Genomic DNA, 72089 nt, shown 5'->3' on the forward strand with positions numbered 1-72089 from the left:
ATAGGTTGGCGTGTGAGAGTGATATTGTACATTAGCTTGCTAGTATGTTGGGGTGTAAAGTTGATGCTTTTCCTGTGAGATATTTAGAACTACCTATTTCTGATTGTAGGCTACCAAAGTCTATGTGGGATCCTATTATGGAGACGACGCTCATTAAGCCTTCTCTCTCTAATTGACCATGTTCTAAATGTCTTTACTTTTGATGCCAACTTCAGTGTCTAAAGCAATTGAGAAGTTGATGAGATGTTTTCTATGAGGATCAGGTGAATTTGGGAAGAAGTACCATTTGATGAGTTGGGATAGAGTGTGTACCCTGGATTTTGAAAGGGGACTAGGTGTTAGGAGAGTCAAATATGCAAATCAAGCTTTATTGTCGAAATGGTCGTGGAGAGTGATAGATGGTCAGGGGGCATTACAGAAAAAAGTTATTTGGTACAAATATGGCGAAGATAGATTTAACTTGTGGTTGGGTTCTAGTCGTAATGCTAGATGTCACTGGATAATATGAAAAGGTGTGATGCAGAATAGAATATTCTTGATGGGAGGATCTAGATGGGAGGTGGGAGATGGTGAAAAAGTACCATTTTGGTATGGGAAGTGTATAAAGGAGCCTCCACTTAGGTTTTCATTTCCTTTGATTTTTAGTGCAGCTGCTAACCCTTTGGTTAAAGTCAGTGATTTGTATTGTATGGATATGAGGTTGTGGGATATTATTGGTGTTTATAATATGATATGTGATGAGTTTATCCAACAAATGGCCGACTTGTTACAACTGCTGCAAAATGTTAAGTTGCATTAAGGTTTTCATGATGAGATGGTATGGGAGGGCAAAAAGGATGGTATCTTTTTTGTGAAATCAGCTTATAGTATATTATTCCATGATAGGATTCAGTGGATCTAGAATTCTTTGCATAAACTTTAGGCGTGGTGAATTCCAGTGAAAGTCAAGATTTTTCTTTGGGTGTTGTCTCAAGGAAAATGTCTGACTATTGACGAACTTATTAAGAGAGGTAGGATCATTACAAATGTTTGCATTATATGTAAACAAAGTGATGAGAATGGTGATCACCTCTTCTTACATTGTTAAATTACTCATGATATATGGTATTGATTTTTTGATAAGCTTGGTATTGTTGGCCCTCTACCTTAGAGTCATACTAATATCATAGATTAGATGCCCTCTGACGGGCTTCCTAAGGTAGCATTGCTGATTTTTCAGATAGAAAGGGCTGGGTGTTATGGGAGATTTGGTTGGAGAGGAATAAACATGTTTTTGAGGGCTCAGTCTTGGAGGACAGCTGTGTCGAGAGGAGAATTCAGTATACAATGTGGAGTTAGTTCTCTATTACCAAAGAAGGATTTGGGGTGTCTAAGGTGGATATGGAGATGTGCGACATAAAGGGCATTGGGTTCTGCTTGCTTTGGGGAGCCTAAAACTAAATTGTAATGGTAGTTCGATAGGCAATCTGGGACTAGTAGGAGTTGAGGTGTGGTAAGGAACAATCTTGGTGTGTGTATTTTCTGCTTTGCAGGTTTGTGTGGTGTCAAAACGTCAAATGAAGTAGAGATATTGGCTGGAAAAATATTTAAAGAGCAGGGTTTGCAAGAATGCTGTGTTGTTGAATGTGACTCTGAATGTAGTGAATTGATGGGGTTTCTAGACCACCTCAACATGGCTGGAAGTTATGGATATGACTTGAGATATATATGTTACCTTCCAACATGTTTATAGGGAAGGAAATGAGATTGCTGATGCCTTAGCCAAGAGAGGGGTGGTATACAGGAGTTGATTATTTTGGATGTTATTTTCATTTGATATGTCAAAAAAAAAAAAAAAAATTGGTTGTAATTTTTAATAAGGCATATTTGTTGATTAAGTTGATGTGATCTAAATCGATTAAGGTTCATTTTGGAGGGATCACAAACTACTTTGGGTATCTCTGTCAAAACTACTTTCAGAGAGAGGAACTATATCAAATTTGAAAGTTTTAGAGAGAGAAAGTATGTTAAACTTTAGAGGTAGAAAGTACATCCAAATTTTAAGAGAGAAATTACCTAAAACTTTTAGAGAGAGAAACTATCTCAAAATTTTTAGAGAGAGAAACTATCTCAAATGTTAAGTTTTAGATAGAGAAAGTATCTTAAAGTTTTAGAGAGAGAAACTATATCAAATTTTAGAGAGATAAATTGCCCAAACATTTTTAGACAGAAACCATCTCAAAATTTTTTAAGTGACAAACACTCTCAAATTTCAAGTTTTAGATAGAGAAAGTATCTTAAAAATTTAGAGAGAGAAACTTCATGAAAATTTTTAGAGAGAGAAAGCATCTCAAAATTTTTAGAGAGAGAAATTATATTAAAATTTAAGTTTTAGAGAGAGAAAGTATTTTAAAATTTAGAGAGAAACTATATCAAATTTTAGAGAGAAATTAATTAAATTTGTTTAGAGAGAAACTCTCTCAAAATTTTAGAGAGGGAAACAATATCAAATTTAAGTTCTATAGAGAGAAACTATAACAAAATTTATATCAAATTTCAAGTTTTAGAGGGAGAAAGTCTCTTAAACTTTTTAAGAGTGAAGCTATATCAAATTTTAAAGAGAGAAATTACCTAAAATTATTTAGACAGAGAAACTATTTCAAAAATTTTAAAGAGAAAAACTATCTCAAGTTTTAAGTTTTACAGAGAGAAACTACATCAAATTTTAGAGAGAGAAACTACCTAAAAATATTTAGAGATAGAAACTATCTCAAAATTTTTGGAAAGATAAAATTTTAACTATTTGAAATTTCAAAATTTTGGAGAGAGAAAGTATCTCAAAATTTTTCTAGTGAGAAACTATATCAAATTTAAATTTTTTAGATAGAGAAGCTATCTCAAAATTTCAAGTTTGATATGTTCTCTCTCCATGTGCTTTTTTCTAATTGTGTTTGCTAAACATGGGAAAAAAGCATGCTTAAGTAATCTTTTCCTGTAAACTGTTTGCAGATGTAAATACTTTTCATGTAAATATTTTCCTGTCAAAATTTCATGCATACCCAACAACCCCTAATAGCAAACTTGGTTATACAAAAAGATGATCCGAATATGACATTTGCGTAACCTGGGTTCCATTCAAAGCCATCCAAACAAATCCTGTTTGAGCAACCAAGTTTTAACATAACCAAGGTTTGACATAATAAGGTTTTGGTTCAAAACCTGGGTTTGTTAATTTATAGAGCCAAACGAGCCCTAAGTCTTAATTTTAGCCCTGTTTATCAAAACAATTTATTACGTCTGCCATATAACACCAGGTCGGGCCAGGCTTGTTGTGGCCTAGCCCAAGCCTGGCCATTAGGCTACATTTTGTGGCCCAAGCCCTAATTTTTTAGGACCAAGCGGACCAGTTCAGGCCAGCCACCCGGCCCATTGCCACCCCTAACCAGACCCATTTTTTATACATGTGATAACTTGAAGCTAGGGATAGTTTGGAAGCATGAACAGTTGGTGTTTGTTCTGGGATTTAGTGGGGGACCAATTCCACTAGGGTTCGTAGGAAGGACAATGCTCAGGTATTGGTAAGGATTATATTTCCTTTGGGTAGTAATCAAATTTGAATGCCCAATTTCTATATCAAACCAGTCCCTTGCAGCTCCATATTACAAGTGCTCTAAATTAAATGCACGTTAATGCTTTACTCAATCTATGTAAAGATGATTAACTAGTTTGGAATCCTATGATCAATGATAAATCTTCGTTCTGGAAACCATGTTGTATATGTAAAGCAAGAGAGCATCCCAAAGGCACGACACAAAACGAAACCCGTAAAAACTATGGGGTACAGTAGATTAGGTATAGAGGTCCTTTCAGGGATAAATGTAATTGCTTCTGTGGTGATCACCTGTTCTAGATGTCGCATTTCAGCATGAAAATGATTTGTTTCACACCTGCTGGACTTGTCCTAATTCAAAAGTAGTTTGGCATGAGATGGAATTTAGTGCAGTTTCAGGTATCTCAGGAGATGAATGCCAATCTTTCTAAATCAGTGCACAAGGTGGACCAAGCCATCAATACTTAGTCCAGTAGGTATTGATTCTCCAGGGTGGTAGGAAAGAACTAGAGGTAGTGGAGCTATCGACATGTCCTTTTACATTGATTTGCCTCACATGACCCAGTAAAAATTCCCACAACAACAAGATCCGAGGCATTTATTGGTGTTATAAATGTGAAAGACTCGTAAATAGGGCTTTCAAGGATTCTTTGGCAAAATATCTTAGTGGTTGAAATAGAAAGCTAGAGAAATATGAATTGATATTTACCCAAAAACAATCTCAATGCATTGAAGTTTTTCGGACAGTCTTTATTCTTATTGCCTGTTGTTTCTCTCAATCGAGACTTTTGACCCACTAATTATTATTTGCCTTTTAAGTTTGAACGCCATCTCATTTTAACTGTTGAAATTCCTGACATGAGGAAAAAATATTTCCGTAAACCAAACATAGTAATTCCTTTCACAAGGTTGAACCTCTGTATTCAAATCTGGAATCAGGTTCCAAAGTGAATTAGCTGACTCACAAATAGATTTAATAAAGAAATTGAAAAAAGAAGCTAAATGCAGGAGATTTGGGCGGTCCAAGATTCCTGGAACCCGAATCATCTAGCTGATGTTCCTGATTGTGGCAATTTTGAGTTGTATCAGTGATTCACTGGTTGAACCATGATTCGCTGCAAGCCAAAATCTAATTAAGGTCACTGGCCAATCAAATTAGATACTGTATCCTTTTATACTTGGCTAAGCTATAGAACTCAGTGGTAAATAACTTGGCTTGGGACTCAGCTCCTGCCCCAGACGAGTAATTTGGGTGAGTCCGATCAAAGTCGCTAGAGTCCTTCCTGAGCTAAAAAATTCCTCGGGAAATCTGGTGAGCAAGAGAGAAAGAGCATGTAGCCGAGACAGAGAATGTGCAAACATGGCCAAGAAAATCTGAAGGTGTTTGGATGAGGCAAATATTTGGTCCTCTCTCTCTCTCTCTTGTGCACATGTTTTTAGTTTCATTGGTATTTGTACGTGGGGCATTTGGCACATGTAAAATGGATTGTTTATAATGAGACCATTCAGCTTTGGTACAAAGAGGTTACAATTACTTATAACCATCTGATGTGAAATAAGATAGTTTCTATGTGTCACAAAGTTCAAAAAGATTTTTTTTGAACTTTTAGCTTGGTCAACGAAAAAAATGCAGGCACCCAATTCCACATCCAATGATCAAAATTAGTTTTGAGCACTTTGTACCAAAAGTAAATAGTTATATACTTTCCCCATGTAAAATGGGTTTGCGGTATACATTACATAGAAAAAGGGCATTGAGCTAGCTTTAGGGTTTCAAATAGTTTGCTATCAACTCCTTATCCATACCATACGAAGATGGGATGGAAAAAAGTTACTAGCGGATAATTTCGAACCCAAATGGTAGCATACCATACAAACCCTTATATTTGCATTAATATGTACAAGGTCGGTTTGAGTATAGCTAATTTGCGAGCAATCTGTAAAGTTGGGAAATACAGGAGTTTATTTGAAGAAGCTAACTTGTTTGCAAAGTTGGGAAATAAAGGAGTTTATTTGAAGAAGCTAACTTGTTTGCAGAGTGAAGAAGATTGGTGCGAGATGAAGAAGGTTTTACCCGATAGAAAGGTCGTTGTGAATTTTAGTTTAAGGCCTCCAAAAGCTTTAGATGGGAGCGATTGGCCTGAGGATCGGATAATTCAAATTGATGTTGAGGAAAAAGGTTCCGAGCTATGGTGTGGTCTCTGCCAATAAGAATCTGATTGCTAACTCTGAGTTTGGTGAATCATCCAAGGTTAATAAAGAAGCGAGTGATGAAGAGGTGATCGATGTTCAACCTTTGGCTGCTATTCCAGCGATGATTTATGGGGATCAGGAGGAGAGATCCAATGTGCAGCTGATGCTGGTCGCAATGCAGATCTTGCCTGATGAGCAGACTGAAGTTATTGTGGACACAGTGATGAAGTAGAACCCTGTAAGTAAAAGAAAGGAGGACTCGAAGAAGGTGGCTGCCATCGTAAAGGATGATACCAAAGGAAAGACTGCAGGCAGCTCTAAGGCTATTGGCAAAGGTGCGGTAAGAGGTAGTAAAAAAAATGTGGAGGCCACAATCTCTACCATGTCTCCTGACAAGTATGCCACCAAATATGGTTATGTTTCCTTTAAATGATCAAGTTCCTTTCTTGGAATGTTAGATGTTTATGTGAATCAATAAGAAAGTAAGATCTTCTTTTGTTGATAAGAAAAGAATTCCCTGACGTGGTGTTGATTCGGGAAATAAAAATCTCTAACACTTCATTTTTTTAGGTTAAAAAGGGTTGGGGAAATCGTCCTCTACTTTTTTGCTATAAAAACTTTGTTGGTTCTTCTAGTGGGATTTGGACGATGTGGGTTCCCTTTGTTTTGCAACTTGTATATTCTTTTGTTACTGCTTGCTCTATTTCATGCATGTTTTAGCTTCTTTCCAATAGCATGAATTTTGATGTATTCAATGTTTATGGACTAAATATTCCGATGCTTAGAGCTGAATTTTGGGATGAGCTTGCTGGGATTGGGGATGGGATGTCTATTCTATGGTGTTTAAGAGGGGACTTCAATGTGATTAGGTGGATGGAGGAATCAAGCGTTAATCATAGGATAAATTCTTGTATGAGGGGATTCTTGAAATTGATATCTGATTTTGAGTTGTTAGATATTCTAGCAGTTGAGCGAAGTTTGCCTGGTGTAGTAATTGTTTGAACAATCCTATTCTGACTAGATTAGATCGATTCTTAGTGAATCTTAGATGGGTTGAACCCTTTCCCTTGGGTGGAGCTCGAGCTTTTCCTAATCTCTCATATGACGTGAGTGCTCTGTTTTTAAAAGAGGGAATTTTAAGTTTGAATTGGCTTGGCTTAAAGAGAAAGCTGTGAATGATTTGATTGCACAATCCTAGAGTAGGAATGAATATCAAGGATGGAGTGGTTCTGTAAATTCTAAAAAGGTTCAAGGGGTTAAGAAGTATTTTATGGAATGGAAGAAACATAATAATATAAACTACAAAAGAAAAATTGATGAAACTCTGGCCAAATTAGCAGACATTGATCTAAAAGAAGGTGAAACTGGGGTTATGATGGTGGAGGATATTGTGGCTCAAAATGAATTGAATAAAGAATTGCATGAATGGATAATGGTTGAGGAGGCATATTGGAAGAAAAGATCTCGTGTGAGATGGCTTAAGGAAGGAGACTTAGACACTCGGTTTTTTCATGCAACTGGAAATGCAAGAAAACAAGTGAATAGTTTGATGGGCCAGAAAATTAAAGGAGTAGTGGATGGTGATCATATAGGAATAGAAAATGCAATTATAAAGCATTTTCAAGATGCTTTTACTGCAGGGTATGTTCCCACCACTGTCGTCAGCCAAGTTCCTTTTCAGAAACTCTCAGATGAATGGAATGGGTGTCTTGAAAGACCGTTATCTGAGGAGGAAATTAAAGAGGTTGTTTTCAATTTAGCAGGGGATAAAACTCCAGGTACTAATGGTTTTCTATTAGGATTCTTCCAACATTTTTGGGAAAAAGTTAAAGGTGAGCTTGTTAACATTATTCTTGAATTTTATCACAGGGGTGTGCTTAATGTGAACCTAAATTCTACATTTATTGCTTTAATCCCCAAAAAAGGGATGATTGAATCCCTTGGTGATATAAGACCCATCAGTCTTCTTACTAGTTTGTATAAAATCATTGCTAAATGTTTGGCTAAAAGACTGAAAAGGGTCTTACCATTGATTATCAAAGGCCCTCAATCTGCCTTTATTCAAGGTAGACTAATAACTGGTAGTATTTTGTGTACACAGGAGTTGATTAGTTCAATAGTTGCTAAAAAATAGGCTGGTATTGTATGTAAAATTGATCTAGAAAATGCATATGACAAGGTTGAATGACAAATTTTATTACATACTATGCGTGCCATGGGGTTTGGGGATACATAGCTTATGTGGATGAACGGTTGTTTGGAAACAACACATTTCTCTATCTTGATAAATGGGAAGACTAGAAGCTTCTTCAAGGCATCATGAGGAATAAGACAAGGAGACTCTTTGTCTCCATTCTTATTCACTATTATGGCTGAAATTTTCAGTGTGATTCTTTGATTAGTGGTGGAGTTTGGGGTGCTGAGAGGATTCACAACGAAAGATTATGGGACTGTTATGACTCATTTGCAGTACGCATATGACACACTTATATTCTGTGAGGTGCATGATAGGGAAATTAGAACATTGAAGAGATTCTTAAGGTGTTTTGAATTTGTGAAAGGGCAGAAAGGTAGTATGCAAAAAACTAATATTATTGGGGTAGCATGTGAAATGATAGGATTAAAGAGATTACTGATCAGATGTGTGTTTAAGGGTATTTTTTAATACTTGTATCCCCTTTGTGAATAAATAGAAAATCAATATGCGAACTAGGTCCGTAGTTACCAAACTTCCTGTAGACTATGGAAGCCAAATGGTAATAAGCCCTGATCAATGAGTGAAATTTTCCAACAGTCTCAGAGTGACCCAATAAGGTTCAAGAATATTGATAAAGGTATTGTAAGAATATCTATCGATTTTCATCGTAATCCGACGGGTTTACGGTAGTGCAGATACAGAAATAGTTTCAAGAAAATCAACCTCTATCGCCCTAATATGGACCTTATAACTACAACCCTATCACCAGAGCGTCAAACAACCGTGGGACCACCGCCATTGGATTAAAAATGTTTGAAAACCCTTAGGGACCAAGTTTCAGCTTGATCAGACGTTCTTGGACCAAGTTATGGTCAAATTACCCGAAATAGGTAGGTCACATGCTATTACCGTGCACCCTTAGTGAACCAGTTTCCATTATTGGAAACTATGTTCATGGGTTTCAAGATAAACTTTAAAAGGTCGTATCTCTCTCATCCCAAGTCAGATAAGTTTGACGTATTCGTCTCATTGACCTCAACATTTTGATATGTGGCACAACCCATGTCGTGGCCTAAGCCGGGATAAAAACATGAGAGAAGATCACGATTCAAGGCAAGGTTACAGGTTTTTCAGTAGGAGCACACCTCTATCTAGTGGCCACATCATGACTATCGCACGTCAGATCGACCCGAAATCAGACCCATGATGAGCACAAGATTCGAAGCTTCATCAGAGCCGAACCTTGCACGTGATGGACAGTCAGATTCGACACACGATGAGTACGAAGTTGCTGCACTTTCCAGCCACCGGAAACAAAATTCAGGCCAAAAGATCAAAGATGGAAAATGGTCATTCGGGCACCAAATCAAGACAAGTTCGCCGCGAAGGGCTCATGACGACTTGCTCGTCGATATTCAGCAAAGAAATCATCGAAAAACGTCGAGAAATGGGTGTAGTCTTTAAGCAAAAATCACACATTTCCAGTGATTTTCGCACTTCATGATCGTGGCCCAAAGATCCGATCCGTGGCTCGAAAGTGGTATCAAAACGATCGTCTTCCCGAGCCGATCAAGAAAAGAATCATCTTTCAGCTGAATGGAGATCGAAAAGACCTCGAACCAACTCAGGAAGATCGCAAGAGTTCTTCGATACAGCAAGGACTCAATTGAAATTTCATAGATTGTTGGTGCAGGGGCAAAATGATCATCATTTTGCCCCATTTTCTTAGAATTTCTTTAATTCACTTAATTTTTAATTTTTAGCAATTAGGCCAAATTTTGATTGTACACAAATGTTTGAGCCCCACTTCTATATAAACAAGCATACACCTCATGTAATGGACCCTTATTTCAGTAATAAAAATTAAATTTCTTCATTTGAGTTTTGGGTCACGTCTTGGAGAGAGAGAGGAGAGAGAAGACTTTAGGTAGTTCCCTTGAGCATAAGGTAACTTTCTCTCTCCTCTCTTCTTTTTCTCTCTTCTTTCTTCTTTTTCTCTATTCTTTCTCTTGCCTCTCTCATTTTTCTCTCTCTTCTTTCTCTTTCTTCTTTCTCTCTTCTTTCTTGCTTTCCTTTTCTCTCTTTCTTCTTTCCTTTCCCTTTTCTTCTCTTTCTTTTCTTCTCTGCTTCTTTCTCGTCTCATGTTCCTCTCAGTTTGCTGCGTGTGGCAGTGCTACTGCCGAGCGTGATGTTCTCATCCCGCTCTGATCGCTGTGCATGACAGTGCAAATGCCGAGCATGACTTTCTCCTCTCTGTCAGTCTGTTGCGCCTGGCAGTACGTACTATCGAGCGTGACATTCTCTTCCCTCTCTGTTTGTTGCGCACGACAGTGTAAATGCCGAGTGTGACTTTCTTTTCTCCCTTAGTCTGTTGCATGCTGCAGTGTATACTGTCGAGCGTGATGTTCTCTTCCCTCTCTGTTTGTTGCACAAGGTAGTGAAAATGCCAAACGTAACTTTATTTTCTCTTTCAGTCAATTGCGCACGACGGTGTAAATGGCGAGTGTGACACTCTCTCTTTTGTCTGTTGCATGTGGTAGTGCATACCGCTGAGCGTGACATTCCCTTCTCTCACTCAGTCTGTCGGTTCGTTGTGCACGACAGTGTAAATGCCGATTGTGATGTCCTCTTCTTTCTGTTTGTTGAGCACGACAGTGCGTACTACCGAGCGTGACATTCCCCTTCTCTCTCTCTGTTTGATGTGCACGGCAGTGCACACTGCCCAACGTGATGTCCTCTCTTCTCTCTTCTCTCTGTCGTGCGTGGCAGTAAGCACCACCGAGCACGACAATTCTTCCTTCCCACTTTCTACCCTGCATGGCAGCACACACTGCTGAGCACAATCTTGTTTCTACTCTTTCTCCTTTTCCTTGTTTGACCAAATGGCTGGCTGAGCCTTGTGCTGTTGTGTTAGTCTTAACATCAAGTAGTTTAGCCGTTGTGCCGGTAAAGTTACCGTGCCCGTCTAACTGCCGCACCAGATTAGTCACTGCATCAGGACAATCGTCGTGCCAATCTTGTCATCGAGTACTTTAGCCATTGTGCCAGTCTAGTTATCGTGCCTATCTAGCTGTCGCGTAAGACCAGTCACTGTGCCAGATTAGTCGCATGCCAGTCTTGTCGTCTAGTAGTTTAGCCATTGTGTCGATCCAGTTACTGTGCCCGTCTAACTTCCACATCAGATCAGTCACCGTGCTAGTCTTGGCATTGCGCCCGTCTAGCCGTCGAGTTAAACATCTTCATTCTCTTTCCTCCCTTCCCCTCTCTCTTTGGAAGGTTTAGCTAGAGCGAAGCTGACTTTCATTACTTCTCCCATTCTTCCTCTTCTTCTTCTGTCTGCAAAAATTTCCGTTCTTTACCTTTGAAGATTTGGGTGAAATCCAAACCAGTCTCCGTCCCATTTTTCTCTGAAGGACTAGTTGAAAGACATACTAGCCTTCGAACTCTTCTTTCTTTTCTCTGTCAGTTTCTCTATCTCACCCCTTTCTTTCTTTCTTCACTATAAGACCTTACTAAAAGTTCCTCGTTAAGGAGACACTGTAAGGCTGTCAAATTGATATGGACTCTTTTATGTTATTTCTTTCACTTCTCCTCGAGCACACAGGCACGTATGTGTTCACCCTATGAACAGGTGGGGTCCTCAAACCCACTTATCTATACTCTAATGTGTGTGCGTGTTTTGCAAGTAAGAAGAAAACAGGTCAAGGGAGGCGATTCCAAACCGACCACAGGCCAAGGGGAGATTCCAACGTGATCTAAGAGGCCCGAGCGCATCACGGACCCATGTGAGGTGAGTCATACCTTGCGAACTTAATTCCTCTCTCATCGATTGGTATTTCTGCCCTTGTGTTCTTTACACGGTTCACGAGAGAGAGGTCTCAGGTCCTGGGTCCATCTCGAACCCAGAACCACACCCCAAGGTCAACCATACCCGGAGGCTAGATTGAGGTACCTAACCAGCTTGGTGACTCCACTGGGGACATGCTACCCCATCGTTGGGTCGTTCTTGTTTGACCATTATTTTCTTTTGTTTTCCTTCTTATTAACACACACATGTCTTTTGGGTTGTTTAACCCGATCATGCGAGTTGGGGAACTTTTCTCAAGGACAAGTTCCTCGAACCTTGTTCCCGACCTCCCTTTTGAGCGAGGACCCAGTGTCATGCTCTCAGGTTCCTACCTGGATTGGTGTGAGGAGGGACTCAAAAGTTCCTCACTCCCCATCTTCTAGCATTGGTGGACCCTCCACCAAGCACCATGCATGGGTGGCAGACTAGCCACCACACACCGCATGAACCCTGCTATCGGTAAGTCACTTGCCGGTCCCACTACTCGGGGTAGCTGAAAGGCAGCCCTTTCCCTCCCTGCGCATGGTAGCCTAACTGTCAATGCTCCTGTAGGTCGTCAAAAGGCCACCCCTCATGTTCTACCACATCGGGCCTCTGTAACAAGAGGCTTGACACATGAAGGAGGGGGTCCTAAGGCCACCACCTCCCACATGCACACCAAGGCTAGTGGTCCATCCACTTGAGCCACACTTCGGGGCAACCCTCACTGTCCAGGTTTAAGTATTCTCGGACCAGGCCCTGTATACCTGATGCATACATATCGCACTACTCGGGGCAGTCCTTGGATTGTGCTCAGCCGAGTACAGGAGAGACGATCCCCTCGTCCTTCCTCTCAACACATGCCTGCTCACTCTGTGAGGGGTGGTCACAAGGCCAATCCTTCACAAACACACGCTTGTGGTACTCAGCCTCCTAAGGATGAACCTACTGCTCGAGCCAGAGTTGACCCTCAGGTTGCCCGGAACCCTTCTTCAAAGGGCGCCCACGCGCCGTCACCACAGACTGTATCGAGCTCTCGACCAAGAGGTCACTGACAGCTATCTCCTCCCTCATCCACTGGTCGAACCGCTCAAGACTTGGTACTTGAAGGCCTTTCTAAAGAGTACCCTCCTGCAGTACCCTCTTCTCACCGGCCCGACCTTTGGAGCTCATAAGAGAGTACGGGGCAAGACTGTCCTAGGAGATGAGGTCTTCCATCCCCCATCCCTCCCCAAGCCAAGACGGAAGCCCGTGCTAGCCCCTATCTCTGGCCCACATCCCTTGTCGCACCTGATGGAGATGACCTTGTCCTGTTCGATGATAGAGGACCATTCTTGGTCTCAGTTATGGAAGAAAATATATTAGAGCCTGAGAGCCAAACACGACCAAGGCATATGAATAGCGCTAAGGGAAGAATCCAAGAAGCTCGAGGGAAGCAAGCTTGCTAACCTTCTAGAAGAAAATCCCTTCCACCTTCTATAGCCTAGAGCAGAACCTGAGGTAGAAGGACCAGAACCCTGTATGGTTATCAGTGTCATAGAAGACGACCCAACCATGCAGCCCCCGCGGTCCCAAGACCGTCGTGAACTCGATCAGTGTATAATGCCCGAGCTCAGTTGCGGCATGTCGAACCCCTGCTGACCGACCTACCACAGCCAGTCCGGAAGGCATGCAAGATGCTGACCACGCAAGGGGCCGATCTCCCAGAAGAGAGGGTCAGTGTAATGGTCATCGATGACCCTAATGACGACCAGAAGGATTGAATGAATCAGTTTGAAGACATGATGCATAGAATGATGGACAAGATTGAGCTCATGGAAGGTACTTGGCCCCCTGGAAACTCATCCCACCAGGGTACCAATGCCGGTCAATCTTGTCAGGGTACCAATCCCCCCTGGAAACTCATCCAACTAAGCCGGTCTTGAGGCAGCCGCCTCCTTCACACGACCATTCCTCCCCTCGTCAGATCTCTCAAGCTGACATTGACGCTATGGTCACCCACAGTTTGAGAGGTAGGCATATTTCGAGCATACAAGGCCCAACCCTCTATCAGAAGCCCTATCCCTCCTATATTGATCAGCTCCCATTTCCCCCTAATTACCAAAAGGGGAAACTCCTGCTTTTCAATGGCACAAGCTCTCTTTATCAACACATTTCCCATTTCTATTCAACATGTCAAGAGATGACAGCTGATGTGAGGTTTCTTGTCTGTCAGTTTGTCGAGACTCTTGACGGGCCGGCCTTCAAGTGTTATGCTCGTCTCCCCCCAAACTCGCCAGCCCTGGGAAGAAATGAAGTACTTGTTCTATAGTGCTTATATGAGGTTGAAAGGGAAGTTTAGGCTATTGAGCTTCTCACATTGTCTCAGGACCCAGATGAGCCTGTCAATTAGTTCATTGCGAGGTGGAGGAATCTGGCTGCACACCAAGCTAATCCCATGCCTGAAATTGATGCAGTCCAAACCTGCGTATGCAACATGCGGCCAGAGATTTCTCTGCATGTTGAGGCTTCGAACCCAACTTCCATATCAGACCTGATCTCTAAATCAGTTCATATAGAGAGCCTCTTCAAGCATCATGGTGGGCCTCAGACGCAATCATCGAATGGGATAAATAACCATAGCTAACTCGATCCAATGCCAAGGACAATCAGCAAAAGGGAGTGTTCAGTGCTGTCGTCACTGTATCAGACCCCAAGAAGGCCTCCCCTCAAACCCTGAACTTCTCCAAAGGGGTGAACCCCACAAATGCTCAAGCAGCACCTCAAGCAGGGCAACAACAACCCCAGGCTTACAATAGGGTGCCTTAACCTCCGAACCTCTGTGAGAAGGATTACTCGGCAGAGAAGAGAACCAATGTTTATAGCTTCAATAAGGAGTGGGTCCCAGCCATGATCTAGATGTTGCTAGATCAAAAGATGATCGTCCTGCCTGAGTCGAAAAAGCCATTAGAAGCTGGTCTTGTCACCAACCTGAACTATTGTACTTACCATAGAATATTGGGACACCCTGTCCAGGAATGCTTCACCCTCAAGGATCATGTTGAAGCTTTGATTTAGAAGGGACAGATACAACTCAAGAGTCTCAAGAAGGCGTTTGGGACAGCTGAAGCATCTCACATGGTGACAATACATGAAGAAGACAAGCAGGAATATCATCTCGAGGACCTGCCACCAGATCTTCTCCAAGCGCTGTACTACATGATGCTCCAAGTTGGGATCATTGCACCAAATCCATCCGTACAGCCCAAGTATCTCCCTCAAGGGACCAAAAAACTGTGGTGCTTGTATCACCAGATACGAGGTCACGGTCTAGATGGGTGTTTCGCCTTTCAATCCATAATGAAGGAGAAAGTACAAGAGGAACACTTCACCGCCATCCCAGACGATTATGTCAGATTGCTGTCACTAGAGGTCGTTCGAACAGAGACCTCCTCTAGGAATGTGCAGCCTGAGCGTTTTGATCTACACGAACCTTCAACTTCCCAACCATGGCAAGTCTATAGGGGACAAAACAAATACAGGTCCATGAGAAGGGAAGCTTGATCAGCCTGTCCCTATTCATGAAAAAGATAAAAGGGGACAAGTACCAAGGGCCATTTATCAAAAGAAGAAAATCCCTCAGCCTCAGACCATGGCGGAGTGTCTTGAGCCCCTTCCTCCATTCCTGATTCTGCGGGATTTCTTCCTCAAGTCAGACACTTTTGCTAATCAAGACTCGCAGTCCAATCGAGTACACATTCCTAAGCCTTCCTCTCCTCAGGTTCCCAAAACGTTCAATAAGGGTGATGACATTAAACGCACTCCCTAACAGTCCAAGCAGGGTGAAGACCTAAAAGATCCCCTGCACAAGTCCAATAAGGGTGATGAAATTATAAGCACCCACCAACAGTCCAAGTAGGCTAAAGACCTAAACGATCACCTGCACACATCCAATTTCAGTGATGACACTAAAAGCTACCCGGATTGGTCCAATCTGAGTGATGACCTTAACATATCTCCCTTATCCTCTGCTCTCAGTTCCTCTAAACCTTCTTCTTCTTCTTCAAGTACAGCTCCTAAATGCCCAGACTTCGAGGCCCTTGATAAAGAACTGAAAGGTTACAACATTAGTAGGCGACATCGAAAGTAAGTAAAGAAGATGGTGGCCCAAGCAGCTGGATTCTTGATAGTCACTGACGCTTTGGCATCTCGAGCAAATGCGAAGCTTCCTCCCACCGTTAAGGAACTCAACAACTAGCATAAGAATCCCAAGCCAAAAATACCCCAATGGCCTCCTGAGCCCGACTTCAAGCAACGGCTGAAAGAGTCAAGAGGGCAGAGCTCCCATTCTCACGAAGCATGCCACATGGTGCAAATCTCTGGAGCAGCGACCAATCTTGACCCAATCAGCCTAGACTTCTGAAGTATCCTGGTACGCCACTCCTCCCATTCATACACAAACCATTTTACCACCACCCCTCAAATACCCGAGACCACCACCGGTTCCATACACCAATCCGTTTTCAAATCCTCAATCTTCGTCTAGCCAGTCTATACCAAGCTCGGCTCCACAACCTAGCCAGTCGGCATTAAATCTGGTGGCACAACCTTCATCCAAAACCTCACAACCTCTTCAAACCAACCCGGTTGCACAACAAAGTCAGCTGGTACCCCAAAACAATCCTTCACTACCTAAACCCACCTCTCAGCTTTCCATCACCACCAGGGAACCACCCTTGGTTCCTAATCCCCCAGTGAGTCCACCTCACACATATGGCCGACCCACATCATGGTCCAGTAACATGACCTTAAACTGTAGCGATGGTCCAGTTGCATGACCTTAAATTGTGGCGATGGTCCTGTTGCATAACCTTAAACTGTAGCGATGGTCCAGTTACATGACCTTAAAATGTAGTGATGGTCCAGTTGCATGACCTTATATTGTAGCTATGTTCCAGTTGCATGACCGTAAACTGTAGTGATGGTCTAGTTGCAGGACCTTAAACTGTAGCGATGGTCCAGCGGTATGACCCTAAATTATAGTGCACGTCCTGGCCGCATGACGATAAATTACTTTGCATAATGGTCCAGTTGCATGATCTTAAACTATAGTGCTGGTCCAGTTGCATGACTTTAAACTGTAGTGCTGGTCTAGTTGCATGACCTTAAACTGTAACAATGGTCCAGTTGCATGACCTTAAACTGTGGCATTGGTCCAGCTGTATGATCCTAAACTATAGTGCACATCCTGGCCGCATGACGATAAACTGCTTTACATAGTTGTTCAACTGTATGACCCTCAACTATAATACACGTCCTGGCCGCATGACGATAAACTGCTTTGCACAATGGTCTAGGTGCATGACCTTAAACTGTAGCGCATGTCTTGGCCACATGAAGTTAAACTGCTCTACCTTGGTCCCGATGGCATGACATTAAATACACCTTCATACACATGTGCCCTCCTCCATTGCACACATGCCTTTGTCATGTCGGCCCTTCCACACACGCATTTACACAACATCTTCACTTCATCCTCAGTGAGTCTTACCTATGCTCATGAAACGACGAGGCATTCCGTCATCCATACTTGTCATCAGTTAGTGGGTCACCCATTGTCCACCTTCCATTCAAACACCATCCATCATCCATAGATAGTCTCATGCCATCTCCTCCAAATGAGTCAATCCACCATCATACTCATTCCATGGCCTCCACAGACTGTCATTCCCCATCACAATGGTCCAGATGCATGACCTTAAACTGTAGCGCACGTCCTGGCCACACAACGTTAAACTGCTTTGCCTAGGTCCCGGAGGCATGACTTTAAACATGCCCTCGCAAAAAAAAAAGGGCATGGTGTAAACCTGAAAAAGGGAACACCATGAGTAAAAATGACGAACAGGCATGGTCACGAAGCCATGAGAAAAAGCTTTTCGTAAATAAAAACCAAGCACGGTGAAAACTCGAAATGGGCACCATGAGAAAAAATGAAAGAAAAGGGAAGACATGACCTCCAGGCCATGGGAAAAGAGCCTAATGAAAAGGAGGTCGTTGAAAACCATATTTACAACACCACTTCCCCCAGTCCAAGTGAAAACTCACAAAGAGCGCTCAGACCAATAAAAGCAGGTTGATGCAGCATTTGTCTTCAAAGGTAGCTTCAACTAGCATTTCAGGAAAAATCCTCGGTAGCAGAATACCCTGTTATCAAGACCCAAAAACAAGATCACTCATAAGGCAAGAAACTATCAATCCAGGCCAAGAAAACCTGGTGAGGCTGCAAACAATGCCACTCATACGTCCAATGGGGTGTAGACGTTAAAATCATCTCCCAACATCCACAACATGTAAGAAACTATCAAACCAGCTCAATACCTACCTACAACAACAAGAGTGAAGCCAATCATGGCGGCCTCGACAAAACACCTTTTGGACCAGATGTTTGGGATAGGCCAATAAAAAGCCCCCGACTGGACCCGATAGGATGGGACCTCAGAGGTACTTTACTTGTTAAAGAAAGCCTGGTGTAGCAGCGAACAATGCCACTAAGATGTCCAATAGGGTATAGACTTTAAAATCATCCCTCATAGGAAAGAAACTGTCATATTAGGCACCCTGAAAACCTGGTATGGTTGCCAACAACGTCTTCAAGATGTCCAACATGGTGTAGACTTTAAAATCATCCCTCAAAAACTCTTATCTCCCCAAAAAAGCCTCTATGTCTGAGCACCTTGGTCACCCCTTTTGGAAGCAGCTTCGCACAACTACCCCTTCAACGTACATGTTGATCCGGTGACCAAGAAGTTTCTTTTCTAAGGCTGAAGGACCAGATTTGATTTCAAATGTTACCCTTCTCACTTCTCTTGAAGGATAACATTTGGCGAGGTAAGCTGTTTAAGGGTATTTTTTAACACTTGTATCCCCGTTGTGAATAAAGAGAAAATCAATATGCGACCTAGGTCCGTAGGTACCAAAATTCATGCGGACAATGGAAGCCATAGGGTAATAAGCCCTGATCCATGAGCAAAATTTTCAACAGTCTTAGAATGGACCAAGAAGGTTCAAGAATGTTGTAAAGTTCTTCTAAGAACACCTGCCAAGTTTCGTTGCAATCCGACGAGTTTAAGGCAGTACAGATGCATAAATATTTTCAGGAAAATCAACCTTTATAGCTCTGAAATGGACCTTATAACTACATCCCTATCACCGGAGCATCAAACCACCATAAAACCACCTTTATTGGATCCGGAACGTCCGAAAACCCCTAAGGACCATGTTTTGGCATGATCAGACGTTCTTGGACCAAGTTATGGCCAAATTACCCCAAAAGGGTACGTCACACGCTATTACCGTGCACCCTCAGTGAACCAGTTTCCATCAATGGAAACTGTGTTCATAGGTTTCGAGCTCAACTTTGAAAGGCCGTATCTCTCTCATCCCATGCCTGATCAAGCTCAAATTTTATGGGCGTGTTCGTCGTGTCGACCTGAGCATTTTGATATTTGACACGACCCATGTCGTGGGTCGAGCTGGGAGAAAAATACCAGAGAAGATCGCAATTCAAGGTAAGGTTGTAGGTTTTTCAGCATGATCACACCTCGATCGAGTGGCCACATCATGGCTCTTGCACGTCAGATCGACTTAAAATTAGACCCATTATGAGCACAAGGTTCGAGGCATCATCAAAGCCGAACCTCGCACGTGATGGACGGTCAGATTTGATTTATGATGAGTACAAATTTTCTGCACTTTTTGGCCCCCGAAAATCAAATTCTAGCCAAAAGATCAAAAATGAAAAATGGTCGTTCGGGCACCAAAAACGCTCACGACAACTTGATCATTGATATTCAACAAAGAAGTCATCAAAAAACACCGAGAAATGGGCGTAGTATTTAAACAAAGATTACACGTTTCTCGTGATTTTTGCACTTCGTGATCGTGGCTCAAAGTCCCAATCAGTGGCTCGAAAGTGGTATCAAAACGATAGTCTTCCCTAGCTGATCAAGAAAAGAATCTATCTTTCAACCGAACTGAGATAAAAAAGACCTCGAACCAACCCAGGAAGATCACAAGAGTTATTGGATACAATAGGGACTTAATTGGAATTTTGTGAATTGTTAGTACAGAGGCAAAATCATCATTTTGCCCCATTTTCTTAGAATTTCTTTAATTCATTTAATTGTTAATTTTTAGCAATTAGGTCAAATTTTGATTATACGCCCATGTTTGGGCCCCACTTCTATATAAACAAGCATGCACCTCATGTAATGACCTTTCTTTCAGCAATAAAAATTACATTTCTTTATTTTAGTTTTGGGTCACATCTTGGAGATAGAGAGAGGAGAGTGAAGACTTTAGGCTGTACCGTTGGGCGTAAGGTAATTTTCTCTCTCCTCTCTTCTTTCTTTCTCTGGTTAGGTGCCTTTATCTCGCCCTTTGGGTCGAGATGACCTGGCAGCATATGTCTCGAGTTTCAGGGGAAGCCGGGACTTGAGATCGCTCTCTCGAAAACCTTATTAGGAAATAAGGGCAGGTATACCAACCAATGAGAGAGGAATGACTTACTCGGTCTGGCTCGTACCCTCTTAGATCACGAAGAAAGCCCCCCATGTTTGAACACATTTTTCAGCACTTTGTTCCTTGATGCAGAATAAAGAGGAAGCAAGTCAATAAAGCCTCAACATACAATGGAAATTTTGACAGTCTTAGAATGGCTCCAGAACTGGTCAAGATCTTCATAAACACTTCAAAAGGCCACTTGCCAAGTTTCATTGGAATCATACATATCTAAGGTAGTGAACACAAAGAAATAATTTTGAAAAAATCGACCTCTTGCACCTTGAAATGGATTCTATAATTAGAACTATATTTTTGGTGAGTCAAACAACTATGGGACCACCACCATTAGATCTGCTACGATCGAAAAATCCTTATGGGTCAAGTTTCAACATAATCGGGCACTCCAAGACAAAGTTATGGGTAAATACCAAAAAGGGGTAGGCCGCACACCATTCCCTTGTGGCCACCCTACACCAAAACACCATTAAAAGTGGTTGTTTTCACAGTCACGAGCAGTGACTTTCGGGGCCTATATCTCACTCGTTCCAAGTCGGATCCCGCTCAAATTTTGTGAGCGTGTTCGTCTCATTAAGAGGAGTATTTTGATATGTGTTAAGCCTCGTGACAATGCTTGCGTAGGGAGAAAAACTAGGGAGAAGTTGTCAATCTGTGAAGAAAATTGTAAAAAAATCAACAGTAGCATGCCTCACGCGAGCGGCAAAATCTCGACACTCGCGTACTCTATCAACATGAAACTAATTACATTATGTGTGTAAGGTCCAAGGCTATCATTGGTTGGAACCCTGTGTATGATGAACGGTTGGATTTCACACACGGAGGCATCGAAGTTGCTATAAATTTTTGCCACCAGATTTGAAGATTCTAGCCAAAAACTCAAGACGGCGAAATATTCATCCAGACAAAAAATCGAGCTGTGTTTATTGCCACTTGATTATGATGGCATGGTTAGTATGATTCAATAAAGAAACTGAAGAAAAAAATCAAGAAAAGAGCACACTGTCGATCCAAAATTTTCAAGATTTAAGTAAATTTCAAGTCTCATGATCATGGCTTAAAAACATGATTCATGGCTCAAAGTTGGTATCAAATCGATCGCCATGGTGACCCCTATAAGAAAACAATTATCTTTCGATCAAACAGGCATCAAAGCAACCCCGGATCAGTCATGAAAGTTCATGCAAGTTCTCGGACAGTAGCATGGACTGTTTTGAAATTCCACACATTGTTAGGCAGGGGCAAAATAGTCCTTTTGCACCCATATATAGAATTTATTTTAATTCAATTAAATTGTAATTACCTTCAATTTTAATTTTTGAGTATCCACCCATGTTTGGGCCCAATTCTATATAAACATGCAAAGCCTAATTATAAAAGTACCTTGGGTTCATTCTTCAACCATTCAATAAAGATTTCAATTCTTGCTTAAGATCGTGGGTGTCTTGGAGAGAGAGAGAGAAGAGAGAAGAAAAGGGCCAGTACCCTGGTAAGGTAACTCTGTCTCTCCTCCTCTTTTCTCCCTCATCTTTATCCTTATTTCTCTCTCCTCTTTTCTCATCTTTATCTCTCTTTCGCTCTCCGCTTTTCTCATATTTATCTGTCTCCCTTCTCTTTTCTCTATTATCTCTATCTCTTTTTCTCTCTTCTTCCTTTGGTTTATCATTTTCCTCTTTCCCTGCACCTCTCCCATATCTTTATTCACCCATGGATGACCTATCGTTGAACGTGATGCTTTCCTGCTCATGAGACATGAACAGTGAGCCCGGCCTTAACCCGAGTGGTGGGCGGGGCCTCTGTCAAAATTCTCTCTTATCTCTTCTGTCACAGACGATGCAAGCCGATCGCCGCCTGTGTTTTCTCTCTCTTTCTCTCTTTTATCACAAACATGCAAGCTTATCGTTGCCTGTATTTTCTCTCTCTTCTCTCTTCTATCACAGACGGTGCAAACTGATAGTCGCCTGTGTTTTCTCTCTTCTGTCATAGACGGAGCGAGCCTAGTGCCACCTATGTTTTCTCTTTCTTTCTTCTCTTATGTCACAGCCGGCACAAGCCTGGCGCCGCTTGTGTTTTCCATCCTTGTTCCTCTATCATAGACGACGGAAGCCTATCACCGCCTGTGTTCTTTCCCTCTTATCTTTCTTTTGATGCAGCCGGTGCAAGCTTATTGCTGCCTGTGTTCCTTCTCTCTCTCTTTTGTCACAGACAGTAGAAGCACATCACTGCTTGTGTTCTTTCTCTCTCTTCTCTCCTTATGTCACGGCCGGCGGAGGACCATCACCGCCTGAGTTTCATCTACTTCTTTCTCATGTCATAGCCGACGGAAGCCTGTTGCCACCTATGTTTCCTCCTCATTCTTCTTCCTCACGTCATAGCTGGTGGAAGCCATTGCCTTCTGAGTCTTCTATCTCCCCATCTCATTGCCGTCTGTGTTCCTTCTCCTTCCTTTCCTTCTCTCTCTTCTTATTCTCTCATTATTTTCCCTCTTACTCTCTTCTTCTTCTCTTTTCTCTTTTTTTTTCTTCTTCTTCTCTTCTCTCAATCTTCCTGTTTTTCTTCTTTCATTCTCTTACCCTTTCGTTTGACCAAGAAAGGTCGAGATTAGCCTTCCATGGTAGTCCTGTCGTTTAGCCGTAATGTCGTTGTAGCAGTTAGAGTTACTATGCCCGCTTTATCACCATGACAGACTAGCCATTGCGTTTCACTAGTTGATATTGGTACTGTTGTCTAGTACTAATTCTATTGAGTCGATTTGAGTTACCAAACCCATTTTACTGCCACGTCAAGTCAATTACTTACTAGTTTTGTAACTGTGTCGGTCTCACCATTTGGTCAAATTCTTCTAACCCCAAAATTCCTTCTCTCATTCTTCTCTACCCGTTTTTTTTAATGTGCACTTTTGAGTACGTTCTCGAAAGGCAAGGTGGGGTCCCTTGACTTACTTGTCTTATAACATTTGCCATGTGTGTGTGTGATTGCAGAAACATGAGAATACAAGCCAAGGGAGGTGATTTCGAACCACTTTTATGATTGGGGGGCTTTCTTCATGATCTAAGAGGGCTCCCACGCGAGCCAGCCTGAGTAAGTCCTGAACCCACCTTAAATTTCACTCTCATCGGTTGGTCTACTTGCCCTTGTTTTTGAGCAAGGTTCTCGAGAGAGCGATCTCAAGTCCCGGGTTCCCCTCAAACCCAAGACGTGTGCCCCCTGATCGTCCAGATTTGAACGGCGAGATCGAGGCACCTAACCAACCTGTCAACTACACTGGGGATTTACTACCCCTTAGTCAGATCGTGCTTGTTTGGCTAATTTTCTCCTTTTATTTTATGTAGCTGCACTTTTGGCTTCCAGGTTCTGTAACCCATTCATCCGGATCGGGAATTTTCTTATCCCCGCATTTGCAAGTGTCCTCAGGGAACAAGTTCCACGAACTTTATTCCCAACCTTCCTTTTGAGCAAAGACCTCGGGTCTAACTCCCAGGTCTTGACCTGGATTGGGGTGAGGAGGGACTTAAAGGTCCCTAACTCCCCATCTCCTAGCTCTGGTGGAACTTCCTCCATGGCCGTCTGCATCAGCAACAAGTCTGTTGCTGTACACAACATGCACCCTACCACTGGCAAGTCACTTGTCAATCGTATTGCCGAGGTACGCCAGAAGGTTGCCCAATCCCTTGTTGCAAAAGGCGAACAAGTCGCCATTACTTCGGCTGGTTGCCTCAAGTTTACCCCCCACATTCTTACACCATCACGAGTCTCTATCTCTAGAGGCTCGACACATCGAGGCGGAGACCCAGGGCCTCCACCTCTCTTGCACACACCATAAGGCTCATGAGTCAACCACTCGAGCCACACCGTGAGGCAACCCTTATGTTACCTCGAGTCAGCATCTAGGATAAGACCTCCCGAGGCCAGGTCCTACATACGTTGATGATATGCATCCCACTGCTCAGGGCAACGCCATCATGCGCCAACCCGAGTACATAGAAGACAACTCCCTCGTCCTCCTACTCAGGACACACTAGCACACCCTATAAGGGGAAGGTTTCCACCTGTTCTCTTACAGACATCTGGTCGCAGTTCTCGGCCTCCTAAGGCCAAACCACGTTCTCGAGCCCAGGATGACCCCCAAGTCACCCGTGATCCTTCTTCAAGGGACGCACACACGTCACCGTCATAGATAGCCCCTCGATCTTAACTCAGGCATCCTCATGAGTCAACCCTACTCTTGCTTGCTCCTCCTTCGAGCAAGCACCTTCGGCCTTAGTACTCCAAGACCTTCCCCAAGAGTACCATCCTGAGCAAGCCTCGTCATCGTGATCATGTCTTTGGAGCTCATAATAGAGCACGGGGCAAAGACCTGATGGAAGATCGAGTCCTTCATTCTCCTCGGCTCAGGATGACTCCAGTCCCTGGCCATCATCTTTTACCGCACTTGATGGAGACAGCTCTCTCTTGTACAAGAAGGGCTGATCAGCCACATTCACGATCACAGTTTGACACGAGGTCCATCAAAACCTCAAAGCTAAACACGCTAGAGGTCTGCGAATTCTGATCAAGGAGGTGACCAAGGCGGTCAGGGCAACGAGCTATGATGACCCCCTTCAGATGACGAAACCTAAAGAAGAAATACATGAGCCTTGCACTATGGTTAATGTTGTAGAAAATGACCATGCCACTCAGTAGCCATGGTCCCAAGACTATTGAGAACCGGTCCTCACGTGATCGACATATAAGAATTAAGTCCAGTTAGGGCATGATGACCCCCTGCTGACCGATCTGTCGCGCCTGATCTGTCAAGTTCGCAAGACCTCAACTGCAACTAAGACTGACCTCCCTGGAGAAATAGTTAGCGTGATGGTTATAAATGAACCTGAATTCTAGGAAGACCGCATGAACAAGTTCGAAGATATGGTGTGCGCAATGATGGAGAAGATAGATCGTATAGATGTCGCACGACAATCAGCTAACAATGAGGTCAATTCCCATCGCTCAGACGATACACCTCCAAGGAAGCCCCTTCCCTCTGCCTCACAGGACAATTTTGTCCCTCACCCCATCTCACAGGCTGACATCGATGCTATGGTAACCCATAGCTTAAAGAACAGAAAAATTATGGGGATACAAGGTGCATCGCCTTATCAAAGGCCACACCCTTCATACATTGACCAGGTGCTGTTTCCCTCAGACTACAAGAAAGGGAAGTTTCCCTTATTCAACAGAACCACCTCCTTAAACCAGCATATCGCCCACTTTCAAGCAGCGTGTCGAGAAACAACAGCTGATAGGAGACTCCTTCTTCGTTAGTTTGTTGAAACCCTCGATGACCCAACTTTTCAGTGGTATGCTCGACTTCCCCCAAACTTGGTGCGTACTTGGGAGACAATGGAGAAACTCTTCCACCAGCGCTTTTACGAGGTCAAGAGAGAGGTTCAAACCATCGAGATCCTCACCCTGACCCAAGACCCTGATGAGCCCGTGGATCAGTTCATATCAAGGTTGAGAAATTTTGCTCCTCGCCATCCCAATCTTGAGAAGGAAGCAGTCCAAACTTGTGTACTGAACAAGCGACCCGAAATCGCTCTACATGTTGAGGCCTCAAATCTGACTCCTATGTCAGAGCTGATCTCCAAATCGGTTCCCATAGCCTATCACGCCAGCATGGCAGGTCACGACAACCGTCTGCAAGCTCTGGAAAAAACCGGGGCAATGGGAGCTCTTAGACTAACACCCGGGGCAACCAATAAAAAGGAGTGTCAATGCAGTTGTCATGGTCACTGATCCAAAGAAGGCTCCCTCCCAAACTTTGGACCTCTCCAAAGGCGTGAGCACAATAAAGACAATGGCTTAGGTAGGCAAGAAACAACAGTCGTACAACCGAGTACCCCCACTCGCAAATCTTAATCGGGAAGATTATTGGACTAGGCATAGGAATAAAGTTTACCCCTTTGAGAAGGAATGGGTCCCTGCATTTTTTTGATTATTATTGGAATAGAACATGATCGAACTTCTAGAGGCCAAGTTCCTTGATCAAGTTGGACTCGATACCCAGGAAAATTACTATGCTTATCATCGAACGGTCAGCCACCCCACAGATGATTGCTTCATACTGAAAGACATTATCGAGGTTCTGATTCAGAAGGGTCAGATCATGCTTCAAGAGCTAAAAAAAGGCATTCGGGGTAGTAGAAGCCTCCCATGCGGTAACGGTCCATGAGGAAGATGAATCCCCTGATCTCCTTCATGGCTTTTTCTTTATAATGCTTCAAGAAGGTCTTACCACATCGAAACCAATAAGGCAGCCCCTATGCCTTGCCTGGGGAACTGAGGAGCGTTGGTGCCCATACCACCAGATATGGGGGCATTACTTGTGTGAATGTACTAGTTTTCATGATATAATCACAAAGAAAATACATGAATGCCAAGAGTCTTACAACGTTCCAGTAAGTGATCCCCAGATCACTGCTCCACCGGTACGGCATGACCTCTTAACTCAAGATCTGGTTAAAGATGACTCATAACTTGTTGAACCTTTGACTTCCCAGCCATGGATACTCCACCATGGGAGAAGCAGACTCAGGGTTTTAAGGCGAGAAGTAGTTCGACAAGCTAGGGCTTACAAGCCTAGTGAGACGAATTAAGCACCACGTCAGAAAACCAGAAGGAGACGGGCACTAAGGGCTGCTCGCCAGAGAAACAAGATGGCTCAACTGTCAGTCAAGTTGAAATTTCTCAAGCCCCTTCCCCCACTGCCAACTTTACTGGACTTTATCTCTGGCACGATCCTCCTTCCTTCCCCATCCCATCAAGAGGATGTCCCCGAGTCATATTCTCCTCAGATCACGTCTAATGAGGATGAGACGTTAATAGTCTAAGCAGGGGAAAGACCTGAAAGATTCTATGCACATGTCTAACCCTGATGATGACATAAATAGCTATCCAGATTGGTCAAATGAGGGGAATGACCTTAAAAGTCCCCCACCTTCTGACCCTTCTCCTTCTTCTTCCCCAATCCTGCAGGTACAACCATGAAATTTCCAGACTTCGAAGCTCTCGACAGAGAATTTGAAGGAATCAACATAAGCAGGATACAACAGAAGCAGTTGAAAGAGACCCTTGCTCTGGAAGCTGGATTCTTAACAGTTGCTGATGCCCTGGCAGCTAAAGCCAAAGAAGAGCCACCTTCTTCAAAGAAGCACAAAAATTCAAAGCCAAAGAAACCCCAGTGGCCCCTTGAGCCAGACTTTGAACAAAGACTGAGAGAATCAAGGGGGCAGATCTTTATTCTCAAGAGGCTTGTCATATGGTACAAATCTCATGACCATCACCCGACATGGGGCAAATGAGCCTCAAATCGAGGAAGACGCTGCAACCTCCACCACTGAAGTCAGGCACTTTGAAAGTTCCTAGTTTGCCACTTTTCCCTAATCCAAATACCAATCTGCCTATTCTCGAATTCCTTGGGATACCTTTGATCCCATATACTCAATCATTTTCTAAGCCCTAACCTAGGACACCCGCTCTTCTTAAACAAATCCTTATCCCGATTAACCCGCAGCCTACCTAAACTAAGCCCACTGTGCAATCAAGTCAGCCAGCATGCCAAAATAAACCTATTCCACCCAAACCCGCTCCTCAACCCAGCATACCACCCAAACCAGTGGCAGGACTAGGAGTACAAATCCTTGACCAAGAAAAGATGAAATATGATGTGATAGGGCATCTGCAGAAGCTTCCAGCCCTTCTCAGCATCTATGACGCCCTCATACTCTCAAAGGAATATCAGATGGCTTTGGTTCAGGCTCTCTTTAATCTAGAGGTGTACGAGACCAAAGTGGAACCCATTGAGGTGGACCCGATGATTTTAGGAGGATGTATGCCAATCACCTTTTCAGAGGATGACTTGTAATTGAGAGAAAAGTTTCATAATCGCTCTCTCTTTGTGACTGGCGAATTACATGCGTGCCCCATCAACCGAATTATGTTCGATGGAGGGTTGGCAGTCAACCTTATCTCAAGGAGGATCCTTACTCTGTTGGGATTAGGGTCCGAAGATCTTACTCCGTCCCACGTCATAGTTCAAGGGTACAAGTAGTCAAGAGAGAAGCCAGCTGACACAATTCTCCTTCGTCTTAAGATCGGTGAGCTAAATGATTATGCCTAGTTTCATGTAATCGACATAGGCACTTTCTACAACACTCCTTAGTCGGCCATGGCTCCATGACTAGGGAGTGGTTCCATCGACATTGCACCAGTGCCTCAAGTATAATTGAGATGGGAGACAACATACAATCTATACTGACAAAAGACCGTTTCCTGTAGCCGAAACTCACTACGCAGATGCTAAGTATTACTTCACAAATTTAGTGTCACCTCAAAAGCCGAATGATGGGGATCACAAGTCTACAATGAAGACAAGATCTTCGCCTCATGAAGATGTTGAGGATGTGGGGAGAACATTGGTAAACATGTCAAATAGAAAGAAAGGCAAGGTAGAATTCTCCCTCTAACCCCTATTCATTCTAACATCCCCACAATTATCCCTGAAGAAACTCCGTCTTCACTTGGAGAGGAGTCCTCGCCCTCTGGCCCCAGTTCTGAACCACCTTGGCCAGAAGATGAACTAGAGGTCATTCCTGAGATTGAGCAAGTCATGGGGATAGAATTGCCAGCTCCAAATATTACCTATACACCAGACCATAAAAGTCCTGCATATCCCTATTGTGCTCTTGAAAGCAGAAGTAGCACGCCAACTGCCGCGAAAGATTTTGCAAAATCTCGTTGTTATAAGCATAAAGGATGCTCCTCGTCCCACAACAGGATTAGTACAGACCGGTGACCAGCGACAAGTTCTGCACTTCTCTAGTTTCGTGGGAGGAGAACAGTTTGAGAAAGGACAACCTTTTTCTTCTCAAGAGCAGGATCCCTTAGCAGAGTTAAGCAGTGAAGTTCGCAGTCTCTAGAGTCAATTGGAGGCACTGGTTGGACTATCTATAGTGAGCAGGCTCACCAAATGGTGAGGAAAATGAATTAGGAGCCCTTAGCCAATCAAACGTTAAGAGGAGAAAAGGCAAGGAGTCCCCATTTCAAAGTTATTGAAGCCACAACAGCCTGTCACAGGACTAAACAAGGCCTAACGTATTAGCCCCTTGAGACAATAAATATGTTGAGAGGCGCTCAAGACCAACAAGAGCACATGAGGTACATCAAAGTAAAGAGGAGAATGAAATCATGCAACAAAGTCAGTCAAAATATAAAAAGAAGCATTTTATTCATGATGTCAAACTTTTTACAAGTGGTGGAAAAAGAAAAGACATATTTAGGAATGATCAATTATCCTATTGATCTATACTCTGCATGCTGCAGCAGAAGCTTCGGTGTCCTGAATACGTTCCTTCAGTTCGACCACCATTTGAATCTCTTCTCCCATTGCCACAGTTTCGGACTCGATGGTGTGACTAAGTTCTGATAAATTCGTGGCCAGAGAAGTCTTTGTGGCCCTTCTCTGAATCATCTCTTTCTCAAGCTCAGCAAATTCCTATCTTAATATCCCCATCTCCTCTCTTATTTCAACCATCCTTTTGAAGCAAGATTGTCCGTCCCTTTTGAGATCCAGCTGACGGTCAGTCATGGTGGCCTTCTTCTCAGTGCAGGAATCTACCTTCTCGCGACGACGCAAGATCGACTCCTCCATGGAGGCTAGCCTGCTGGTTTCCACTTCATGATGCAGTCTTCCCGACTACCAGCTCTCCAACTCACTGAGGGTTGCGTTAAAATGGGAAAGGACTTATGGCGCACTCCCAATAGTAGTGGTCGTGATAACAAATTCCTTGAGTTTGGCTAGAGCCTCATTGAAAGGTAGTTCCCTTAAACCTTGAAGGCATGCAAGAAGCATGCCTATAATTATACCCGAAACTTCGTTGAAAGTGGGCCTAAATGATGCTGCTTGGATTACCACACTTGAAGAAACTTCAGTTTCAAGGACTAGGCTTGTAGAAGTGATAACCATCTGAGCCACCAACTCTTTTGAAACGATGAAAAAATTTGGAGTTTCATGCACATCAGACCTAGAAGTAGCCCTCGCTTCAACCTACCTTGATTCTTTGATACCAGCACCGTCGCCTTGACCTTCTCCTATGGGGGTCACCACTGTTGTCCCAGCACCGTCGCCTTGACCTTTGCCTATGGGGGTCACCACTGTTGTCCCAGCATCCTCCAAAGATGCCTCCTCCCCTGGTCTTTCACCCTTGGCCGTGGCCTCGACAAGTTTAAGGCAGATATTCCCCTCTTGTTTCTCACCCTCCTGAGCTGCTGCGTCAGTATCAACAGGTTCAAGAGTTACCTCTTCCCTTTGGCTTTCGCTGATCACTGATTGAGCCTCAGCCATGGCCCCTTCCGTCTGCTCTGCATCATCAATAGCCAGAACCTCGGCCACAAAAAGCTCAACCCCTTCGTCTTCACGATCTGCGCCCTCAGGGATAACAACCTCTTAGTACTTAGGGGCATCATTAACCATAGGCCCTTCCTCTTGAATCATGGCCCTTGCATCTATCGGGGCACTAAGTTCCTGAAGCACAAAGGCCATGTCGGTAGCTGGTTCCCTTCTTAGAGCATTACCTCCAAAGCTTTCAGTCTCATTAGTCTCCATGTGAACCAGAGTTGACCCAGGAACTGCTCCTGGACTTAGAGGTGCCTCTCCAAGTTCTGGAGTCATTTCCTGATCAGAAGCAATATCAATAGGTTCGGGAGGGTAAGAGTCGATCACCTCAGTCTTTGAGGAAGAAGAAGAAAATTTAGGAGAGAGAAGATGGTGGAGAAAGCGCAGAAGGTGACGCTGGTGGAGTTACTAATGAATCAGAAGAAGGAGAGCTACCTCCTGACTCCAAAATCACAGGAAGTTTGGCACCCCTACATCTTTGTGTACGTCTGCCAGCTTGAGCCGGTGCACGAGTGCCGATAGGGGTAGACCTCTTCCTTTTCTTTCCTCCTGTTGGAGGAGGAGCAGCCGCTTTCGAACTCCCTCCTTGAGAAGGGTCTGCAGCCAATTTACTGTGAAGACCACTCCCTATCAGTGCGTTCAAGTCCTGAATGGGACACCCTTCATGACCTGGGACCTTTTGCCCCTCACTCCATTCGAATATGGAATCGAGTTTATCAAAGATGATCCCAGTTTTCTTCCCCATGGCAAGAAATTGCGGCAAAGTGTCATCGGGAGCTATCTCTCAAGGAAGCCCAAGAGCCTCCCAGTTCAAGGGATATCCCAAGACAAAGACCTCGTCAAGACTCGGAGTATCCACCAGTCTCCTCTGTCTAGTCTCCTGACGCCAATAGTCGTTTTCCCCTTTCTAGTGGTGATCAGCTTCCCAGTATCCTTGACTGGTGATTCTCCACCAGTTGGCATAGGCCTCGGTTACCTGGACCCTTATGCCGAAGTGAGGTATCACATACTTGCTTATCTCTGTCATCTCTAGACATGTGGATCAAGCGGTCCATATATGTCTTAGCAGCCAGCACTCTCGAAGAGTCCCAAGCTCTTTCGTCTTTCCTATGTTTGTTCTGCCCTAGTGCTTTTCAAGAAACACAGAGAAGGGGCAGCTCTCGTCAAGCCCATGCTGACGAGCGAAGCGGTTACGGAAATACCCTTCCAATTTGGCATTGTACGGGGTCCGATAGGGTAAAACGCTCCCTCTAACGCTCAGAATGAACATGAGCTCCCTGATGGTAATAGGAGCGCCATTTAGATCCTTCCCCAATTCATCAATGAAAGCACGATCGGTGAAGCTTCCAACCGGGAATGGGACTTGAAGCATATTTAAGAAGTCATGGCCAAATAAGCTCCTAGCCTCCTCGGGGCTTTGAACGATAGATTTTTGGCTAGCAATCCTCATCAAGAAGGGCCATATCTTATCCCCCGTGCTCTGGCTCTTGACATAAGTGGCAGGGAAATAGGCCCCTAGTCACCCATATACATAATGGATGGGGAATGGAGTCAAAGTCCTCAAGAAATGCCTCTCCTTCGACAATGCCATTCCCTCCCTCTTTTCCTTTGTAAGCCTTTCCATGGGATATGGCCCTCAAGCCATGGTAAATATTGCACAAAATAGGTTGAGCAAGGGCATACTCACTCCCTCTTGCCATGTTGCAGGCTACATATAAGTTACCTGAATGAATGTCATTCGCCCCTCCAGGGAGCACGAACTTACATAAAAATAAGGCCAATTATGCAGCCAAGAAGACACATTCATCACTGGTCTCAGATTGATACATGGGAGGCGTCCCCTTTGCAGCTGCCTTCCCTTTTCCTCTTGGCGTACCTGAGGCACCTTCAGGGTAGTCGCTACAAAAGAATTTAACCTATTCGGTGAAAGTTACCGGACCATTGCTAGACTAGGCATGGAACAATTGGTAGACCTCGAAAACCATTCGAAGACTAGCAGGTAGCTCTTCTCTCCCCAAGCTAGCACCACCAAAGATGACTGAGTTCTGGGGTACGAACTCATCATACATGGCCCCGATTAGTGGAAGGCCCCCAATAAATTGAAGATCTAACAAAGATATTCCTGCTTCCCCATGTCCAAAGAGCCAGGTGTTGCTAACGTGGCTCCAAGCCTCGAGAAGTACCTTGACAGTATTGGAGCATCGATCATAGTAGCTAGCCGAGCTCTGAACCGTTGCTAGCAAAGAAGCGCATTCAAGAAGGCTTATGTACGACACCAATACTCTGGTGGTCCAGGAAGAGTATCCCTTTAAATATTAGTGCTCCCCATGTATTCGAAGGCCTTTGCTTGACCACATTAGCCCCTTTGTTTTCACCATTCGCTTTTCTAGGGTGGGCAAGTTCTCCCCAAAAGCTATGTTTCTGTCAATACAATGAAGGAGCGACATCCCTTCTTCAATACTGACATTACCTTCATTGTCCTCTCGGACTCCAAAATGAACCGGGTCAGTGATAAAAGTAACATTGAGAGGCCACTCTAGTTCTCATACTGATTATGTTAGCTAAATGGGCTCGCCCCTTACTAAAGCCTCACTGGTAAAATCATTGGTACCGACCTCTCCTCCCCTTGGGAGGTTCTTTATGTTAAGAATTTGGTAAGAAGACTCAGCCATATAAAAAACTCAAGGATTCAATGTTGAATCAAAATTGCTAAAGGCACTGGGTAAGCGTCGGCTGTATCTTCAGTGGCTAAGCACCATCTGAATTGTCAGAGGTCTAGCGCCTGTTGTATCTTCAGTGGCTAAGCACTGGCTGTATTGTCAAAGGTCTACTGCCGACTGTGTTTCCAGAAGCCTGACGCTGATTTCGTTTACAAAGGTCTAGCGCCATCTGTGATTTCAAATGCTTAACGCCGGTTGTGTTTTCAGGGAGTCAGCACTGGTTGTGCACTCAAAGCTTAGCGCCGACTGCGTTTGCTAACACTTAGTGCCTGTTGTGTTTACCAATGCCTGTCACCCTCTATGTTCACCTATGCTTAGCACCAACTGTGTTTGCCAACGTCTAACGTAGGCTGTGTCTTTAAAAGACAATTGCTGCTTGGGTTCAAATCTCCCACATGTGCTACATATCCTGCACGTGCCTCGTTGCGTCGCCTGACAACTCCCGCCATGTCCTGACGTCACACATGTGGAATGATGACCGTTCATCTTTCAGCAACCGTCCACGTTCAGTGACAGTTCATCTCCTGTGCCCTTTGGATTTCCATCGAAACCTCTCTTCCACAATCGAAAACCTGCTGCGACCTTTCCTCTAAGTCACTAGTAAACCACTTACGCCCCCTGAAAAACTGCCAAAATCACCGAAAAGCCCTGAGCAGCCCTTTGCTGCAATTTTTGTCCCTTTTTCCCTTCGTTAAAAATCACAAAATCATGGTTGGATTTCCCTGTTTTTCTCGGAGAACTCCCTTTTCTCACTACAAGCTCTTGCAACTCCGGCAAACTCAGGCAGACTCCTTGTTTGTTTCACTACCCTGGCCGACAAACTCCTACAAAGTGCGGTCTTCCCTGCTTATTCTTGCTGGAATCCCCTGTGTGCTTACCAAAAAACGACACCATTTCTTGTTGCTAAATTTTTACCTTAAGTCATTTTACCCTTCATAAAACAGTAAAAAAATAAAAAAATGGGAGTTACTTCCCCTTTTATAGCTGATGCTTTCCTCAAATGCCCTTCGTAAAACTGAGAATCCCAGCCATGTCCAAGAAGGCCAAAACATCAATGGGCAGGATCAGATTAGGTTTTGACCCAAGGCCTGAGCAAAGTTTATTGCTGCTCATGAAATCCCGTGCAACACAGACCAAGATTGGGTTAGGCTTAGGTCAGGGTCAGAACACTAAACTACACCCAGCATCGGCTATGTTGCCGAAACTGCCCAGTGCCAGTTGTGTTTTTGGTAACCCCATCGCTGGCTGTATTCAAGAGAGAGCACAGGCTGTCCTCAGTGCTGGTTGTGTTTCTAATGCCTCCAGCCCCGATTGAGTGTTCAAGAAGTATTGTTGGCCGACATCAGCACCGGCTGCGTTTTCAAAAGACTCAGCACCGACTGAGTGTTCAAGAAATGTTCATTATCACACGCCCCATGCTAAAAGCCTTGCGTGTCTTCTTATTGTTATTCCAAGTGAAGTGCATGTCCTACCATCCATCTCCATTACGGTCTAGCTGTATGACCTTAAACTGTAGTGCATGTCCACCGCATGACATTAAAAAGCTTTGCGTAGGTCTCGAAGGCATGACCCTAAACATGCGTTCACAAAACAAAGAGAAGAAAAATAATAACGGGCATGGTGTATACCTGGTCAAAGGAATGCCATGAGTAAAAATGAAGGACGGGCATGATCATGAAACCGTGAGTAAAAGAGTTCCATAAGAATAACAACCCGGGCACAGTGAAAACCTAAAAGCACGTCGTGGGAAAATATGGAAAAATAAGGGTGGACATGGCTGAAAGGTCATGGGTAAAAGAGCCCCAAATAAAAGGAAGTTGGTGAAAACCGTCTCTACAGCCCCACTTTCCAAGTTTAAGTGAAAATCCACTTGGACCAATAAACAGGTTGATGCAACACTCACATCTATAGGTAACTTTAACCCGCATTTCAAAGAAAAATCCCTAGTATCACAATACCAAAACTAAAAAATACGATCTTCAAGGAAAGATTCAAATAGCCTGATTCCATCCACAAAAGGACTCGATGAGCAAAAGATTTGCCAAGAAGGCAAGCCAAGTCTCATGAGGAAGAGCATCATTCCCAAGAGGTTACTAATTGCACTCCAAAGATGCCGAAGACGCCCTAAGAAGGCTAAGTCAGCCATGACTTTGGACCTGTTACATGAGACTACTAATAGTGGGTAAGGGTTATAACCAAAGCCGGTCACCTCGATAAACTGAGGTACCCTACCCGCCAAGGAATAACTAGTGCATGACACAGACGAGCGTCGACAAAAGGCTATTCAACAAACCATCCAAAAAAAACAAACAAGTAAGTCATTCCAACAAACTAAAGATGCACAAGAAGGCAAGAAACTAACAAAGCCAGGGCGGAACCTGCTAGAGACTTCAGGGTGATGCCTTGCCATGAGGCCGCCTCGCCAAAATCCCCCCCTAGCCGACAGGCCCAAACTTTTGGGACAGGCTAACAAAACGCTTGCGACTGGACCCTACAGGAGAGGGACCACAGAGGTACCCTGCTTGACAAAAGCAAACCTGGTGTAGCAGCAAACAACGCCAACCAAAGGCTCTTTGGCTGTCAATCCAAAAACAAAGAAACCTAAATCAAATGGCAACAATGCCCTTCACTATGGCACTCAATTTCCAGATGGGCCTGATTTTGACTAACGAGGTCTGTACAAAATCCTTATCCTCAGAATCACTAACAATCCACGTGACGGTGAGGATTTCGACAGAATCCTTAAAAAAAGTCTCTTCTCCCCCTAAAGTCTCCACGGATGGACCCATACATTGCATCTAAACGTCTGAGCATCCTAGTTGCAGCATTGCGTGAATCTCCTCGGCGTTCACATGGTCCTGTGTTTAAGAAGAATAAAGTAATAAACACGAAGGAAATTTTCTGAATGTTGTCCTTTTCACTTCTCTCGAAGCACAAAATTCAATGGAGCAAGCTATTTGAACACCTTTTTCAGCACCTTAGTCCCTGATGTGGAATAAAGAGGATTCAGGTTAATAAAGCCTCAACATACAGTGAAAATTTTGCAAGTCTTAGAATGGGCCGAGAACTGGTCGAGATCTTCATAAGCATTTCAAATGGCCATCTGAAAAGTTTCATCTCAATCAGACATGTCTAAGGGAGTGAACACAAAGAAACAATTTCGACAAAATTGGCCTTTAGCATACTGAAATGTACCCTATAACTAGAACTATGTTTTCGATACATCAAACAGTTGTGGGACCATCACCAATGAATTCACCACAATCAAAACCCTCTATGAGTCAAGTTTCGGCTTAATCAGGCACTCCAAGACAAAGTTATGGGTAAAATACGAAAAAGAGGTAAGCCGCACACGATTCCCGTATGGCCACCTTGCACCAGAACACCATTAAAGGTGGCTATTTTCACAGTCATTGGCAGTGACTTTTGGGGCCCATATCTCACTCGTTCCAAGTCAGATCCCGCTCAATTTTGAGCGTGTTTGTCTCATGAAGATGAGTATTTTGACATGTGGTATGCCCCGTGACGATGCCCGAGCAGGGATAAAAACTAGAGAGAAGTTGCTGATCTGTGAAGAAAATTACAGAAAAACCAACGACAGCACACCTCACTTGAGTGACAAAATCTTGGCGCTCGCGTACTCGATCAATGCAAAACCATGTTCATTATGTGCGTAAGGTTTGAGGCTATTCATGATCCAAATCTCGTGTTTGATGAACGGTTGGATTTCACACACGGAGGTGTCGAAGCTGCTGTAAATTCCGACCGTCGAATTTCAAGATTCTGACAAAAAACCCAAGACGACGAATTCTTCATCCGGACATGAAATCGAGCTACGTTTATTACCACGTGATCATGACGAAGAAAACATCAAGAAACGAGCACACTATAGATCTAAAATTTTCAAGATTTAAGCAAATTTAAAGTCTCATGATCATGGCTTAAAAACATGATTCATAACTCGAAGTTGGTATCAAATCGATCGCCATGCTGAGCCCTATAAGAAAACAATTGTATTCGATCAAATGGGCATCAGAGCAACCCTGGATCAGTCATGGAAGATCACACAAGTTCTGAACAGCAGCAGGGACTGTTCTAGAATCCACACATTGTTAGACAGGGGCAAAAATAGTCCATTTGCACCCATTTTTAGAATTTCTTTGAATTCAATTAAATTATAATTGTCTTCAATTTTAGGTAGTTTTTGAGTATCCACCCATGTTTTGGCCCAATTCTATACAAACATGCAAAGCCTAATTGTACAAGGACTTTGAGTTCATTCTTCAACCATTTAATAAAGATGTCAATTCTTGCTTAAGCTCGTGGGTGCGTCTTAGAGAGAGAGAGAGGAGAGAGAAAAAAAGGGTTGGTACCCCTCGATAAGGTAACTTTCTCTCTCCTTTTTTCTCCCTCATCTCTATCTTTATCTCTCTCTCTTATTTTCTCATCTCTATCTCTCTTTCAATCTCCTCTTTTCTCATCTTTATCTCTCTCTCCCTTCACTTGTCTCTATCATCTTTATCTCTTTCTCTCTCTTCCTCTTTTGGTTTATCATTTTCCTCTTTCCCAACTCCTCTCCCTTTTCTCTATTCACCCATGGCAGACCTATCGCTTAGCGTGATGCCTTCCTGCTCATGAGACATGAACAGTGAGCCGGGCCTTAGTCCGAGTGGTGGGCCGAGCCTCTGTACAAATTCTCTCTTCTCTCTTCTGTCATAGACGATGTAAGCCTACAGCCGCTTCTTTTTTCTCTCTCTTTCTCTCGTCTGTCACATACATCATAAGCCTATCGATGCCTATGTTTTCTCTCTCTTCTCTCTTATGTCATAGAAGGTGCAAGCCTATCGCCGCCTGCATTTTCTCTCTCTTTCTCTCTTCTGTCACAGACGACGCGAGCCTACTGCCACCTATTTTTCTCTCTCTTTCTTCTCTTCTGTCACAGCCGGCACAAGCCTTGCACCACCTGTGTTTTCCATCCTTATTCTTCTGTCACAGACGATGGAAGCCTATCGCTCCTTGTGTTCATTCCTTCTCCTCTTTCTTCTGACACAACTGACACAAGGCTATTTTCACTTGTGTTCCTTCTCTCTCTCTTTTGTCATAGATGGCAGCACAACACCGCTTGTGTTCTTTCTCTCTCTTCTCCCCTTATGTCATGGTCGGTAGAGGACCATCACCACATAAGTTTCATCTACTTCTTTCTCATGTCATAGCCGGCAGAAGCCTGTTGCCGCCTGTGTTTCCTCCTCATTCTTCTTCGTCATGTCATAGTCAACGGAAGCCATTGCCGTCTGAGTCTTCTCTCTCCCCATCTCATTGTTGTCTGTGTTCCTTCTCCTTCCTTCCTTTCTCTCTCTTCTTATTCTCTCATTGTTTTCCCTCTTACTCTCTTCTTCTTATCTTTTCTCTTCTTTTCTTCTTCTTCTTCTCTTCTCTTTATCTTCCTATTTTTCTTCTTTCTTTCCATTACCCTTTCGTTTGACCAAGAGAGGTCGAGACTAGCCTTCCATGGTAGCCTTGTCATTTAGCCGTAATGTCGTTGTGCCAGTCAGAGTTACTGTGCCCACTTTATCACCATGATAGACTAGCCATTGTGTTTACGTAGTCAATATTGGTATTATAGTTTAATAGTAATTCTGTTGAGCCAGTTTGAGTTATCGAACCCATTTTACTGCTACGTTGGGTCAATTACTTACTAGTTTAATCACTGCACCGGTCTCACCATCTGGTCAAATTTTTCTAACCCCAATACTCCTACACTCAATTTTCTCTTCCTCTTTTTTTTTAATGTGCACGTCGGTGTACGTTCTCGGAAGGCAAGGTGGGGTCCCTTGACCCACTTGTCTTGTAACATTTGCCATGTGTGTGTGTGATTGCAGAAATAAGAAAATACATGCCAATAGAGGTGATGCCAAACCAGTTTACGACTGGGGGGCTCTCTTCATGATCTAAGAGGGTGCCCACGTGAGCCAGCCTGAGTAAGTCCTGAACCTACCTTAATTCGTCTCTCACCGGTTGGTCTACCTACCTTTATTTTTTAGTAAGGTTCCCAAGAGAGCGATCTCAAGTCATGGGTTCCTTTGAAACCCGAGACGAGTTCCGACTGATCATCCGGATCTGGAGGGCGAGATCGAGGCACCTAACCACCCCAGTCCTCAACTGGTTCAAAATCGCCTCCCATGGCCTGTACTCTCTTGTTTCTGCAATCACACACTCATGGTTAATTTTACAAGACAAGTGGGCCAAAGGACCCTACCTTGTCTTTGGACGAATGTACACAGGCATGCACATCTAAAAGAAGAAAGGAAGAATAAGAAGATAGAGATTGGGTTGAGAGGAAGACAAGGAAGAGAGAGAATAGAAGAATGGGGAGTGAAGAATTTGACCAAGCGGTTAGACTGACACAGTGGCTAAACCAGTAAGTGATTTACCTTACGTAATGACAAGATAGTCATGGTAACTCAGACTGACATGGAGGTGTTTGAACACATTTTTTAACACCTTGGTCCCTAATGCGGAATAAAGAAGGAAGCAGGTAAATAAAGCCTACAAAATAAGTGAAAATTTTGACAATCTCATCATCACTCCAGAAGGCCACTTGCTAAGTTTCATCACGACGAGACATGTTTAAGGTAGTGAACACAAAGAAACAATTTCGAAATAATAGCCCTCTAGCACCCTGAAATGGACCATGTAACTAAAAATATATTTTTGATGTGTTAAACAGCTGTGGGACCACCACCATTGAATTCGATATGGTCGAAAACCCCTATGGGTCAAGTTTCGGCTTAATCAAGTTCTCCAATACAAAGTTAAGGGTAAAATACTGAAAAGGGATAGGTTGCACACTATTCTCATGTGGCCACCCTGCAACAAAACACCATTAAAAGTGGAGAAATTTGGTCGCTCGCCATCCCAATCCAATGCCTGAGAAGGAAGCAGTCCAAATTTGTGTGCGCAACATACGGCCTGAAATTGCTCTACACGTCGAGGCCCGTTGGTGCTCGTATCACCAGATAAGAGGTTACCTATGGGAATGCACCAGTTTTCATGACATATTCGCAAAGAAAATGCGAGAATGTCAGGAGTTTTACGACGTTCTTGTAAGTGATCCCCAAGCCACTACTCCATCAGTGAAAGACGAGGACCTCTCAACACAAGACATTCCTAACAATGATTCAGACTCTGCTGTACCCTTGACTTCCCATCCATGGATAGTCCACCACAGGCGAAGCAGACTCAAGTCCTTGAGGCAAGAAGAAGTTCACCAAGCTAAGGTTGTTCACAAGCCTAGCGAGATGAATCAAACACCACCTCAAAAAACCAGAAGGAGACGCCCACCAAGGGCTGCTCGCCAGAGAAACAAGACGGCTCAATATCTAGTTGAGCAGGAATTTCTCAAGCCCCTTCCCCCATAGCCAACCTTACTAGATTTTTTCCCTAGCACAATCCTCCTTCATTCTCATCAAAAGGATGTCCTTGGGCCATATTCCACTCAGAGCACGTCCAATGAGGGTGACGACGTTAAAAGAACTCCCCAACGGTCTAAGCAAGAGAAAGACCTAAAAGATTCCCTGCACATGTCCAACCCTCGTGATGACGTAAAAAGCAGCTCATATCGGTCTGATGAGAGGAACGAACTCAAAAGTGCCCCCCTTTCTGACCCTTCTCCTTCATCTTCTTCTACTTCTCATCTTTCTTCTCCTATGTCTCTCGATAGAGAATTTGAAGGGATCAACATAAGCAGGACGCAACATAAACTATTGAGAAAGGCCCTGGCATAGGCAACAGGATTCTTAACAGTTGTTGATGCCCTGGTAGCCAAAGCTAAGGCAGAGCCGCCTTTTTCAAAGAAGCACAAAAAGTCGAAGCCAAAGAAGCACAAAAAGTCGAAGCCAAAGAAGCACCCTCATCATGAAGAAGAAGCAAAACCACTTGGAGAAGTTATAGCTTCAATTCATCTGACGAGTACACCAAACATAAAAGCCAGACTTTTCTGGCAAGGAACTGACCTATGATAGAGAGCATACCCTGATCATAGTGGATGCCCTTCCACAGAACAACATGGACTTCACTGATGTGCCCTTTGCCTACTTATGTTAACGCCATCGCCAATCTCAACAATCCCCTCATGTAACTTACTACCACATGCGAAAGGCACTATGCACATCATCATGTGCCACATGCGCTGATGAGCGCCGTCTGAAGCCAGCACCAGTTGTTTCCTCCAAAAACCAGCTCCGACTGTGCTCCCAACTCTTAGCGCCGATTACCTTTCTTGATGATTAGCACTTGATGGTTAGCGTCGACCGTGTCAGAACCGATTATGCTTCTAACCATTAACGTTGGCTGTGTTAGAGCCGACTGTGCTTCTGTTAGCATCGGCTGCCTGTCCTAAGTCAATGTCGTTCGTGTTCTTCACCGTAGTTGTTGACCTCTCGATGATTCCTTGTTTTTCGTGTATCTTCACCTCCCGAGACTTCTCGTTTTTAGGGCATAAATCCCTTTGCCTCCCCAATGGTTGCATGATTTCCAAGCGCAACCATTCACCTTCCCTGCGACGGTCTACCTCTTGCGACGGTTCGTTCCCTGCCTTTTTGATTTCTCGCTGAAACTTCTCTTCCACTCTGGAAAACCTCTGCAAGGCCACCAAAGACATTGGGAAACCACCTAAGCCCCCGAAAAAACACCCAAAGCACGTGAAAATGCCGATTGTTGCACTTCCCGCCTCTCCAACCCACAAAATTATGGCTGGAGCTCTTCTATTTCTCGAAAAACTCCCCAAAGAGCTCTCTTTTCTCACTCCCTTCCTGGAACTTCACCAATCCCCAGCAAAAACTTCTGTTAGGCTTGTCGAACACTTGATCTCTTGTCGGAATCCCCTTGCTTGCCGGAGCTTCCACCGAGAACCCTCTGCTCACTGTTAAAAAGTTTTGTTTAAGTTTTTACCTTCGGTGAAAAGCGAGGAAAATGGGGTTTTACCCCCTTATATAGCCAACACTATTTTCAAACGCCCCTCACAAAATGGGAATCCCAGCTGTGTCCAAGGAAAGCCAAACGACGATGAGCTAGGTTGGGCTTTGACTCGAGGCCCGACACAACTCTCATCGTCGCCTGTAAAATTCAAACAAACGGGCTGGACCGGGTTGGGCTTTGACCCGAGGAGTGGGTAAAGTTTCATTGGCCACCTCATCACATGTCATGCAACACAGACCAGGACCGGGTTAGGCTCGGGTCATGGCTCAAATATCCATCCATACCCAGTGCTAGCTACACGGTCGAGGTGACTTAGCATAGGCTGTGTTTCAACAACCACAACACCGGCTGTATGCTTGCCAACGCAGCCTCGACTGTGTTCAAAGCACGTTCCGTCCTCAACACCGGCTGTGTTTTTAATAATTTAGCGCCGACTGTGTTTTTAGCAATCTAGCGCCGACTGAGTGGTTAAGAAGCAGTGTTGGCTGTCCTCAGTGCTCGTTGTGTTTTCGAAGACTCATCTCCAGTTCAACACTCACAAGAAATAATGGTTGCTGCACCTGACGCCTGCTGTATTTTAAGCGGCCTTGGTCGAAGCCGTGTGTGTCCTATCGCTATGCTTAGTGAGGTTGCATCTTGACTCTAACCTATGGAACCTAGGTCGATCAAAAGTAGGTCATGACTTCTCATCCCAAGTAGGAGAACCATACTCATACTATAGCCTGTTATCCTCAGTGTAGTTAGGGTCATTTTTGCTGCTGCAACCCCTAGTGGTGCCTCACACTTATTTATTCTCAAGGATATAAAAGACCCACATTTGTCTCCTAATCCCCAGTAAAGTTCGCTTCCGTTTGCCATCCCTAGTTGGGCCACCATCTCCATCTGAGTTCTCTGCTTGTGAATGGCCTTAACCATTTTATCCCCAGGGAGTCGGATTGCGATCCACAGACCTATTCCCCACGGAGCTTTACCTACATGGCGACCCACACAATTGTCTAGATGCACGACCCTAAATACCATGGTCCAAACTATATGACCTCAAACATTACCGGAAGTCTACTTGCATGACCCTAATCTGCATGGTTCTAGCTGCATGACTTTAAAACTCCATAGCTATGGTTTAGCTGTAGAACCTTAAAACTATTGTACACATCCTACCCGCATGACGTTAAAAGGCTCAACACCATAGTCCAAACTATATGACCTTAAACTGTAGCTGAGGTTTAATTGCACGACCTTAAACTGCATGGTCTTAGTTGCATGACTTTAAAACTGCATGGCTATGGTCTAGCTGTATGACCCTAAAACTATAGTTCATGTTCTAGCCGCATGACGTTAAAAGGCTCAGCACCATGGTCCAAACTATATGACCTTAAATTGTAGTGGAGGTCTCGTTGCACGACCTTAAACTGGATGGTCCTAGTTGCATGACTTTAAAACTGCATAACTATGTTCTAGATGCACGATCCTAAACACCATGGTCCAAACTATATGACCTTAAGATGGAAGAAAGGTCTAGTTGCATGACCTTAAACTGCATGGTCTTAGTTGCATGACTTTAAAACTGCAGAGCTATGGTCTAGCAGTATGACTCTAAAACTATAGTACACGTCCTAGCCGTATGACATTAAAAGGCTGGTCCAAACTATATGACCTTAAACTGTAGTGGAGGTCTAGTTGTACGACCTTAAACTACATGGTCCTAGCTGCATGACTTTAAAACTATACAGCTATGGTCTAGTTGTATGACCTTAAAAATGTAGTACACATCCTAGTCGCATGACGTTAAAAGGCTCAACACTAGGGTCCAAACTATATGACCGTAAACTATAGTGGAGGTCTAGTTGCGCCACCTTAAACTGCATGGTCCTAGTTGCATGACTTCAAACTGCATAACCACGATCCAAGCTATATGACCCTAAACCATAGTGCACGTCTTGGACGCATTACAATAAACTGCCTTGCACAGATCCCGGAGGTATGACCATAAACTCTGCCTCGTGTATGCGTGCACACCTTTTTACGTGTATCTTCATGTACGTCTTCCTTAACTGACCCATGTGTGTGCACTACCTCCTCAGTGAGTCCATTCACTTCATCATCCTTCATCATTCCCTAGTGAGTATCACCCATGCTCACAAAACGACGAACCATCCCGCCACCTATACTCATCGCAAGCTAGTGGGTCACCATTTTTCACCCACCTTTCATACCTCATCCATCTTTCATAGGTAGCTTCATGCCATCTCCCCAAAACTGAGCTAAAACCACTATTATACTCACTCCACGGCCTCTATCAACTGCCATCCATCTCCATTATGGTCCAACTATATGATCTTAAACTATAGTGCACGTCCTAGCTGCATGATGTTAAAAGGCTTCACATAGGTCCCGAAGGCATGACCTTAAACATGCCTTCACAAAAAAAATGAAATAACGAGCCTGGTGTATACCTTAATAAGGGAACGCCATGAGTAAAAATGACAGACAGGCTTGGTCACGAAACCATGAGTAAAAGAGTTCTATAAATAAAACCTTCGCACGGTGAAAACCTGAAAGGGCATCGTGAGTAAAAATGGAAGAATAAGGGTGAACATCGCCGTAAGGTCATGGGTAAAAGAGCCCCAAATAAAAAGAAGTTTGTGGAAACAGTCTCTACGGCACCGCTCCCCAAGTTCAAGTGAAAATCCACAAAGGACGCTTGGACCACTAAACAGGTTGATGCAGCACTCGCCTCAATAGGCGGCTTTAGCCCTCACTCAAAAAAAGAAAAAAATCCCTGGTGTTACAATACCAGGGTTCAAAAATACGAGCTCTAAGGAAAATATTCCAACAACCTGAGTTCAGTTGCAAAAAGGACTCGAAGGACAGAATACTCGCCAAGAGCGCAAGACATGTCTCATGAAAAAGAGCATCATACCCAGGAGGCTATGAAACACACTCTCAGATGCCAGAGATTCCTTGAGAAGGCTAAGTCAAACCTGACTTTGGAGCGCCAATCAGATGATTGTCGTAGCTGCAAATCAGTGGGTAGGTTATATCCAAAGTTGGTTATCTCGATAAACTGAGGCACCCTACCTGCCAAGGAACAAATGGTGTACGATGTAGACGAGTGCCAACAAAAGGCTCTTCAACACAACAAAAAAACAAGAAAGTCACTCCGACGAACCAAAGATGCCCCAAGAAGCCTAAGTCAACCATGATTTTGGAGAGGCAATCATATGATTGTCATAGCTGCAAAGGTGGCCAAAGTTGGTTATCTCGATAAAATAAGGTACCCTACCCGCTAAGGAACAACTGGTGCATTACACAGATGAGCACTGGCCAAAGGCTCTTTTGTTGTCTATCTAAGACAAAGAAACCCAGACTAAATGGGAACAATGCCCTTCGACATGCTTGATTCTGACTGACGAGGTCCATACAAAATCTTCAGCTTCAGAATCGCAGACAGTTCACACAAGGGTGAGGACTTCGATAAGATCCCTCAAAAAAGTCTCTTCTCCCCCTAAAGTCTCCATGAACGAACCCACGAACAATGCATCCCTACGTTTGAGTATCCTAGTTACACCATTGCGTGAATCTCCTTGGCGTTCACGTGGCCTGTGGCTAGGAAGAAAAAAGTAATAAAGCCGAAGGGAATTTTTTGAATGTTGTCATTATCACTTCTTTTGAGGCACAACATTCGATGGGGCATGCTATTTGAACGCATTTTTTAGCACCTTAGTCCCCGAAGCGGAATAAAGAGGAAGTACGCTAATAAACCCTACAAAACAGTGGAAATTTTGATAGCCTCATAATGGCCCCATAATCAGTCAAGATCTTCATCAGCACTGCAAAAGGCCACCTGCCAACTTTCATCGTGATCAGACTTGTCTAAGGCAGTGAACACAAATAAACAATTTCGGCAAAATCGGCTAGCACCCTGAAATGGACCCCGTAACTAAAACTATATTTTTGGTGCGTCAAACAGCTATGGGACCACCGCCTTTAAATTCGATACAGTCGAAAACCCTTATGAGTCAAGTTTAGACTTAATCAGGCACTCTAAAACAAAGTTAGGTGTAAAATACCAAAAGGGGTAGGCCGCACACTATTATCGTGTGGCCACCTTGCACCAAAACACCATTAAAGGTGGTTGTTTTTATAATCACAAGCAGTGATTTTCGGGGCCTATATCTCCCTCTTTCCAAGTCGGATCGTTTTCAAATTTTGTGAGCATGTTCGTCCTATCGAGACGAGCATTTCAATATGTGGTACACCCCATGAAAATTCTTGACCAGGGAGAAAAACTAGAGAGAAGTTGCTGATCCGTGAAAAAAATTGTAGAAAATTCAATAGCAGCACGCCTCACTTGAGCGGCCAAATCAAGACGCTCGCATACCCCATCGGCATAAAACCAATTGCATTTGTGCGTAAGGTACGTGGGTATCACTGGTCCGAACTTCTTGTACGATGAACAGTTGGATTTCACAAGTGGAGGGGTCAAAGCTGCTGCAAATTTCCACCGTTGGATTTCAAAATTCCAGCAAAAAACTCAAGATGACGAAATCTTCATCTGGACATGAAATCGAGCTACGTTAGTTGCAACGTGATCGTGACGACATGCTCAGTGTGATTCAACGAAGAAACTGAAGAAAGACATTAAGAAACGAGCACACAATCGATCCAAAGTTTTCAAGTTTCATGATCATGGCTTAAAAACATGATTCCTGGCTCGAAATTGGTATCAAATTGATCGCCATGCAGATCCCCACAAGAAAACAATCATCTTTTGATCAAACGGGCATCAATCATTGAAGATAATGCAAGTTCTCGAGCAGCTGCAGGAATTGTTTTGGATTTCCACGTATTGTTAGGCAAGGACAAAATAGTCTTTTTGCACCCTTTTTTGGAATTTCTTTTAATTCAAATAAATTATCTTCAATTCTAGGTAGTTTTTTTGCGCCCACCCATGTTTGGGCCCAATTCTATATAAGCATGTAAAGCCGAATTGTAAAATCCCCTTGGGTTTATTCTTAAAGATTCAATAAAGACTTCATTTTTTGCTAAGCTCGTGGGTGCGTATTAGAGAGAGAGAGGAGAGAGAAGAAAAGGGTCGGTACCCTTCGATAAGGTAACTTTCTCTCTCCTTCCCTCTTTCTATCTCTTCTTCTCATCTCTATCTCTCTTTCTCTCTCTTCTTCTCATCTCTATCTCTCTTTCTCTCTCTTCTTCTCATCTCTATATCTCTTTCTCTCTCTTCTTCTTATCTCTATCTTTCTTTCTCTCTCTTCTTCTCATCCCTATCTCCTTTCTCTCTCCTCTTTTCTTAAAAAACAAAGCTGACGATGTCTAGCACTAATTGTGCCCTTCTTGTCCCCTCTCTCTCTAAGACAATTGACGATACCTAGCACCAACTGTGTCCTCTCTCTCTCCTTCTTACCCCCTCTCTCTAACATAATTGGTGATACCTAGCGTCGACTATGTCCTCTCTCTCTTTTTCTTCTAACACAGTCGACGATGCCTAGCGCTGACTGTGTCTTCTTTCTCTTCTTCTTCCAACACAACCCACGACGCTTGACACCGACTGTGTCCTTCTCCCTCCTCTCTCCTTCCTTCTCTCTTCTCTCACACTCTTCTCCTTCTTTCTTTCCCTTCATCTCTTTCTTTCTCTTCTCCTCTTATTCTCTTACTTCTTATTCTCTCTTTTTTATTTTCATGCCGTCTGTTATCCTTTCATTTGACTAAGAGTGGTTGAGATTAGCCTCTTATGGTAGCCCTATCGTCTATTCATAATGTTGTTGTTCCAAAATTACTGTGCCTGCTTTATTGCCATGATAGACTAACCATCACATCTAGTTAGTCAGTATCGGTATTAAAGTTTGGTAGTAACTCTTTTGAGCCAGTCTGAGTTACCGAGCCCATTTTATTGCCACTTAGACCAATTACCTACCAGCTTAGTCACTGTGCTGATCTCCCCGCCTAGTCAAATTCTTTTCTCCCCCACGTTTCTTCTCTCATTATTCTTTTCTTCTTTGAATGTGTACGCCAGCATATATTCATCAAGAAGTTAAGGTGACGTTTACTGACCTGTCTATATTTTAACCTTTACCATATGTGTGTGATTCTAGAAAATAGGAGAATACAAGCCAAGGGAGGTGATTCTGAACCAGTTTTATAACTAGGGGGCTTTTTTCGTGATATAAAAGGGCGCCCACGTGAGTCTGCCCGAGTAAGTCCTGAACCCACCTTAAATTCCGCTCTCATCGGATGGTAATACCTGCCCTTGTTCTCGAATGAGGTTCCCGAGAGAGCAATCTCAAAATGTCCTGGGTCTCCCGTGAAACCCGAGAAGCGTTCTGCCCGATCATCTAGATTTGGAGGGCGAGATCGAGGCACCTAACCAGCAGCCTAATCATGCAGCCTAGATCTAGTACCATTGTGTGGGTGGGTGTTGGAGTTCTGGCGCCACTAGCAATGGCGCTGATGCCCTTCCAAACACCTACACAAGAAAATTTGCCACGTGTCGTCTTCTAGATGTCTTGCCATACAAGTTTGAGATTTGTGGCATTTTTTAATTCCTCCAATGACCTTTTGATTGACGACTGTGTCAAATGGTAGTTTCAGCTCATCGTACGGGCGGTAGTTGAGCTGACACTTCCTCGACCAATCCTAGGTCCACAACCAAGCTCTGTACTGATAGAATGGATATGTCAGTACCTTCTGACACATGTCAGTCCGTACTAACATGCGTCATTTCACAACATTAAGTCACTTCCATAAGCCACCCTCAGTTCAGGTTGTCACTACCTTGACAAAAGTTTAAAGTGTGTTGATGCCACTAAGAATGGTGCCGAGCCCCTCTCTTTCCATTTAGGCTATTTTTGAAATACTTCTACATCCAGCTTTCATATTGTCTTGTTGTCAATTCTAGGGGCCCCTTCAGCACCATTGGGAGTGGCGTCAGGACTCTATGCTTCTGAATCGCTCTCAGCTTGATAGTCTTGAGTCCTGATATAACTTTTCTTACGTTTGAAGTGCCTTCAGCTCTATCTAAGTGGCTTAGGGGGTTGTGGGGGCAAGTTTCCATATGGATTAGGGTCAATTTGAGTGGTTCAAGTATCGAGGTGGCTTGCTTAATGTATTTTGGTCCTCCATGATTTTCTCGATTAAGATCAGGTTGTCTACAGTTGCCCCTCTTTGGAGCTTGTGTCGCACGCAAGTAGTGTGACATGGAGTGACAAAGAAGTGGACACTCGAGATATAGAGCTGGATGGTGAAACATCATAGTTCCTTGAAAGACTGGCCTCATAAGCCCACGGTGCCTGTTCGTAAAACAAGGGACACAGAGGTTAGCTAGCTTATCGTTCAGTATTCGTACATAAAAAACTTCCATTTGAGGTCGAAAGCCAATGTGGCAATATTTTGAGAAAGTCCAAGTGTAATAACTGAGCAGAATGACTTCGATGAGAATGGCGGAGAAATACTGATCGAGTGAGCCATATATGGCCTCATGTTTGAGATATGTCCCCAGCTTTTAAGGCTATAGGGCTTAAGAATTGGGCATCTTTCCTTTTGTTTTCTGACTTTGATCGGGAACTAAGGGGAATGTAGTATTCACTTGCCCTAGTCTTTACATTTTGGATCGGATGATTGTATTCTGATCATCATTATCAGGGTCGTCCCGACTCTTTTGTTTTTGAATTTTTTTTTTACAAATGTTTCAAAAATGAGGGAGAGGTCTTTTAAATAAATACCGATGCCATGTTATAATTTGAACCAAAGAAATTAAAGGTTTTTAAATGACAAACACAAGGAATTATTCATGAAAATCTCGTATCAGGTTGCCCTAACATTCAAGTCTTGGGAAGAAAGTAATTTTTTTAAGGAAACATTTGAAACAATGGTGGTTCACAATTTAAGCTCATGAGAACAAGGAGCTGACCAAGCAGTTTAATGTCATGAAGTGATGGACACAACCAATTCGTTTAGTGCCGTGCGACGATGGACATGTATGGAATAGCTACCCCAAATAGGTATCGCTAAAACCCTATTGGGGAGGTCAATAATTTTGTTGATCTTGGGGTCCGGCATCCGTTCCAATCGGATCTAGTTATTTGGATGGTTTTAAAATTGTGACGCCATTGCTAGTGGCGTAGGAGCCGTTTTGGCCGCTTTTCAAATAAAGGGGTATTTTGGTCATTTGATGACATTGAGTTAAAGAAGATCGTCCTTCCTGCAAAACTATCTTTTTTATAGATTGGTGGGGTGGTATTGTGATTTATTGGGCCTTGTTTAGAAAATGACCTATTACAGTCTCTAATGTTGTTGGCAAAGGCGCCAGTGCCTTTGCTTATAGCAATACCCTACCTCGATTGGGTTTTATAAATGGTGGCCCTTATAAGCTTATGGGGTCCATTTCTAGGGGAACATAGCTCTAGAAATCCTTGGAGTTTCGTTGTTTTTCTCATTTGAGTCTTCCTTTGTTATAATGTCGTCTCGCTCATTTTTTAGTAGCAGTGGTATTAGTGATATTACTGTAATAATTCTAAATTTTTTTTAAAAAAGTAAAAAATAAAAAAAATAAAAAATAAAAATAAAAAGAAGGAAAGAAACTCTTAATAAGTGATGGTCTATATGAGCATGATGGTCCTTAGGGACCATCACTGTTTTCAAAATCTTTTGGTTAAGTTTCTTTTGTTTGCTCCTGCTTTGCCACGTCAAGTGGACGTGGGCTTTAAGCATATAAGGGGTATTGTAACGGTTACACCTCGTTTATGAGGTGTCACTTAATAAAATATTATAATAAGGTGTCGTAAGAGTTTAAATACGAGAGGCGAGGACTCCCACCCTAGAAAACTTTTGAAATCTTTCCCTTTCTGGTCGAAACACAGTGAGCTCCTCTCCCTAGCCAAATTTTTATCAGAAGCTCCCTCTCAAATATTTTAGGTAAGTGACATCGTCTTCCTGAAAAATAGTCTGTTTTTAATAAATAGTGATATTTTAGTCTAGGATCTTTATTTTATCAGTTTTATGTGTAAGTGACCTCATTGTCTCAAAAAATAATCCATTCTTTTTAAAAATGAAATGAAATAATTATTTCAGCTTATTATCATGAATTTTACGCGTGATAAATTTTATGCGCACGTGACCTCATTATCTTGAAAAATAATCTTTTTAATAAAAATTGTGATATTTTATCTATGTTAGAAATGTTGAATGCTGTAAATTAGAAAAATAAATTTATCTATTTTTCTTGTCTATTGTCATAAATAAATGTGATATTTCTGCTTTTAGTAAAATTGTGATATTTCTTTCTACTGTTTTGAATATTTAGACATTGTAAAATTCATGTGTAAATGACTGCCTTATTATTTAAAAATTGACATTTTTGCAATTGATTATAGTATTGTTGTGAAATGTTTACTTGTAGATTGATATCCCATAAATTGTGATAATTCCGTATTCTTGAATTTCTATAAGAGTTTTTCTATACATATTAAATTGGCAATTATGCTAGAATGCCTTTACAAACTGCTACCTTTCTAAATTTGAGCCCAAAATATTTGATTGGTTATTTTTTAAATGTTATAGAGAGTGACTGTTATTAATGGTTTAAGTGAAATTCATATTAATGATTTCAGTGATATGTTGAGTACATGATATTGCTGCTTTCGAATGTTTAAAGAGATTTAGAAATAATTTAAGTATGCAAGTGGACTCATCCGGTTCGCCGGTGAGGTATAAGTGGACCTATCCGGGACGCCGGTAGGGATTAAGTGGACTCATCCGGTATGCCGGTGAGGTATAAGTGGACCTATCTGGGACGCTGATAGGGATTAAGTGGACCCATCAGGACGCTGATGGGGTATATAGGTGACCTACTTGGGACGCCAGTAGGGTATTTTGTGAAATTCTTTGAATTATACACTACCGTTAAAGTGTTATATGCATTTCAATTATTCGAATTATACTTAATTATGCATTTATTGAAAGTGAAACTGTTGATGCATTTCTATTAATATATCTCCTTTTGGAAAATATTGATATCTTTCGACCATGATTATTTTTAGGATTATGATGATCACTTACTGAGTAGCCAAACTCATCAAACTATGGTAAACATTTTTCAGGATAACTGCGGCTTCATTTTGAGTACTCGTCAAGAGCAACTTTGGAAGATATTGTAGTTGTGTCTAAGCTTTTTTTTTGTTACTTTGTAAGAATTCGTCAGTGTAAATTTGTCCTATCAAGGGATGTATATATGTTTTGACTGTCACATCTCAGGAATATCAGTATTGTAAATTCTTGAGGTGTGACAATTATGGTATCAGAGCAATAGGTTTAAGATTATTAAGAAATTTGTTTTTTAAAAAAATGTACTTAAAATAATAATGAAGTTGAAAGAATATGAGCAAAACAAAAAAAAAAAAAAAAAAAAATATCCTTATCTTTTTTAGTAATCAGGTATACAAATTTAGAGGACTAAATTTCCTTAAGGGGGGAAGAATGTAATAATTCTAAAATTTAAAAAAAAAGTAAAAAAAAAATAAAAATAAAAATAAAAATAAAAAGAAAGAAAGAAAGAAACTCTTAATAAGTGATGGTCTATATGAGCATGATGGTCCTTAGGGACTATCACTGTTTTCAAAATCTTTTGGTTAAGTTTCTTTTCTTTGCTCCTGCCTTGCCACGTCAAGTGGACGTGGGCTTTAAGCATATAAGGGGTATTGTAACGGTTACACCTCGTTTATGAGGTGTCACTAAATAAAATATTATAATAAGGTGTCGTAAGAGTTTAAATACGAGAGGCGAGGACTCCCACCCTAGAAAACTTTTGAAATCTTTCCCTTTCTGGTCGAAACACAGTGAGCTCCTCTCCCTAGCCGAATTTTTGTCGGAAGCTCCCTCTCAACTATTTTAGGTAAGTGACATCGTCTTCCTGAAAAATAGTCTGTTTTTAATAAATAGTGATATTTCCGTCTAGGATCTTTATTTTATCAGTTTTATGTGTAAGTGACCTCATTGTCTCGAAAAATAATCCATTCTTTTTAAAAATGAAATGAAATAATTATTTCTGCTTATTATCATGAATTTTAGGCGCGATAAATTTTATGCGCACGTGACCTCATTATCTTGAAAAATAATCTTTTTAATAAAAATTGTGATATTTTATCTATGTTAGAAATTTTGAATGCTGTAAATTAGAAAAATAAATTTATCTATTTTTCTTGTCTATTGTTAGAAATAAATGTGATATGTCTGCTTTTAGTAAAATTGTGATATTTCTTTTTACTGTTTTGAATATTTAGACATTGTAAAATTCATGTGTAAATGACTTCCTTATTATTTAAAAATTGACATTTTTGCAATTGATTATAGTATTGTTGTGAAATGTTTATTTGTGGATTGATATCCCATAAATTGTGATAATTCCGTATTCTTGAATTTCTATAAGAGTTTTTCTATACATATTAAATTGGTAATTATGCTAGAATGCCTTTACAAACTGCTACCTTTCTAAATTTGAGCCCAAAATATTTGATTGGTTATTTTTTAAATGTTATAGAGAGTGACTGTTATTAATGGTTTAAGTGAAATTCATATTAATGATTTCAGTGATATGTTAAGTACATGATATTGCTGCTTGCGAATGTTTAAAGAGATTTAGAAATAATTTAAGTATGCAAGTGGACTCATCCGGTTCGCCGGTGAGGTATAAGTGGACCTATCCGGGACGCCGGTAGGGATTAAGTGGACTCATCCGGTATGCCGGTGAGGTATAAGTGGACCTATCTAGGACGCCGATAGGGATTACGTGGACCCATCAGGACGCTGATGGGGTATATAGGTGACCTACTTGGGACGCCAGTAGGGTATTTTGTGAAATCTTTTGAATTATGCACTACCGTTAAAGTGTTATATGCATTTCAATTATTCGGATTATACTTAGTGCATTTATTGAAAGTGAAACTGTTGATGCATTTCTGTTAATATATCTCCTTTTGGAAAATATTGATATCTTTCAACCATGATTATTTTTAGGATTATGATGATCACTTACTGAGTAGCCAAACTCATCAAACTATGGTAAACATTTTTCAGGATAACTGCGGCTTCATTTTGAGTACTCGTCAAGGGCAACTTTGGAAGATATTGTAGTTGTGTCTAAGCTTTTTTTTTGTTACTCTGTAAGAATTTGTCAGTGCAAATTTGTCCTATCAAGAGATGTATATATGTTTTGACTGTCACATCTCAGGAATATCAGTATTGTAAATTCTTGGGGTGTGACAATTACCATTATTACTGATGATGCGGAGGACTCGACATCCTCTAGGGTCACTGAGAAACCGGGCCAGTGCCAATCTATCTGGAGTTTATGGATCACAAATTTTGTTATGATAAAGCCGGTAGCCTTGCCCTCAAGGGTGTCTATTGTTGTTTGGGCTATATGCTTTCCTTGATGAGTTATTCATGTTTCCATTTCTTATGGAAGGGGTGATTGAGAAGCATGTAGGCCTTGGTACCCCAAGAGCCGAGTCCCTTCATGATGAGGTGGCCCAGTTGGCTGGCCTAGCTGAGGAAATCTTAGAATTTGAGGAACAGTCTTTGGAAGGGGCAAGGATGGTTGAATTAAAGAACGACCTACAGAAGAAGCAGGAGGGCTTTATTGAGAGAGGCATCTAGATGGCTTCTCATAGTACTTTCTCCTTCTTGTTTTAGCTTTGTTAGTAGGGTAATTTCTTTTGCTCATAGCTTGAGCTTTTCCATGTATGTTGTAACGGTCCTCATGGAATTTTTCTTTAATGCAAATGGGCTTATAATCTGAACAAATTTAGCTTTCTCCTTTGTGTCACAACCGGTTTTGGTAGTTTATGAAAGTTTCTTTAGGAAGAATACCTTGACCTTGATCCTCTCGAGTTTGTGTTGCTGTTAGTGGCGTTGACGCCATTACAAGTAGCGCTCAGATTCCTCTTATGTCTGTTGTTTGAGATGGCTTGATACTTTTATCATACCTTGTTGGGGAATGTTGGGAAAATAATATGTTTGAGACAAACTATCTTGGCCTTTTGTTTGCCAAGCATTCCTAATTGTATGAGCTAGGTGGGGTACCGGGCCCTTAAAGGTTCACTGTCCGAGCATCCTTTGGAGCTCGGTATCGTCTCATGGTTGTTGTAGCTCTTTGTTTTTATAAAAAATTTATGCTTCTACTCTCTTTTTGTTTGGGCGGCATTGACCAAGCCACTTATGCTATTTTGAGAAGCGCCTAGGCCAGGCTTTCCAAAGCTCATTGTTGGGTGGTTTTTAAAAACCTCTCAAACCCTTAGTTTGTTCATTATGTTCCCACAAACTTGATCTTTTTCCTCATTGAAGAGCAATCTCTGACATCTTGTGGCCTCTCTTTCATCTCTCGATTGGTCTATTGGAAATCCCAAGGTCGCCTGAAAATCAAGGTTGGTGTTACCATTTCCATTGAAAAACACCCTCTAAGGTCAGGAAAATTATCTGGAGAGACACACGATGGCTGGGGGAGACCAATGGAGGTCTGAAGGCCGACACATAGGCTTGGGATTGAGGAATAACAAGGTATGTTGGAAAATCTATTTTAATTTCTCGTGCCTCCCAAAATACTTGGATTTGTGGTTTTATTTCGAGTTTTCTCATGGATCTAAAGGTTTTGGGTCTTTGTGGATCTTTTGAGACCGAAATCCCTAAATGTCATCACTGATTTTGTTAGTCTTGGATTTTTTGGTATGTCATAATTTTGTTTTTCTTTGTGAGTTTGAAATGGCCTTGAATTCGTCGATTTTGTCAAGACTAACCGTACCCTTGGTAAGGTTTCAGATCTTTTCCACCCTTGGTGACCTTTGGGTCGACGATGGGCCAAAGATAGATTCGGAACTATTGGTTTTGATTTTCCCGGTGACCTCATGTGGATAACCAATCGAACTTCTACTGGCAGCTATTGGAACAACAATGGGGTTTTTTATGCTAGTTTGTTGGGTGATGGGCCACGTCGAGACTTTCAGTCTGGTGGTCTGTGGCACTGGCACCTCAGCTCGAACCTACCCCTATCACAAGTCTGGGTTAGGTTCCTGACATTATATTAATGATCCTTTAGAGATACCCTTTTTACTCATTTCTTTTTACTGTGCGATAAATTAGCCTTCCTTGACCGATCTAACTCAAAATTTCATCTGGGGTTTGGTCGCTTGAGGCCTCAAAATAGATTTTTGAATTCCATTTCTATGCATTTTGGGTTTACGACCCTTGAGCCAGGGTTGTTCCTACTTGACGTTGACTAGGCGAGGCTTTTAGAGCCTTTTCTCCCTATCCCTTGATTCTTCTAGAGATAGATTCATTGAATGATAATATTTCGGGTCTTGGCCCATGGCTTCCCCATCCCCTAAGCACCAGGGATGGGACCCTTTTTTTATTCTTTTATTCCTCTTTTATTCATTTAGCCTACGAACGTGAGTACTACTATCTAGTTATACAAGGTTCAACATTGGGCTAGGGTCTTATCTTGATCAAGGAGGTCATGGACATACGCTTATGAGATATTTGTAGGATACAAACTTTCCCTCTAGATATGGCTCTGGCTAGTGCATTACTCTACCAGTTCCATCTGGAGACCAGGACGATCTTCTTTCATTGTGAAAAGACAGGGCCTATTTTAGAGGATGTCACCCACATCTTGGGGGATCGGAGAGATGGAGAGTCCCTTCTATGTGTTCCCCTAGTCCCGGATAGGTCCATTTGGGATGAGGAAGAGGATTTATTGGGTCAACTCCTCCCTTGAAGAGGAGGCGCAATGATCGCTGCTTGTTCTCTCCATATATTCTGGAGGCCATTAGGGGGGATTCTGATACCTCAGGTTGAGATGGATGAAAATTTGAGCAGCATTCTTTAAGGTTGGGCTTAGAAGCCACCAGCCCGACTTACACCCATTCGTCTTGAGAGAATTCTAGTGGTGGAGGAGGAGGATGTCCCTTTTGATAATTTGTCTAGGAGTCTCAGGACGAGGAGGAAGAAATATCTCCTTCCTCTTCTTCTTCGACAACAGATTTAGTCGAGTGGGTAGGAGATTTTGGTCGAGTGGGTAGGAGATGTTGAGACTGAGCCACTGAGGCAGTGACCCTCCTGGTGGATTCTTCAGGGGATGTAGTCAGGAGTCCAAATATTGGCTATAAATAGCCTCGGAGAGCCTGCACCCTTAGGGGAGTTGACAGGGGAGGATGTCCCAGGACAGATTCCCCAGTCAGGGATCTAGGACTTTGTTAAGGGGGCCATTCCCTTGGCCATGATACTGGCCTGCGGAGTGTCAGAGGGAGGTGAGCAGGATGGAGAAGAGACTAGTGTGTCCATGGGATCTTCTTCAAGTGCCAAGGCTACCGTGGGGAGCGATGTCCCTATGGGGGAGGCCATCGAGGAGAGAGATTCTCTTATTGAGGAGACTATTGAGGCATGAGATGCCCCCATGGAGGAGGTTGTCGAGGAGGGGGATTTCCCTGCTGAGGATGCTGCCTAGGAGGGAGGTGTGGCAAGAGACCCTCCTTTTGAGGAGGCGGTTCTTCTTGTGGGGGAGATAGGTGTTTTAGACCTTTCCTATGATCCACCCCGAGATGGCGAGTTGACCCTGAAGGAGAGGTGGACCCTTTGGGGCTTTTTAGTGTATCCCTTTAGAGCTCTTCTTTTTCCTGATGCTTCGAAAGGCAATCATCGAGTGCAGCTTGTTTGGTTGGCTAGAGACACATAATATCTCCATCAGGTGGCTTGGGGTCCAATCATCTTAGCCTTCCTTCTTCGTAGTATGTGAGAGGCTGCGCTTGGGAGTGTAGTTTAATGTTGCAAGTTTCACAGAGTTTCTTTAGGTATCTTTGAGCATAACCCTTGCTTGTCCTTCTTGAGGATCATTTTTCTCTTATGTCAGCCCCTGATTCTTCTTTTGGTTTCTTAAATGCAGGTTTGGACTTGGGAGCACATAGTTGTTACTCGTCACTTAGTCTTGTAGATCGTTGAGCTCTTTCTGGGTCACCGTGCTCAAGCCCAGGCCTTCACCCTGGCTCACAACACTCTGGTTTTTATGTTTTATAAGAGGCAGAGGTATGAGATTGTCATCCCCCTCCCTTGTCCTTCCTTTTGACCTCCCTCAGCTCGAGCTTCTTGAAACTCCTCTCTTTGATACCCCATGCATTCCCCTCGGGAGAGGCTATTGATATGTCATAAACGCCTTTATCATTTGGTGATGTCAACGTCATACCTTGTGGAAGGACATACCAAATCATGTTACCCCTGAGGAGATGGATGGGTATCGTCGCATGTACACATGGTCGGTGCAGCCATTCATTTCTTGCTCCCCTTTATCCCGACATTTAATGTACAATCTGCATGACATCGAGAGAGCTAGGCCAGAAGCTGATATGACGAAGGATGCCCCCAAGACTTATAGTCATGGGTGGACCATTACAAGCGATAGTTGTTTGAAGACATTTTTCAGCACCTTGGGTCCCTGATGCGGAATAAAGGAGAAGCCGGTCAATAAAGCCCTGATATACAGTTAAATTCCTGATAGTCTCAGAATTACCCTAGAACGAGTGAAAAGATTAATAAGCACTTCAAAAGGCCACTTGCTAAGTTTCATCACAATCCGACATGTTTAAGGCAGTGGAAACAAAGAAACAATTTTTGAAAAATTAGCCTCTAGTACCCTGAAACAGACCTCATAACTATAACTCTATTTTTGGTACATCAAATGGCTATGGGACCACTGCCATTGGATCCGAGACGGTTGAAAACCCCTAGGTATTGAGTTTCAGCTTAAACAGACATTCCAGGATAAAGTTATGGGTAAAACATTGAAAAGGGGTAGGCCGCACACCATTCCCGTATGGCCTCCATGCACCAATCTCCATTAAAGGACATTAGTTTGCACAGTCACGAGCAGCAACTTTAGATATTCATATCTCACTCGTTACGAAATAAATCGTGCTCAAATTTTGTGAGCTTGTTTGTCTCGTCAAGATGAGCGTTTTGATATGTGGCACAACCCGTGACGACGCTTGAGCAGGGAGAAAAGCTAGAGAGAAGTTGGAGATTTGTGAAGACAGTTGCAGGAAATTTAGCAACGACACGTCTCGCTCGAGCGACCATATCACGGTGCTCGCGTATCTGATTGATACGAAATCAGTTCTATCGCGTGCATAAGGTATGAGGCTACATTCAACCTAAACCTTGCATGTGATGGACGGTCAGATTTCACGCGTGAAGCCGATAACGTTTTCGTAAGTTTCTGCCACCAGATTCAAGATTCCGGCAAAAAACCCACGATAGAAAAATCTTCGTTTGGGCACGAAATTGAGCTGCATTAATTGCAATGTGATCGTGACGATATGCTTAGTGTAATTCAACAAAAAAAATCAAATACATCAAGAAACGAACACACTATCGATCAAATGTTTTGAAGATTTGCACGAATCTCAAGTTGCATGATCGTGGCTTAAAAACACGATCCGTGGCTAGAAGTTAGTATCAAATCGATCGTCATGCCCAAAGAGAAAGCAATCATCTTTTGGCCAAACGAGTGCTAGAGCAGCCCCGAATCGACCTAGGAAAATTGCACGAGCTCTATGTCAGCAGTAAGGACTGAAGTGGAATTTCAAGAATTGTTGGGTAGGGGTAAAATCATCATTTTGCCCCCATTTTTACAATTTCTTTTAATTAAGTTCAACTGTATTTTAACAATTAGGGTTCATTTTGATTATTCCATCCATGTTTGGGTAAAAGTCTATATATATCACATGATATCATTGTACAAGGGACCCCACTTTGCTTAATAAAAAACTTCAATCTTTCTTCATTGTTAGGTCACGTTTTGGGAGAGAGAGGAAGAAGATAAATTTTTGGGTCAGTACCCTTGGGCTTAAGGTAAATCTCTTTCTCTCTCTTCTCTTTCTCTCTCTTCTTTCCTCCTCTCTTCTCTCTTTCTCTCTCCTCCTCTCTTCTCTCTCTCCTCCTTTTATCTCTCTCTTTCTCTCTCCTCTCATCTCTCCCTTTCTTCTTATTTCCTCTTCTCCTCTCTTGTTCTCTTCCTATTCCCTCACTTATGTCTTCTCTCTTAATCTCTCATCTTCTTCTCTCTCTTCTCTTTTCTTCTTTTTCCTCTTCTTTCTCTTTCTTTCTCCTCTCTCCTTTCTTTCTCTTCTCTTTTCTTCTCCTTCGACAAAGGGAGGCTAAGTCTAGCATTGCCATGGTAGTCTTGTTGTCAAGCAGTATTGCCGCCGTGCCGATTTGAGTTACCCTACCCGTCTTGCTGCCACGTTAGGCTAGCCTTCGTGCCAAGTCGGTTAGTATTCGTTCTGTCGTTGAGTAGTATTGTCGCATTGCCGGTCTAAGTTATCGTGCCCATCTTGCTACCACGTCAGATCAATCACTTATGGGTCTAGCCACTTGGTCAAATTCTTCTATTTCCCTTTCCTCTATTCTATCTCTTTCTTCTCCTTTCATCACCCCAGTCTCTATCCTCTTATTCTTTCCTTCTTCTTTTGAATGTGCACGCGTGTGTGCATTGGCCAAAAGACAAGGTGGGGTCCCTTGGTCCACTTGGCTTGTAAAATTAACCATATGTGTGTGATCATAGAAACAGGAAAGTATGGGTCAAGGGAGGTGATTTCGAACTAGTTGAAGGACTGGGGGGCTTTTCATCGTGATTTAAGAGGGCACCCACCCTAGTCTGCCACGTGAGTCACGGACCCAGGTGAGATGTGTCTCGCCTCATATTAAATTCCTCTCTCATCGGTTGGTACACCTGCCCTTGCTCCTCAGCAAGGTTTTCGAGAGACGGTCTCAAGTCCTGGGTTCCCCTGAAATGTAAGACACATGCTACCAGGTCATCCCAACTGGGAGGGAGACATCGAGGCACTCAACCAGCTAGGCGACTCCACTAGGGACACGCTACCCCATCGTTGGATCATTCTTATTTGGCCTTCCTTTCTTTTTATTTCTGCTCACTATACACACACCTGTCTTCGGGGTTGCTTAACCCTTTTATCCGCGTTGGGGGTTTCATAATCCTCGCACTCGTGAGTCTTCATCAGGAACAGTTTTCGCGAACCTTGTTCCCGACCTTTCTCCTGAGCATCGACCCTGCGTTGCGCTCCCAGACCTCCACCTAGATAGAGGTGAGGATGGACTAAAAAGTCCCTTGCTCCATCCTGCTTTAGTGGCACACTTGTCACCACACACAGTACGCACCTTGCTATCAATAACTTATTGTTAGTCCCACTGCTCGGGGCAGCTCGGAGGCCACCCCTCCTTCTCCCGCAGTTGACAGTTCGTTTGCCATTGCTCCTGGGGGTCACTGCGAGCCTACCCATCATTCTCTATCCCTGTGGGCCCATGTAACAGGATGCTCGACACCAGGAGGAGGTGGTTCTGAAGCCACTACCTCACACACACCAACCAAAGCTAATGGACCATCCATTCTGGCTGCCACTCGAGGAAATCCTTAGGTTACCTCGGGACACTGTCAAGGTTCGAGTCTTCTTGAACAAGGCCCTGTACACCCCTTGCATATGTACTGCATCGCTCGGGACAATCTTGTTGCTGCGTTTGCCTGAGCACATGAAGGGGAACCTCCTAGTCCCCCCTCTCAGCACATGCTTGCTCACTCTATGAGGGATGGTCACATGGCCATTCCATCACACACACATGCTTGCAGCACTAGGCCTCTTAAGGACGGACACATTATTCGAGCTTGGGTTGACCCTCAAGTCACTCGAAGTCCTTCTTCAAGGAGCGCACATGCGCCGGTCCTGCCTCCCTCCCTTAGCACACCTTTGCATTGTGCACACGCATAGATCTAGCACTCCACCCAGTACCAAGGGCAATCACTTGAATGGGTTGGAAGAATAGTTTTCCTTTTCTCGATGACAGTTCTACCAGGCCATGAAGAAGGGAAATCATGGTCGGGCCCGAAAATGGGGTCGGGAGACCAAGACATTAAAGGCCCAGCTTAGGGGCAAAGGAAAGAAAGTGTTTGAAGACTTCCATTTCAATGATGAGAACCCATTCTCCCCTCTCATTCCTCTTGATGCGGATGATGCTGAAAAAGCATGGCGTGAGGTAAACACCAGAAAGATTGATCGGAGCATGATGAAGCCAGTTATCTATGAAGATCCAAGTTTGACTCTAGGCAAAGGCAAGTCACCAGATGGGGCAAAGAGCCACTCTGACCTCAGTGACCCAATCAATCCTGAGCCAATTCAGTCATCACCCAATCAAACTCCTGAGCCCCTTTCAATTCGGGGCATCGAGAGCAATGACATCTTTGAGCAAACTTAACTCGAGGCAACTCATGGCCCCGAATCAGTTTCCCCTAGACTCCTATTAAGTCGGGAAGTATTGTTGCGAGGTAGTCTCGGTGTCACAAATGAGATGGAAGTTGACCCACCAAGGGCGTTGCCCATGATCCCTTGGTGGTGGAAAGTTTGAACTATGAAAGGACTGGTTTTCTTCCCATGATGCAAGAGAATGATCCACCAGCTACTCTCAAGGTCAGCCTCGACATCCCAGCTTCCCAAGATGAAACTAATAAGAGAACCGGTGCTGTTGAGATGCTTCAAAGAGTTGAAAAGCTCATTCTTGATATTGATCTCATAAACAAGAATGGGACTTTGCCATCGTTCACTCTCTTCTGGCTTTCATCGGGATTCATCCTAGAATCTCGGAGAAGTGATGGACTGCAGTCCCCTCTGGAGGGTTCTAATTATGTGGCCTCCCTCACCCCCTTTCATCAAGATATTCTTACCTTTGATGAGAGTTCGTCACTCTCATTTGAGGAAAGCCACTTACTGGATGGGATGAGCTATACTCTCCTTACTGATAGCCCCATTGAAATGACTTCTCCATGCCTGAAGGCACCGTGATCCCTAATAAAGTCAGATGCACGCTTCCCCCATGTCATGCATGCTCCATGTACACTCTAGACAAAGACTGTATGGCCTCGTCCTATAAGGGTTTCACATTCCCGTTTGGTGATGAAGAGCTCAATTATGACGGGGCGACATCCCTCGTCCTCATGCATCCAATGACTCCTACCTTTGATGAGAGCTCGTCACTCTCATTCGAGGAAAATCATTCCCTAATAGAGGATGAGATGGACATCATTCCTTTCACTAACCACCTCGATGAAATGGCACCTCCAGCTCCTAAAAACACCATGATTCTTTGTGGGGCTGACTACGTACGACCTCCATGTCTTGAGGACATCATGGCTCCTTATGAGGCTGATCACATGTTCGCCTCGTGTCTCAAAAAATTCTTCCCCAATGATGATCAAGTGACCTCACCGTCTTGTGAGAGTTTCAGATTCTCATTATATGAAGAGGATACCCAAGCCTTGGAAGATGAAGAGAACCTGAAGAAAGGCTCAATGACCTTCATCAATGATGTTGTCAAAGCAGCTTGAGTTGAGCCTATGGTCGAGAACTCCATTGAGCACGAGGCATGTGGTGAGCAAACTTTATTGGGGTGCACTGCTCTGAATGAAAAAGAAGCTTTCGTGGTAATCAGCCCCAAAGCTTCCATTATCCCTTTGCTTCCCAATGTTGAGCAACCCAATCCTCCAATAGAAGAAGAGCCCTCAAGCATGGTGATCAATGAAGTACCAAAATTTTATGGAGACGAGATTGTGCAGATTAAGGCCACATTGAGACAGTTACAAGCTGAGATGAGATCAAAAGATTAAATGATGGAAACTTTATGCCAAGAGGTATTGATGTATCATAATCCTAAGCGTACCCCCTCGGGGCACCAAACCCTCTTTATTGTCCCTCAAGCACCGTATCGGTTCACCAAACAGCACCATCAGAGGAAATGGTACCCCACCCTACCTCCCTCATTGCTGGTCTCCTCCCCATCAGCTCAGGATGAGAGCGAAGAATTAATGAAAGGCATGGTAGCCAAAGCATTGAATAATTATGGTATCCCAGTGATGGAAGAGTCGAATCGCTATCGAAAACCTTACCCGGCATATGTTGACCAAACTCCATTTCCTAGTGTAGGATTACTCCTTTGACATGTGTAGGATCCCCAAGTTGCTTGAGACTCTCTTATCAGAGGGGATGATCGAGCTACCCGTGTCAAAAAGATCGAGGGAACTCGGAAGGGAAAGCAAGCCCAATTATTGCCAATATCATAGGAGACTTGGTCATAGCGCTAAGAAGTGTCGTTCTGCCAAGGACATCATCTAAAACTTCATAGACATGGGAAACTTGAACTTGGGGCCTGATTCTACTCGTGATCTAGTGTCATACATGGTCCAAGCTATACGACCCTAAACTATAGCACATGTCCTAGTGGCACGATGTTAAAAGACACAACATGCGGTCTCGAAGGTAAGACCTTAAACATGCCCTTAGGTCTCGACGGATGGCCTTAAAACACGCCAAATTGATGGTCACGGTGGCATGACCTTAACACGCTTACGCAAAAAAAAAAGAGAGAGAAGAAGAAGACGGACATGACGAAAACCTGCAAGGGCGTCATGGGTAAAAATGTCAAAAAACAAATGACGGACATGGTGTGCACCCCAAAGGCCACCATGAGTAAAATATGTCAGGAAAAAGAAGAGAAAGAGAAAGATGGGCATAGTGAAAACCCGCAAGGGCACTATGAGCAAAAGTGTCGAAATAAAAGGGAAGTGATGAAAATCCTTCAGGGCACTCCCTCTCAAATGACAGGCGTGCTGCTCTTACCTTATGGGACAACACGAGTAAAAATGTCTCACGTCCCTATAACACGATGTTAAACTACATGACATATAGTCCATTCGCATGACTATAAATTGCTTCATGTTCTTACATGTATCCATGGGGTTACCCCATGACACCCCCTCATAGATCCCCTACCACATCCTTCTTCACAAGCTCCCGATGAAAAGACACCACCCCTCTGATGTGTCCTCCCTAATCAAGATGTACCTCGGTTGCGACTGTGAGGCTTCGAAGCAGAGCATGCAACCGTCTCATTGATAAAGAGGCATATTGCAATTCTAACTGTGAGATTCCAAAGCATGAAACTACCTCTATCTCTCTTAAGCCTCTATCATTCGTATCTCTCTTAAGCCTCCATCATGCACCTTAACTGCCCATGGTTAGGTGTCTCGATCTTGCCCTCCGGGTCGGGATGACCTGGTGGCACATGTCTTGGGTTTTAGGGGAACCCGGGACTTTGAGATCGCTCTCTCGAGAACCTTGCTCAGGAGCAAGGGCAGGTATACCAACCGATGAGAGACTTCGAGACTTACTCAGGTTGGCTCGCGTGGGCACCCTCTTAGATCACGAAGAAAGCCCCTCAATCCTACAACTAGTTCAATATCACCTCCTTTAACCTGTATTCTCCTATTTCTACAATCACACACACACAGTTAATTTTACAAGACAAGTGGCCCGAAGGGACTCGACCTTGTCTTTGAGCGAATGTACATGGGCGTGCACATCCAAAAGAAGAAAGGGTAAGAGGATAAATGAAAGAAGAAGAAATAGATAGAGCAGAGGAATGGGGAAGGTAAGAATTTGAGTACGTAACTAGACTAACATAATAGCTAGATCAGTAAGTGATTGACACGGTGCAGTAGCAAGATGGGCACAGTAACTGGACCGGCACAACGACAATACTACTAGATGCCAGAACAATCATCGGCCAGCCTGGCACAATGGCTAGCCTATCTTGGTAGTAAGGCGAGCATATGGCTCAACAGTAATACTGCTATACGACAAAACTATCATGGCAGTGTTTGTCTTAGCCTCTCTTGGTTAAATGAGAGAGAAAGAAGAAAGAAGAGAGAGAAAAAGAGGCATGCACAGTATTACCAATGTCATGCATGTGAGAAGAGGAAAGGAAAGAGAGAGAGGAAAAGAAGAAGAGATGAGTAATGAGAAAGAAGAGAACAAGGGGAAGAAGAAAGAAAGAACGGAAAGAAGGAAGAAGAAGAAAGAAACAGAGAGAAGAGAGAAGGTGAACATAGACAGTTATGAGAGAGAAGATAGAAGAGAACATGGATGGCAATGAGCTTCCACCGTCCATGACAGAAGATAGAGAAAACATGGACAACGATGAGCTTCTACCATCCATGATAGAAGGGTAAGGAGAGAGAGAAAATGTGAACGGCAATGAGCTTCCGCCATCCATGACAGAGGAGTAAGAAGTGAGAGAAAACATGGATGTCGATGAGCTTCTGGCGTCCATGATAGAGGAACGAGAAGAGAGAGAAAATATGGATGGCGATGAGCTTCCACCGTTCATGATACAGGATTAAGAGAAGAGAGAGAAAACATGGACGGTGATGAACATCCACTATCCATGATAGAGGGGAAGAAAAGAGAGAGAACATAGACATCGATAAGTATCTACTAGCCATGACAGGGGATTAAGAAAAGAGAGAGAAAATATGGACGACAATGAGCTTCCACCGTCCATGACACATGTTAAGATAAGAGAGAGAAATCATGACGATGATAAGCTTTTACCGTCCATGACATAGGATTAAGATAAGAGAGAGAAAATATGGACGACGTTGAGCATCTGCCGTCCATGATAGAGGGGAAGACAAGAGAAAAAATATGGACAGTGATGAGCATTCGCTATCCATGATAGGGGAGTGAGAGGGTAGAGAAAACATCGGCGGCAATGAGCTTCTGCCACCCATGACGGAGGATTAAGAAAAGAAAGAAAGCATGGATGACGATGAGCATCCGCCGTTCATAATAGAAGGAAAGACAAGGAAAACTTTGACAGAGGCTCGGCCTGTCACTCGGGTTAAGGGTCGACTCACTATTTGTGTCCCTGAAGCAAGAAAAATCGTGTCAGGCAATAGGTTCCGCCATGCATGAACAGAGAGGAAGGAGAGAGAACAGCGAGAGAGTATAAAAGATAAGATAAAAGAAGGGAAAGATAAAGAGAGAGAAGGAAAGTGGATAAAGAAGATCAGAGAAGAAAAAAGAAGAGAGATATAGATGAGAGGAGAGAGAAAGAGAGATGAAGATGAGGAGAGAGAAGACGATAGTCGAGAGGAGAGAGAAAGAGAGATGAGAGGAGGAGAGAGAAAGAGAGAGATGAGAGGAGGAGAAAGAAAAGTACCTTCACCAAAGGGTATCAGATATTTTCTTCTCTCTCTCTCTAAGATGTGCTCACAATTTCAACGTGAAAACTCTCAGTTTATCAATGAGTCTTGAAAAAATCAAGGGGTCTTTTAATAATTGTGTTTAACACATACTTATAGAATTGTCCCAAAAACTACCTAAATTGATGATAATTACAATTTAATTGAACTAAAATAAATTCTAAAAATGGGTGCAAAAGGATTGTTTTTCCCTACCCAACAATACATGAAATTCCAAAACAGTCTCTACTGCTGCCTTAGAACTTACGTGATCTTCCATGGATGATTCAGGGTTACTCCGGTGTTCATTTCACCAAAAGATGATTGCTTTCTTGTTGGGCTCGACATGACGATCAGTTTGATACTAACTTCGAGCCATGAATAGCGTGTTTAGGTCACAATCATGCGACTCAAAATTTGTATAGATCTTGAAAACTTCTGATCTATAGTGTGCCTGCTTCTTGATGGTTTTCTTTGATTTCTTCACTGAGTTGCACTGAGAATGCCGTCACGGTAGCTTGGCAACAAACGTAGCTTGATTTTGTGTCTAGAGGAAGATTTCATTGTCTTGGGTTTCTAGTCTGATCGTGAAATCCGACGGTCGGAATCTATAGCAAATTTGACGCCTTTGTGTGTCAAATCCAACCGTTCATCATACGCAGGGTTCGGACGAAACATAGACTTGGACCTTACGTACATAATGTAATGGATTTGAATCGATTGGGTACGCGAGCGCTGTGATATGGTTGCTTGAGCGGGGCGTGCTGTCGCTGAATTTTCTACAAATATCTTCACGAATCGTCAATTTCTCACTAGTTTTTCTCCCTACTTGGGTATCGTCATGGGTCGTTCCATATATCAAAACACTCGTCTTGATGAGACGAACACGCTCACCAAATTTGAGAGCGATTCTACTCAGAGTGAGTGAACAAGTCTTTGAAGTTGCTGCTCGGGACTATGCACACCACTCTCCTTTAATGGAGATTGGTGCAGGGAGGCCGCATGAAAATAGCATGTGGCCCACCTATTTTTAATGTTTTACCTGTAATATTTTCCTGAAATGTTTGTTTAAGCTGAAACTTGACTCGTAGGGGTTTTGGACCTTGTCGGATCCAATGACGGTGGTCCCACAGCTGTTTGATGCACCTAAAAAAAAAGTTCTAATTATAGGGTCTGTTTCAAGGTGCTCATTTTTCTGAAATTTTTTATTTGTCTACACTACCTTAGACAAGTCCAACAAGGGTGAAGAATTTTAAAAGCACCCCTCGGCAGTCTGTTCGGGGCACAAGACCTTAAAAGACCTTTCCCCATGAGGCCAGGATGATTAAGGCAGCACCTCCCAAGCTAGAGTCTGAGGTCCTTCACAAACCGCCACTCGCACGCTTCTCCTGCCCTCGTGTTCCTTCCTCACCATCGTGTGTGTTCCTTAACGTCGTGCGTGCTCCTTCTTCACCGCCATCCATGCTTCATTGTTGCCCATGCTAACGTCATGCATGCGAGCACCACTCATTCTAACCCCATGTGTGCTACAATCGTTCGTTCTAGCGCCAGTCAGTTAGAATGCATGACAAGTCAAGGAGGGAAGAAGTGGTTGCCCAACTCTTGTTGGGTTGTCAAGCGCCGGCTGGGTAGGAGTGAGAGGCCAAAGCATGCTAGAATTAAGTGAAAAAGCCCAGTGCCGGTTGCCCAGCACCGATTGCCCAACATTGATTCGATTGTGCAGCACCAGCTGTCAAGGAAAAGAAGTGCCAATGCTGGCTGGGTAGGAGTGAGAAGCCCAACACCGGTTGGGTTGTTCAGCACCGGCTGTGAAGGAGAAGAAGTGCCAACACCGGTTGGGTTGTCCAGCGCCAGCTGAGTTGGAGTGAGAAGCCCAACACTGGTTGCCCAGCGTCGGTTGGGTTGTTTAGTGCTTAATGTGAAGGAGAAGAAGTGCTAGCACCAGTTGGGTTGTCCAGCGTCGGCAATGAAAGATAAGAAGTGCTAGCACCGGTTGGATTGTGTGCAGTGCCGGTGTGAAGGGGAAAATACCAGGAGCAGTTGGGTTGTGCAACGCCGGTTGGGGTAGTGAGCCCAGCACCGGCTGTGTAGAGGGTCAGTGATGGCAGACATGCATGAGTTGGAGGTGACACTTGTTTGATGCATGCTGATTTGAGTGCCACTTATCCAGATTTTTTAGCCTCCTTGATGACACTTGGCGAGCCACCCCAAACATGAGAGTACTTAAGCCTCTTCTCTCACCCACGCCCCTCATTATTACTCTCTCTGTAAGGCACAAAGCAGAAGAGTGACTTTGTGAGTAGCCACTGTTGAGCAGGTGAGAGCTGTGAGCTAAGGTTTGAGGAGGCCCCATTGTTAATTAGGTAAGTGGATCTATTACCCTTGTATTGTAGTCATGAGAATGCATGGAAACTTAGGCATATGAATGAGCAATGGAAGTGGATGCAATGTAGAGAAAATTTGGGATTGTTTCATAATAATGATGAATGTAAGAATGGAGTTGACTCTTAGATTATGTAAGAAATGCATGTTATGTGTGTTCATATTGTGAGAGAATGGGGGTTATCATGTTCTTCATTATGAAATGATGGTTATGGAATGCATTCTTGACAAATGTTAAATGAAACCATGAAATTCCAGGAATATATGTGTTCTTGAATGAGAACGGCCAAATGGAGTCCGATCAAACTACCACCATTGGAAAGATACACGAGCCTAGTAAACTTTTTTTTTTTCCCATTGTTCAAATTATTTATAAAAATGAAGTTATGTTTCGAAATGAGAAGGTATGTCACTGTGGACCTTTTCCCTAGATTTGTCATCAATAACCATTGTTTCATCGATTTTAACTAACCAAACAATGTTCATTTTTGGCCAAACTAGAGCCATTTGAAAGATCTTTGAATGGGTTAAAATTTGCATGTAGTAAATATTTTGAAATTATCTTTAAAGTGAAAGTTACGCTTCGTTTTATGAAGGTATGTCGTTGTGGACAGTTTGAGCAAAAGCACAGATTTAATGCCTCTGAAGTCATTGAATTTGACCAACCAAAAAGTATCCCTGCCATTGGAACCGGTCATGAATCACCTTTAATTCATATATTGGGCACTTTTCAAAGTTCCTTCTTGACTTTTCAAACATGGGTGGAATTTTAAAGACATGTCATTGTCTTCACTGCACAACAGATTTCAAACTAAGTGTCTCTATTCTTGAGCTCTTTTGAGGGGACAAATAGGGTCCAATTGTGCTCAAACCACCCCTATTCGAAAGATAGTTGTGTCTAATATAAAATTGATTTCGAAATTATCTTCAAATTCCAAATGAACTGAAAGCTATAGCCTTGTTTTGACTTGGATGTCACAGTCTGAATTTTTAGAAAGCGTGACATCGATACTCTGATTCTGTTATATGAACTCTGATTTTGTTATATGAACTCTGATTCTGTTTTATGAACTCTGATTCTGTTATATGAACTCCGATTATGTTACATGAACTCTAATTCTGTTATAAGAGCTCTAATACTGTTATATGAACTCTGATTCTGTTATATGAACTCTAATCCTGTTATATGAACTCTGATTATGTTATATGAACACTAATTCTGTTATGTGAACTCTGATTCTGTTTTGTGAACTCTGATTCTATTATAAGAGCTTTGATGCCGTTATATGAACTCTGGTACTATTGTATGAGCTCTAACTCTGTTAGATGGACTCTAATTCTGACCTCTTCACATTGGATTCTCCATTGGTAGTGAGCCTCTGATTTTGTATGTGTGAGCATGGACTTGTCACACAATGATATATATATGTGACATTCTGTCAGACTCTGTAAGTGTGAGCATGGACTTGCTACATGAACCTTCCTTAACTCCCGATGATAGGAAGGGTGCTAAGCTCTGATTTTATCGAGACCCCTTTGGTAGTGTAACATCCTCTAGTGGTGAGAGAGAGTAAGAGGGTACTGTCTTGCAAGGCTTCAGTCTAGCGAAAACCCCAAAGCACACAGGGGATGTGTGTGTGAGTGAGGACAGTACAAAGTAGGGCCTCTACTTGTCATTGTCCTCCGTCGTGAATGAGGGTAGAAGTCCCAAGTTGAGGATTGGCTTAGCCCGATCCCTGCAGCTTCTACTTTGAAATTTAACCACTCTATTCTGCTTGTCTAAATTCTGTAAGATTTCGTGATTGTAACTGTGATATGTAAGTAATGCCCCGTTTATTGATTTTGATTCTTTATATGGCCTTCATGTGCACTCTGATATGTGACCTTACTTTGTAAGACAAAATACGATTTCTGATAAACTATGAGCATGTTAACGTGTATATACTGATAGTCAGGAATGCAAGGGTAGTGATCTACTTACTGGGCTTTTAGCTCATTCCATCTTAATTTCAAAACTGTAGGGTGAAGGGTGGTAGAAGTTGTGCTCGAGGTGGGTGATAGATTGAGGGCCTGA

This window comes from Amborella trichopoda, chromosome 11, assembly GCF_054954075.1.
Source record: "Amborella trichopoda isolate Santa Cruz 75 chromosome 11, AtrichopodaSantaCruz75HAP2 v2.0, whole genome shotgun sequence".
Lineage (NCBI taxonomy): Eukaryota > Viridiplantae > Streptophyta > Magnoliopsida > Amborellales > Amborellaceae > Amborella > Amborella trichopoda.